Source organism: Zea mays, chromosome 2 (assembly GCF_902167145.1).
Source record: "Zea mays cultivar B73 chromosome 2, Zm-B73-REFERENCE-NAM-5.0, whole genome shotgun sequence".
Taxonomy (NCBI): Eukaryota; Viridiplantae; Streptophyta; class Magnoliopsida; order Poales; family Poaceae; genus Zea; species Zea mays.
This window is the reverse complement of record NC_050097.1, coordinates 86,083,589-86,155,677: the sequence shown is the minus strand read 5'-3', so window position 1 is coordinate 86,155,677 and position 72,089 is coordinate 86,083,589. Positions and strand designations below refer to the sequence as shown.

The 72,089-nt window shown below is 46.6% G+C and overlaps 1 protein-coding gene across 1 annotated transcript; it reads left to right on the top strand.

Annotated features, from left to right (window-relative positions):
• Positions 1 to 29,311: 29,311 nt before the first annotated feature.
• Positions 29,312 to 48,894, top strand: LOC103646651 (E3 ubiquitin-protein ligase UPL3). Its single transcript, XM_008671361.3, has 17 exons — positions 29,312 to 30,490; positions 31,243 to 31,353; positions 31,539 to 31,655; positions 31,739 to 31,906; positions 31,980 to 32,141; positions 33,848 to 34,087; positions 34,208 to 34,329; positions 34,442 to 35,834; positions 38,386 to 38,487; positions 38,579 to 40,144; positions 40,269 to 40,493; positions 40,571 to 40,675; positions 40,795 to 40,875; positions 47,740 to 47,808; positions 47,888 to 48,016; positions 48,103 to 48,222; positions 48,585 to 48,894. The coding sequence occupies exons 1-17, from the start codon at positions 29,633 to 29,635 to the stop codon at positions 48,648 to 48,650; spliced, it is 5,634 nt and encodes a 1,877-aa protein (XP_008669583.1). The 5' UTR covers positions 29,312 to 29,632; the 3' UTR covers positions 48,651 to 48,894.
• Positions 48,895 to 72,089: the final 23,195 nt, after the last annotated feature.

The following is a 72,089-nucleotide window of genomic DNA, read 5'->3' as shown; positions in this document are numbered from 1 at the left end:
TGCTAAAATTGCCGAGCATAACTTAGAAAATGAGAAATTTAAATTTGCTCGTAGCATGCTTTACAATGGGAGACGCCCGGGCATTAAGGATGGCATTGGCTTCCAAAGGGGAGACAATGTCAAAATTAGTGCCCCTCCTAAGAGATTGTCCAACTTTGTTAAGGGCAAAGCTCCCATGCCTCAGGATAACGAGGGTTACATTTTATACCCTGCCGGCTATCCTGAGAGCAAAATTAGGAAGATTCATTCTAGGAAGTCTCACTCTGGCCCTAATCATGCTTTTATGTATAAGGGTGAGACATCTAGTTCTAGGCAACCAACCCATGCTAAGTTGCCTAAGAAGAAAATTCCTAATGCATCAAATGATCATGCCATTTCATTTAAAACTTTTGATGCATCTTATGTGCTTACTAGCAAATCCGGCAAGGTAGTTGCCAAATTTGTTGGGGGCAAACACAAGGGCTCCAAGACTTGTGTTTGGGTACCCAAAGTTCTTGTTTCTAATGCCAAAGGACCCAAAACAGTTTGGGTACCTAAAGTCAAGAACTAAAATTATTTTGTAGGTTTATGCATCCGGGGGCTCAAGTTGGATACTCGACAGCGGGTGCACAAACCACATGACAGGGGAGAAAAGAATGTTCTCCTCATATGAGAAAAACCAAGATCCCCAACGAGCTATCACATTCGGGGATGGAAATCAAGGTTTGGTCAAAGGATTGGGTAAAATTGCTATATCTCCTGACCATTCTATTTCCAATGTTTTTCTTGTAGATTCTTTAGATTACAACTTGCTTTCTGTTTCTCAATTATGTCAAATGGGCTACAACTGTCTTTTTACTGATGTAGGTGTCACTGTCTTTAGAAGAAGTGATGATTCAATAGCATTTAAGGGAGTGTTAGAGGGTCAGCTATACCTGGTAGATTTTGATGGAGCTGAACTTGACACTTGCTTAATTGCTAAGACTAACATGGGTTGGCTCTGGCACCGCCGACTAGCCCATGTTGGGATGAAGAATCTTCACAAGCTTCTAAAGGGAGAGCACATTTTAGGATTAACAAATGTTCATTTTGAGAAAGACAGGATTTGTAGCGCATGCCAGGCAGGGAAGCAAGTTGGAGTCCAGCATCCACACAAGAACATCATGACGACCGACAGGCCGCTTGAGCTGCTCCACATGGATCTATTCGGCCCGATTGCTTACATAAGCATCGGCGGGAGTAAGTATTGTCTTGTAATAGTGGATGATTTTTCTCGCTTCACTTGGGTATTCTTTTTACAGGAAAAATCTCAAACCCAAGAGACTTTAAAGGGATTCTTGAGACGGGCTCAAAATGAGTTCGGCTTGAGGATCAAGAAAATAAGAAGCGACAACGGGACGGAGTTCAAGAACTCTAAGATTGAAGGCTTCCTTGAGGAGGAGGGCATAAAGCATGAGTTCTCTTCACCCTACACACCTCAACAAAATGGTGTAGTGGAGAGGAAGAATCGAACTCTATTGGACATGGCAAGAACCATGCTTGATGAGTACAAGACACCGGACCGGTTTTGGGCCGAAGCGGTCAACACCGCCTGCTACGCCATCAACCGGTTATATCTTCACCGAATCCTCAAGAAGACATCATATGAACTCCTAACCGGTAAAAAGCCCAACATTTCATACTTTAGAGTTTTTGGTAGCAAATGCTTCATTCTTGTTAAAAGAGGTAGAAAATCCAAATTTGCTCCTAAAACTGTAGAAGGCTTTTTACTTGGTTATGACTCAAACACAAGGGCATATAGGGTCTTTAACAAGTCCACTGGACTAGTTGAAGTCTCATGTGACGTTGTGTTTGATGAAACTAACGGCTCTCAAGTAGAGCAAGTTGATCTTAATGAGATAGGTGAAGAACAGGCTCCATGCATAACGCTAAGGAACATGTCCATTGGGGATGTATGTCCGAAAGAATCCGAAGAGCCTCCACATGCACAAGATCAACCATCCTCCTCCACGCTAGCATCTCCACCGACTCAAAATGAGGATGAAGCTCAAGTTGATGAAGTAGAAGATCAAGCAAATGAGCCACCTCAAGATGACGGCAATGATCAAGGGGGAGATGCAATTGATCAAGACAAGGAGAATGAAGAGCAAAGGCCGCCACACCCAAGAGTCCACCAAGCAATCCAACGAGATCACCCCGTCGACACTATCCTCGGAGACATTCATAAGGGGGTAACTACTAGATCTCGGGTTGCTCATTTTTGTGAACATTACTCTTTTGTTTCCTCTATTGAGCCACACAGGGTAGAGGAAGCTCTCCAAGATTTGGATTGGGTGGTGGCGATGCAAGAGGAGCTCAACAATTTCACGAGGAACGAGGTATGGCATTTAGTTCCACGTCCTAACCAAAATGTTGTAGGAACCAAATGGGTCTTCCGCAACAAGCAAGACGAGCATGGTGTGGTGACAAGGAACAAAGCTCGACTTGTGGCCAAAGGATACTCCCAAGTCGAAGGTTTGGATTTCGGTGAAACCTATGCACCCGTAGCTAGGCTTGAGTCAATTCGCATATTATTGGCCTATGCTACTTACCATGGCTTTAAGCTTTATCAAATGGACGTGAAAAGTGCCTTCCTCAACGGACCAATCAAGGAAGAGGTCTATGTTGAGCAACCTCCCGGCTTTGAAGACAGTGAGTATCCTAACCATGTTTATAGGCTCTCTAAGGCGCTTTATGGGCTCAAGCAAGCCCCACGAGCATGGTATGAATGCCTAAGAGATTTCCTTATTGCTAATGGCTTCAAAGTCGGCAAGGCCGATCCTACACTCTTTACTAAAACTCTTGAAAATGACTTGTTTGTATGCCAAATTTATGTTGATGATATTATATTTGGGTCTACTAACGAGTCTACATGTGAAGAGTTTAGTAGGATCATGACACAGAAATTCGAGATGTCTATGATGGGGGAGTTGAAGTATTTTCTAGGATTTCAAGTAAAGCAACTCCAAGAGGGCACCTTCATCAGCCAAACGAAGTACACTCAAGACATCCTAAGCAAGTTTGGAATGAAGGATGCCAAGCCCATCAAAACACCCATGGGAACAAATGGGCATCTCGACCTCGACACGGGAGGTAAGTCCGTGGATCAAAAGGTATACCGGTCGATGATTGGTTCATTGCTTTATTTATGTGCATCTCGACCGGACATTATGCTTTCCGTATGCATGTGTGCAAGATTCCAATCCGACCCTAAGGAATCCCACCTTACGGCCGTAAAACGAATCTTGAGATATTTGGCTTACACACCTAAGTTTGGGCTTTGGTACCCTCGGGGATCCACGTTTGATTTGATTGGTTATTCGGATGCCGATTGGGCGGGGTGCAAAATTAATAGGAAGAGCACATCGGGGACTTGCCAGTTCTTGGGAAGATCCTTGGTGTCTTGGGCTTCAAAGAAGCAAAATTCGGTCGCTCTTTCCACCGCCGAAGCCGAGTACATTGCCGCAGGACATTGTTGCGCGCAATTGCTCTGGATGAGGCAAACCCTGCGGGACTATGGTTACAAATTAACCAAAGTCCCTTTGCTATGTGATAATGAGAGTGCAATCAAAATGGCCGACAATCCCGTCGAGCATAGCCGCACTAAGCACATAGCCATTCGGTATCATTTTCTTAGGGATCACCAACAAAAGGGGGATATCGAGATTTCTTACATTAATACTAAAGATCAATTAGCCGATATCTTTACCAAGCCACTTGATGAACAATCTTTTACCAGACTTAGGCATGAGCTCAACATTCTTGATTCTAGAAATTTCTTTTGCTAGCTTGCACACATAGCTCATTTGAATACCTTTGATCATATCTCTTTTATATGCTATGACTAATGTGTTTTCAAGTCTATTTCAAACCAAGTCATAGGTATATTGAAAGGGAATTGGAGTCTTCGGCGAAGACAAAGGCTTCCACTCCGTAACTCATCCTTCGCCATCACTCCAACCATCTCTCTATTCTTTGGGGGAGAAATGAGCATCAAAGAAAAGGACTTCGTCTTTGGTATAATCTCAACTCATTTACTTATGACCAAAGGGGAAGAAATTACTTCGAGGGCTCTAATGATTCCGTTTTTGGCGATTCATGCCAAAAAGGGGGAGAAATGAGCCCAAAGCAAAAGGACCGCACCACCATCAAATTCAAAAACTTAGTGTTTTCCAAAAGTATTTATCATTTGGTATCCTATTGTGTTCAAAAGGGGAAGAAAGTAGTATTTTAAAAATATATATCAAAACCCTCTTGATCACTAAGAGGTGGATCTCCTTTAGGGGGAGTTTTGTTTAGTCAAAGGAAAAGCATTTGAAACAGGGCGAGAAAATTTCAAATCTTGAAAATGCTTTGCTAACTCTTATTCATTTATCTTTGACTATGTGCAAAAGATCTTTGAAATAGATTTACAAAAGGATTTGCAAAAACAAAACATGTGGTGCAATCGTGGTCCAAAATGCTAAATAAGAAAGAAACATTCCATGCATATCTTGTAAGTAGTTTTATTGGCTCAATTCCAAGCAACCTTTACACTTACATTATGCAAACTAGTTCAATTATGCACTTCTATATTTGCTTTGGTTTGTGTTGGCATCAATCACCAAAAAGGGGGAGATTGAAAGGGAATTAGGCTTACACCTAGTTCCTATATAATTTTGGTGGTTGAATTGCCCAACACAAATCTTTGGACTAACTAGTTTGCCCAAGTGTATAGATTATACAGGTATAAAAGGTTCACACTCAGCCAATAAAAAAAAGACCAAGTGTTGGATTCAACAAAGGAGCAATGAGGCAACCGAGGGCACCTCTGGCTGGAGGCACCGGACTGTCCGGTGTGCACCGGACAGTGTCCGGTGTGCCCAGAGGACACCAACTTAAACTCTTCGCCCTCGGGAATTCTCGGAAGCCGGCGCGCTATAATTCACCGGACTGTCCGGTGTGCACCGGACATGTCCGGTGCTCCAAGGAAGCGCGGTCTCAGGAACTCGCCAGCCTCGGGTTCGCGCGGCAGCCGCTCCGCTAAAATTCACCGGACTGTCCGGTGTGCACCGGACTGTCCGGTGTGCCAGCGGAGCAACGGATCCCTGCGGCGCCAACGGCTCCCTGCGGTGCATTTAATGCGCGCGCAGCGCGCGCAGACGTCAGGCACGCCCATACCGGTGCACCGGACATCAAACAGTACCTGTCCGGTGTGCACCGGACACCCAGGCGGGCCCACAAGTCAGAAGCTCCAACGGTCAGAATCCAACGGCAGTGATGACGTGGCAGGGGGCACCGGACTGTCCGGTGTGCACCGGACTGTCCGGTGCGCCATCGAACAGACAGGTTCCCAACGGCCACATTTGGTGGTTGGGGCTATAAATACCCCAACCACCCCACCATTCATTGCATCCAAGTTTTCCCACTTCTCAACCACTTACAAGAGCTAGGCATTCAATTCTAGACACATTCAAAGAGATCAAATCCTCTCCAATTCCACACAAAACCCTAGTGACTAGTGAGAGTGATTTGCCGTGTTCATTTGAGCTCTTGCGCTTGGATTGCTTCTTTTCTTTCTTACTTGTTCTTGTGATCAAAACTCCATTGTAATCAAGGCAAGAGGCACCAATTGTGTGGTGGCCCTTGCGGGGAAGTTTTGTCCCCGGCTTTGATTTGAGAAGAGAAGCTCACTCGGTCCGAGGGACCGTTTGAGAGAGGGAAGGGTTGAAAGAGACCCGGCCTTTGTGGCCTCCTCAACGGGGAGTAGGTTTGAGAGAACCGAACCTCGGTAAAACAAATCCGTGTGTCACACTTCATTATTTGCTCGCGATTTGTTTTGCGCCCTCTCTCGCGGACTCGTTTATATTTCTAACGCTAACCCGGCTTGTAGTTGTGTTTATATTTGTAAATTTCAGTTTCGCCCTATTCACCCCCCCTCTAGGCGACTATCAGCCTCCTCTCACGGCGTGAAGACGACGCGCCCGTGATCTGTTCCTCGAACGGCTCGCGCACGCGCAACGGCCGCCCTGCCAACCACTCGCCCCGTCGCATTAACTCTGCGGCAGGACAGGCGGCGCTTCTGGCAGGAGAAGCGGGCGACGCTTCGCCTTCGCCGTAATGACCGCGCCAAAAAAGGTACGCCACGTCGTTCGATTTCGTATCCTTTTCCTTTTTTTCCTCTTTCTCTATCTCTTGCAACAGGGACCGGAAAAGGGGGATACCCCGAAAAGGATCCTTCCCCGTGAAGGAACCGGGCTCCGAGCCCCCCTACTGATCAGAGGTTCGAAGGCTGCCCCCCCCCGAGGGGTTCAACAGCCGCCTCAGATCGCGTGGGCCCTACACCCACTACTGGTCAGAGGTTCGAAGGCCGGCCCCCCGAAGGGCTCCACGGCCGCCTCAGGCTACTCGGGCTCCGCGCCCATTACTGATCAGGGGTTCGAAGGCTGGCCCCCGAAGGGTTCACAGTCGCCTCAGACGCCGAGCGAGGGAGGACCAGGGGTACGTTCGATACATAACCAAGGCTCGGGCTGCGCTCCCGAGGTACCCTAGGACATTTCCGAGACCAGCGGGAGCGATCTTGTAACGGAATCCCATCGGAGGGAGGCATCGAGCCCTCGGACCCCGTCGCCAGGGGACCGGGTCCGGCAGATCACCCGCAGGTACTTTTGGGCGTGCCTCTGGGCCCCTAGCCGACCCCCAACGAACGGGGCACGGACGTCCACTCGGATTACCCGCTTGAAGCTCACCGGAGACACCATGTTCGGTGCCCATCGAGGGTAACATGGCGCTCTCCCCCCCTCCTCCTTGCGGAAAGGCGACGTAGGGGCGTATGTAAAAAGCCGAGTCTGTCCCTGATCGCCCTCTCGCCCTGTGCGAAGGCTCGGGGGCTGCTCTCGCAAACCCGACTCCGGCCGAACCGTTGACAGCGTCAACATACCAGCCCGAGAACTTGGGCCCCGACCGTGCACCCGGGCTACGGCCAGTTCGCATGAGGGAACAACCAGACCAGCCGAAGCATTACGCAAGGCATTAATACCTCGAAGGAGTGAAACCACTCCTCCGAGGCCTCGGGGGCTACACCCGGCGGGTGCGCTCGCGCGCACCCACCGGAACAAAATGCAACCGAGAAAGGCTGGTCCCCTTGCAAAAAAGTGCGACGAAAGCCTCCAAGCGAGTGCTAACACTCCCTTCGAGGCTCGAGGGCTACTGTCGGGGACCATAATTAGGGGTACCCTCAAGACGCCTAATTCTCAGCTGGTAACCCCCATCAGCATAAAGCTGCAGAGGCCTGATGGGTGCGATTAAGTCAGGGATCAGTCCATACGAGCGACTCGATCACGCCTCGCCCGAGCCTAGCCTCGGACAAGGGCAGCCGACCCCGAGGGATTTCCGTCTCGCCCGAGGCCCCCCTCCAACGGCGGACACATCTCCGGCTCGCCCGAGGCCTTGCCTTCGCTAAGAAGCAACCCTGACTAAATCGCCGCGCCGACCGACCGAGTCGCAGGAGCATTTAACGCAAAGGTGGCCTGACACCTTTATCCTGACGCGCGCCCCCCGGCAGAGCCGAAGTGACCGTCGTCACTTCGCCGCCCCACTGACCGGTCTGACAGAAGGACAGCGCCGCCTGCGCCACTCCGACTGCAGTGCCACTTGACAGAGTGGGACTGACATGCGGTCAGGCCCTGCCAAAGGCACCATAGGAAGCTCCGCTCCGCCCGACCCAGGGCTCGGACTCGGGCTAAGCCCCGGAAGACGGCGAACTCCGCTCCGCCCGACCTAGGGCTCGGACTCGGGCTAAGCCCCAGAAGACGGCGAACTCCGCTCCGCCCGACCCAGGGCTCGGACTCGGGCTAAGCCCCGAAAGACGGCGAACTCCGCTCCGCCCGACCCAGGGCTCGGACTCGGGCTAAGCCCCGGAAGACGGCGAACTCCGCTCCGCCCGACCCAGGGCTCGGACTCGGGCTAAGTCCCGGAAGACGGCGAACTCCGCTCCGCCCGACCCAGGGCTCGGACTCGGGCTAAGTCCCGGAAGACGGCGAACTCCGCTCCGCCCGATCCAGGGCTCGGACTCGGGCTCAGCCCCAGAAGACGACGAACTCCGCTTCGCCCGACCCCAGGGCTCGGACTCCGCCCTGGCCTCCGCCGAACGACCTCCGCCTCGCCCGACCCAGGGGCTCGGACTCGGCCTCGGCCACGGAAGACAGACTCAACCCCGGCTTCGGAGGAGCCCCCACGTCGCCCGACCTCGGGCGCGGGCCCGCCACGTCAACAGGAAGCGCCATCATCACCCTACCCCGAGCCGACTCGGGCAGCAGAGAACAAGACTGGTGTCCCATCTGGCTAGCTCCGCCAGATAGGCAATGATGGCGCCCCGCGTGCCCTGTGACGACGGCGGCTCTCAGCTCTCTTACGGAAGCAGGAGGACGTCAGCAAGGACTCGACCGCTCCGATAGCTGTCCCTCCGCCAGGCACCGCCGCTCCTCCGACAGCCACGACACCACACCAGCTGGGTGCCAAGATCTCTCCGGCTGCCACATTGGCATGTACTTAGGGCGCTAGCTCTCCCCCGCTAGACACGTAGCACTCTGCTACACCCCCATTGTACACCTGGATCCTCTCCTTACGCCTATAAAAGGAAGGACTAGGGCCTTCTTAGAGGAGGTTGGCCGCGCGGGGACGAGGACGAGACAGGCGCTCTCTTGGGGCCACTCGCTTCCCTCACCCGCGTGGACGCTTGTAACCCCCTACTGCAAGCGCACCCGACCTGGGCGCGGGACGAACACGAAGGCCGCGGGATTTCCACCTCTCTCACGCCCGTCTCCGGCCACCTCGCTTCCCCCCTTCGCGCTCGCCCACGTGCTCGACCCATCTGGGCTGGGGCACGCGGCACACTCACTCGTCGGCTTAGGGACCCCCCGGTCTCGAAACGCCAACAAGTAGGTAGATATAAACTTCTCCAAATTTTTTCTAACCCTATCCAAATAGTGCAACTATTTTTATCCCTATTATTTAGCTTTTGGTCAAAACAACAATTAAATCAGAACCCTAAAGTTTTCTGTAGTACATAGGGGTTTTATATTTTTCCTAAGTAGTTTACATTATTTAGAGTCTCACAAAATTGGTTTGACTAAATTTGGATGAATAAAACAGAAGTTATGAATTAGTAAAGTTCTGTTCAAATTTAAAATAAGATTTAATAAAGGTTTTCTGGAAAAGCAGTTTACACCGAGGACCCTGGGTTATTTCCAAAATAACTCTCTCAGTTATACCCCCACGTTACTATTCATTTGAGTCTCTGACATTTCACAAAACCCCCCAGACTTCTTTTCTTCTCCCCCGCGGTCCTTCCCTAGGTTTAAATAGTGCCCGCAAGAAAGAAAAGGGTGGCGCGGCTTACCGGCGGCGAGATAGGTCCGGCGAGGGGCGGGGTTGGCTCAGGGAGGCTCTGGCGGTCACAGCGATGTACGGCTCGACGGCAGGGATGGCCGGAATCGCTCGGTCCACGTGCGCAGGCGGGTGTCCTCGTCGGCGGCGGGTGTGCCGGCCAAATCAAGGCGATCTGGTTCAATCCAATGGCACGGTGAGCTTCACGGGGTGACGTAGAGACTATGTGAACAAGGAATCGGAAAATGGTTTAGTGGATTACTAGGTCCACGCACTCCGGCGGGGTTGTGAACTCCGGCAACCGTGGACTGGCCTCTCCGGCGAAGCAGAGTTCGATTCCTCGCTCGTGGAGCTTCACCGAGGTGTGCTCACTCGTCTCCGAGGGTTGGACGGGGTTGGGAACGGCTGGGCTGGCCGGTCTACGGCGGCAGGGGCTCTGGTGGCCGCGGACACGCCGTGCACGGGCAAACGACGGTGAGTTGAGCTCCGGTGAGGTTTGAGCATGCGCGGAAGAGTGTGGTCGACGCCCGAGCGGGCTTTATAGGCGCGGGCGCGGGCCATGGCGTCGGCTGGCCTTTGGCGCGACGCGAGGCGCGCGCGGGCGTGCTCTGGCGTGCACAGAGCGCGTCGAACACGTGGAGCTTTTCTTCTACCCGTGTTCCACAGCTCACCCAAGTCGCAAACGTGCGAATCTTGGCAAAAATCCGGCGCGAGTCTTTTCCTGGCACCTAGGGTTGTCTCTCATCCGTGAGTTGCCATGGCAGATATGGCCTAGGTAGGGAGATCTTCGGTCGCCAAATCAGGTATGTCACTCTGCCCACCTCGCGACAAAAACCATGCCAAGGCATGTCAAACGTCAAGGTCTCGAGCTCAACTTTTTCCAGTGGGTGCCCTAGGTGGTATGCCACATTTTTGGTATAGAACATAGGTGGTTTTGGTGCCATCTCCAAGGTGAACACGGCTGATCTTTAGTGTAGGTATAGTTTTTGACTTAGAGAGAAATAGAGAGCTCTAGCTCTCTATCCACTTAAGGAATGGATTTGGGGTTTCTACAGGGGTCTTTTTACAACATTTCCTCCCCACAATTGCTGGTTATCAAGTTACTCAAGGTTTGTTTAAAGATTAACTCATGGTTTGCACATTTGCTTATTCTCTCCCCCTCTCAACCATGGTTTTGGAAGATAGGGTTCAAGAGAGGTCTAGGGTTTTCCCCCTTCTTACCCAAGGTAGTAAGTGCACAAAGGTTTGAGTGATGCTTTTTAGGTCATTAGCAAATCTTGGTTAACACATGGTCTCCAAGGTTCTTATGTTCTCCTTAAGTTTTTACCACATGTGATCACAGTCCTTAGTACCAAGGTGTGCTCTAGCCATGGTAACACCTAAGGTGTTACAGCCCTCCCCCCTTAAAGGAATCTCGTCCCGAGATTTTAGGCAGAGTCCTCTAGAGGGGTGCTACTAAGGCACGAGGGTGTGCTACTCTTTCTTATACTCAAGTTTCTCTCGTTAACTGCTCTTCGAATGTCATTCTCTTTGCAACTTCAGAAGGAAGTCTTTTTTAAGTTAAATTCACAACTTAGACTATCCTTGTTATCCAAGTTTTTCTTATAATTGTATTCAAAGGGCAGGTGGGGGTGGGGTTTTGGGGTTACGTACCGACTCCTTTGGGCAGAAAGTCGGGGAAGCGGGAGCGTAGAAAATCCTCGGTCTCCCATGTAGCTTCTTCTGCTGAATGGTGACTCCACTGAATTTTATACATTCTGATTGACCTTGCCCGTGTTGATCTCTCCTTCTGATCCAATACCTTGACGGGGTACTCTTGATAGGACAAGTCTGGCTCAGGTAGCACTTCAGTGGGTAGGCGAACACATTTCCACAGCTGAGATACATGGAACACATCATGAAAAGCTGACATGCTGGTTGGCAACTTCAATTGATAGGCCACGGGTCCACAAGCTTCCTTGATCTCGTAGGGTCCAATGTAGCGAGGAGCTAACTTGCCCTTAATTCCGAATCTCTGGACACCCTTGGTGGGTGAGACCTTAAGATAAACATGATCTCCCACTTCAAACTGTAGAGGCTTCCGCCTCTTGTCATGATAGCTCTTTTGCCTAGCCTGAGCAGCTTCTAAGTTCTTCGTAATAACCCTGACCTTTTCCTCTGCCTCAAGCACCAAATCTGGCCCAAATATTTCCCTTTCTCCTGCTTGAGACCAATTCAGCGGGGTTTTGCATCTTCTCCCATATAAAGCTTCAAAAGGTGCCATCTTTAGACTGGACTGATAGCTGTTATTATAGGAAAACTCAGCCAAGGAAAGACACTTGTCCCAATCTTTTTCGTAGTGTAGTACACATGCCCTTAACATGTCTTCCAAAATCTGGTTTACCCTTTCTGTCTGGCCATCTATTTGGGGATGGTATGCTGAGCTTCGTATTACATGGGTCCCAAGTGATTCCTGCAATTGCTCCCAAAATCGTGCCACAAATGGTGCTCCTCTGTCTGAGACTATAGTCTTTGGTATTCCATGCATACGAACTATCTCGTCAATGTAGATCTCTGCATACTTCTCTGTCCTGTGGGTGGTGTGCACTGGCAAGAAATGAGCAGTCTTGGTCAATCTATCCACAATAACCCAAATGGAATCATGGTGCCTGGAGGTATTGGGCAATCCTACGATAAAGTCAATGCAAATGTCCTCCCATTTCCAAGATGGTATGGGAAGGGGTTGCAAAGGGCCTACTGCCTTCAAGTGACTAGCTTTTGTCCTCTGGCAAGTGTCACACTCGGATATGTAATTTGCAATTTCCCTCTTCATTCTGGTCCACCAATATAAAGATCTGAGATCATGATACATTTTGTTGCTACCAGAGTGCATGGAGAACTTGGAAAGGTGAGCTTCATCCAGTATCTTCTTTCTGAGCTCAGGGTCCTTGGGAACAACCAATCGATCTCCAAACCATAAAATTTCCTTGCTGTCCTGACGGAAGCACTTGTATTTCTCTGCCTTCTGCTTGATCATTTCCTTGATAACATGAACACCCTTATCCTCAATCTGTGCCCTGACTATTTGCTCTTGCAATGTGGGCTCTACCGAGATATAACTTAAATCACCTGAAGCAACAACTTCCAGGTTCAGCTTGCACAATTCATCGCACAGGGCGGTAACTCTTGCATCCATGCTCATACAATTGCACTGAGCCTTTCTGCTCAAGGCATCTGCTACGACATTGGCTTTGCCAGGATGGTAATGCACTTCCAAATCATAGTCCTTGATTAACTCCAACCATCTCCTCTGCCTCATGTTCAGATCTGCCTGAGTGAAGATGTATTTGAGACTCTTGTGATCAGTGTAGATGTTACAGTGAGCTCCCATCAAGTAGTGTCTCCATATCTTAAGAGCATGAACCACAGCGGCCAATTCCAGATCATGTGTAGGGTAGTTCTGCTCATGGGGCCTGAGTGCTCGGGAAGCATAAGCAATGACTCTATTCTCTTGCATCAAGACACATCCCAATCCCGTACCGGAAGCATCACAATAAACTTCAAATGGCTTGGCGTTGTCAGGTTGAGCCAGCACCGGGGCTGTTGTCAGATGCTGCCTCAAAGTATGAAAGGCATCTTCGCACTTTTGGCTCCAATCATACTTGACTCCCTTTTTTAACAGTTCAGTCATTGGCTTGGCAATTCTGGAGAAATCTAGAATAAATCGTCGATAATACCCTGCCAATCCCAGAAAACTCTGAATCTGCCTTACTGTAGTCGGGGGTTTCCAATCCATCACCTCTTGTACCTTCTCAGGATCAACTGATATCCCATCCTGAGAAATTGTGTGACCCAAGAATTTAATCTCCTTCATCCAGAATTCACATTTAGACAACTTGGCATACAGCTGGTGGTCACGCAGTCTCTGAAGTACGGTATGTTTGGTATGCTCGACTTCATTCTTGGAATAAACCAGAATATCATCAATGAAAATGACCACGAACTTGTCCAATTCTGGCATAAACACTGAGTTCATCAGGTACATGAAATAAGCCGGGGCATTGGTCAGCCCAAAAGACATCACCAAAAACTCATAAAGCCCATATCTGGTCGAGAAGGCCGTCTTGGGAATATCACTGGTTCGGATCTTGATCTGGTGGTAACCTGAGCGGAGATCTATCTTGGAGAACACTTTGGCTCCTACCAACTGATCGAACAGAACATCAATGCGGGGCAGAGGATATTTGTTCTTGATGGTCACCGCATTGAGAGGGCGGTAGTCAACACACATTCTCAAACTCTCATCCTTTTTCTTCACGAACAAGGCAGGACATCCCCATGGCGAAGTACTTGGGCGAATAAACCCCTTGTCCAACAATTCTTGCAATTGCTTTTTCAGTTCTGCTAACTCCGCGGGAGGCATCCTATAGGGTCTCTTGGAGATAGGAGCAGTCCCGGGTTGCAATTCGATTGCGAACTCAATGTCTCGGTCAGGTGGCATCCCTGGCAATTCATCCGGGAAAACATCTGGGTAGTCACAGACCACTGGGATCTTTTCTACCGGGGATTCTAGCATGGCGAAGGCACAGGAACGGGTACAACCTTGGTCAGGCAAATATAGTGTGGTTTCACCACAAGTTGATGAGTGCACCTCAATGGCCCTAGCTGCAATATCAATCACAGTCTAATGTTTGGTCAACCAGCCAGTTCCCAATATGATATCCACACTATCCAAACCCAAAATGAGGAGGTTGGTTTTAATTATCAGACTACCAAACTTTATAGGCACATTCTTGTTGATTTGGTAGGTGGCAACCCTGCCTCCTGGTGTTGAAATTGTGATACCCCCATTGGTGTGGTGAAAAGGTAATTGACACTTGGCACTAAATTTGGCACTGATAAAACTATGCGATGCACCAGAATCAAAAAGAATAATGGCAGGATAATTCAAAACTGTAAAGATACCAGTCATGACGGGTGTTCCCTCTGGAATATCAGCCATGGTGGTGAAGTTTAGCCTGCCCTGCCTTACTTGCACCTTCTGCCTCTTGCCTTGGTTCTGATTAACATTCTGCCCCTGCCTCTGCTAGTTCCGGGGGCAATTCTTGGCATAATGTCTGGTGTTTCCGCAAGTGAAACACCTGTTGTCATTCGCCTGGCGATACTGCTGCTGCTGCTGATTGTTTCTCTGAGCCGGAAACTAGGTGCGGTTGGGTGCCTGCTGCTGCTGCTGCGGTCGGATCACCCATCTCCCTTGCTGCTGCTGGGATCCCCTGTTCTGAGTGTCAGACACAATCCTGAAGCGCTGTGGCTGAGCTGAGGGTCCTGCCACAGGGGTCTTCCTCTTCTTTTCTGCCTGTCGGGCTGTGATGCAGTCCTCCTGGGAGATAGCCATGTTGACCAACTCATTGCAGCTGTTGGCCCTGACGGTGTTGAGACGGTCACGGAGCTTAGTGCTGAGCCCCCTCCTGAACCTGTCTCTCTTCTTCTCGTCCGTATCTGCATGATACCCAGCATACTGGCACAGGTCATTAAAAGCCTGAGCATACTGCAACACTGTCCTATTGCCCTGAGTGAGTGCCAGAAACTCGTTGAGCTTTCGGTCCATAATCCCGGCTGGTATGTGGTGTCCCCTAAAAGCTGACTTGAACTCTCTCCATTCCACCTCTCGATCCTCTAGCTGCATGGCGAGAAAATGGTCCCACCAAGTCCTTGCGGGTCCGCGAAGCTGCTGGGTGGCAAACCTGACTTTAGTGACCTCTGAACAAGCTCCATGGAGTAGCGGGAATTTGGATTCCACTACTCTCAACCACACATCTGCATCAAGTGGGTCCTCTGCCCTTGTGAACAATGGAGGCTGGGTACTGAGGAACTCCTGGTAGGTAGCTGCCGCGGGGTGACGCTGATGGTCCCCACCACCATAATGCTGAGGTGGTGGCTGACGCTGAGCTAGCTGCCTCAAGATCTCATTCTGCTGAGCCATTAGCTCCTGCAGAGTGGGAGGCGGTGGCGGCGGTGGAGGAACGCGCTCATTCTGGCCACGACGCTGTCTCCCGGCCATCTGAAAAACCACATATATACTTAATAACACATCTTCAAGTTTACGGTTTACTCGTGGCGAAAGAGTCAAAAGGCGAATTGATAGATTCCGGCATAAACAAAAAGGATTTCAAAAGGCATAAACTTTCCTTCCAAATTTAAAACTACAGCATCCATCAACCATGCTTCCAAAAGAGTTTATCATGATTACATCAAGGGTCCCAAAAAGACTCAACTCTATCTAGCCTAGTACCCCAAGGGTGCAAAAGCTAAGCTAGCTGCGAGGAGTCCTACCATCACCGACTTCTGACTCTATCCCGGACACCTAGTGAGCGAACGAGGCAATACTCGACTCGGGGGAAGGTGGTCTCTCTGAGCCAGCAGTGTCCACACTAGAGGCAGGCTCCTCTCCTCCCTCGATGTCGACGTCCTCGTTGGCCTCCATATCCTGGATCTCCTGGTGATGAATATCCAGGTGCTCATTAGCCTCAGCAAGCTGCTGCTGAGTGTTAATGAGCTGATCCTCGAGAACCTCGATGGTGTTCTCCCTGGTACCCACTAATTCCTCCAGCTCTTCGATCTCATTGGATAACTGCTCCACCTGCAAGTCCTTTTCCACCATCTCAGTGGACAAATCAACCACGAGCTCCTCTCTATTGTCCAGGGTGATCTTTGTTGCCTCCAACAATGCCATCAGATGGGACATCGCCTCACCGCGCATCACTTGCAGACGGTACAGAGCATTCATGCACCGTACGGTCAAGTGCACAGTCTGACCTGGGTAGATGGCCCAGATGTCCTTGGCATGCTCCACCCGATCCTTCCACATTGGGTCGTCCTCCCTTTCCGCGGGGAACAAGCCAATGGGGTGGGTAGACAGCTCCAAGGGATGGAATCCGCAGAAAGTGGTCAACCCGTGCAGAGCAATTGCCTCGATCGTGTCCTCAGCCCGGTATCCAAAAGACTCAGAGTCCAATGAACGCCAGCCTGGCTGTAGGGGATGAGGCTCCAGGGTCATCCTCACCCTACAACGGGGCACCCGATGCTTCTCAAACTGTTACACCGCGTACTGAGGAGGCGTCGTGTATCTGGCCCCCTGAAGTACCTCCCACAAAATGCGGGGAAAGCCCTCTCGCGCAAGCCCGTCAGTGTGGGACAATGCATTTCCGTCGTCTGAGGATCCGTGGGAAGTCATCTGTGTACGGTTAAGCGTAAGTAAAAGAAAAAGAATTATAAAAAGAATAAGAAAAATAAAACTCTGCTTCTCTCCAACTATAAAAAAATGGTATTGGGATACTTAGTTGGTTATCATTTTGTTTTTAAGTCTTTACTCGATTATCCATTTGTTTAATTTAAGAGTGCATGCATGCTCGTCCTAAACGACCTCACATCAATGTAAAGGGGATAGGGAAGAACTCCCATCCCTTAAGGTGGCCTGTAGGGCCTAATCACTTAGCCACCTAGCTACCCTTCTATCATCCTAAGGCTTCACGTCCTAGGTCTATCCTGCTCGTCCTACTATCTATCCAACATTGTTTCTATCAAGTTTTACTTTGGAAAAGGATGGTATTTATATTTTATTGATTCCTCTGTGGTGGTACAAGCTCCGATACCAGCTGTGGCGGAACTGCCCGAATTATTCTAACTTAAGTGCCTAAGCCCCGCCTTAGAGGCTAGACCACACTTAAATGGGAATAACCCGTCAATCCCTCGGATCTAGTCCGACACGGCCACTGACAAGATCAAGTACCACAATCTCACTCGATGGTGAGTCACAGAGCAAATACAATAAAGCATAAAACCATGCATGTAAGAGTATTAAAATTATTACATCACCATCGGAGTTTTTGCAAAAGTAGTCATCATTGTTCGAAGTGCAGCGAAAATAAACTAACGGTAAATAAACGGAGAGATGGGGAAGCCTGTCCCATCACTCCTCGTGCTCCTCCTCAGCCGAGGTAGGGTCCCACTCGACAGTCCAACCCGGTGGCAAGATGGACGACCAAGTCACTCCAGCAACCATGTCCTCCAGAGAACCTGTAAAATTATGCCACAAGCAAGGCTGAGTATACTAATACTCAGCTAGACTTACCCGGTGTGAGGAGTCTACTCCTCTACCTCTAGACATGCAGTTGTTTGGCTGTGGGGTTTGGTTGCCAAAAGCACTAGCTGAGTTTCTAAATCAAGTTTTTAACTTTGTCAAATTAAGTGTGACTCTCTTAAGGCTAAAGATGTACTATCTACTCATACATGGTAGCAAACATTTTTAGCAATCAACATTTTGTATCATCTCATCACAATTCCACTTGTTACTCAATGTAGCAGCATGGATCAAGCAGTCTCATTAGCTGCGAGAAGCAGACGATTCGAATCGAATTTTTAAACCTTGCAAGGTAAACCTAAACACACGACATGTAGGGGCACTCCGTCCCCACACACATCAACCGTCCCCATCGATTCCCTGGCAACAGATCAGGGCTCACCGCCTTGGCGTACAATGCCTCACTGACCCCGACTGCCATCGTGCAGTGACCGCACTTGTACCCACCATAACCGGAATGGGAGACCACGTCTCAGGTCGCGTGAGGGGATATGTCTGCGGGCAGGTTCACTCAGGTACTAGGCTTACCGATTTACCATATTTCTCGGTATGTGTTTAGTACGTTCAAACGCTTGACTCACGGTACCACACCTTAATCCTTATTCAAGTTTTTACCCTGTGGACAACCAATCCCCATGGATTGTTGTCCACTACCAGCATCATTATGAGAAGAAAGTGGATACAACCAATTTCCTGACCTCGCGCGAGTGCTAGAAAAATCACTCGACTTCTACCGAGAGCCTAATTAATACACCAGCTACTCGACTTAGCATACTAGTATTCATCTCAATGGGATTCCTGAGATCATGCAACTAGGGTTTCAAACAACTCCTACACTTAAGTGCACATTCAATCCTACAATCAATAAGTGTAGTAAAATAGCATAAATAACAGGTTATGCATAAACCGGGGCTTGCCTTCCAAAGCAGTGGCAGGCAGGTCCTCTAGTGCAGGCTCTCGTGCTGGGTCTGGGGCCACCTCCTGAGCAGCTCCTTGCTCCGGCACGAGGACGTACTCTCCGTCGGCAAGGTTACAGTCTATCGAAATGCAATGAACATGTATGTCATGATTATGCAGGATTTAATAACATTATGCTAAGAGAAGAAAAACTAAGTTAATGAGCAGCTTAGGGTTTCTGGGTCATACGTGGCTTTTAATGGTTTATGCTTATCACTTCTAGGTTTAGGTTTTGCTAGGGATAGACACAGGGAATTGGTATTGCCTCTATATATTTCAGTGGACAAGTTATAAAGGGTTTTAGGATGACACTAATTTTCTATTATTCATCTTTCCCTTTCTTTATTTTCTTTTTTATGGTTTCTAGTGTAGGTTTGAACTACGACAGTGGTTTAATATTTTCCAAAAATTCTGTAAAAATTACAGTGGGCTGCCATGGGTCATTATAGCCTATTCTAGGAATTTGGGGTTTAAAATAAAAAGGCTATGCTTTAGACAAAAATGGCAAAAGTTGTGTAAAATGGGCCACCTTGCACTACATCTCTTAATTAGGGTTGGGTTCTGCCCTAAGGGTTATTTTTGTTGGCATCTAACAGTAATAATAGGCTTCTGTGCCAAAAACCATAGAAAGCTAAGGGATGGTTATTTAGTTATGATTTTCTAAAGTTTAATGCCCAAAAGGCACTTTCTACTACTTTGTTATTTGAAAAATGCCAAATAGCAGATTTCATATTTTTTCTAAGTTCTTAATAACAAAACATTAATTATCCCAAGGGTTGGGGTGTTTTCACCTTAAGGTTATTTTTGTAGGGTTTTTCTAAGTTTTCCTTGTTTTATTAAAATAAAAGGTATTCTACTCATTTTATACTAAACCAGGGCATAATAGATTTTCTAGTGAACTACATCAAACAAGTACTCTAACAAAAATAGGGGTGCCCTCTGGTTCATTATTTAAATCATCTTTTCTATTTTTCTTAACCTTAAGCATATTGTAAAATGATTGGCAAAAATTGGCTTAATGGGTTGGACAGAGAGGTTTAACATTTTTAAACAGATCAGTAGGTAGATATAAACTTCTCCAAATTTTTTCTAACCCTAGCCAAATAGTGCAACTATTTTTATCCCTATTATTTAGCTTTTGGTCAAAACAACAATTAAATCAGAACCCTAAAGTTTTCTGTAGTACATAGGGGTTGTATATTTTTCCTAAGTAGTTTACATTATTTAGAGTCTGACAAAATTGATTTGACTAAATTTGGATGAATAAAACAGAAGTTATGAATTAGTAAAGTTATGTTCAAATTTAAAATAAGATTTAATAAAGGTTTTCTGGAAAAGCAGTTTACACCGAGGACCCTGGGTTATTTCCAAACTAACTCTCTCAGTTATACCCCCACGTTACTATTCATTTGAGTCTCTGACATTTCACAAAACCCCCCAGACTTCTTTTCTTCTCCCCCGCGGTCCTTCCCTAGGTTTAAATAGTGCCCACAAGAAAGAAAAGGGTGGCGCGGCTTACCGGCGGCGAGATAGGTCCCGTGAGGGGCGGGGTTGGCTCGGGGAGGCTCTGGCGGTCACAGCGATGTACGGCTCAACGGCGGGGATGGCCGGAATCGCTCGGTCCACGTGCGCAGGCGGGTGTCCTCGTCGGCGGCGGGTGTGCCGGCCAAATCAAGGCGATCTGGTTCAATCCAATGGCACGGTGAGCTTCACGGGGTGACGTAGAGACTGTGTGCACAAGGAATCGGAAAATGGTTCAGTGGATTACCCGGTCCACGCACTCCGGCGGGGTTGTGAACTCCGGCGACCATGGAGTGGCCTCTCCGGCGAAGCAGAGTTCGATTCCTCGCTCGGGGAGCTTCACCGAGGTGTGCTCACTCGTCTCCGAGGGTTGGACGGGGTTGGGAACGGCTGGGCTGGCCGGTCTACGGCGGCAGGGGCTCTGGTGGCCGCGGACACGCCGTGCACGGGCAAACGACGGTGAGTTGAGCTCCGGTGAGGTTTGAGCGTGCGCGGAAGAGTGTGGTCAACGCCCGAGCAGGCTTTATAGGCGCGGGCGCGGGCCATGGCGTCGGCTGGCCTTTGGCGCGACGCGGGGCGCGCGCGGGCGTGCTCTGGCGTGCACAGAGTGCATCGAACATGTGGAGCTTTTCTTCTGCCCGTGTTCCACAACTCACCCAAGTCACAAACATGCGAATCTTGGCAAAAATCCGGCGCGAGTCTTTTCCTGGCACCTAGGGCTGTCTCTCATTCGTGAGTTGCCATGGCAGATATGGCCTAGGTAGGGAGATCTTCGGTCGCCAAATCAGGTATGTCACTCTGCCCACCTCGCGACAAAAACCATGCCAAGGCATGTCAAACGTCAAGGTCTCGGGCTCAACTTTTTCCAGTGGGTGCCCTAGGTGGTATGCCACATTTTTGGTATAGAACATAGGTGGTTTTGGTGCCATCTCCAAGGTGAACACGGCTGATCTTTAGTGTAGGTGTAGTTTTTGACTTAGAGAGAAATAGAGAGCTCTAGCTCTCTATCCACTTAAGGAATGGATTTGGGGTTTCTCCAGGGGTCTTTTTGCAACATTTCCTCCCCACAATTGTTGGTTATCAAGTTACCCAAGGTTTGGTTAAAGATTAACTCATGGTTTGCACATTTGCTTATTCTCTCCCCCTCTCAACCATGGTTTTGGAAGATAGGGTTCAAGAGAGGTCTAGGGTTTTCCCCCTTCTTGCCCAAGGTAGTAAGTGCACAAAGGTTTGAGTGATGCTTTTTAGGTCATTAGCAAATCTTGGTTAACACATGGTCTCCAAGGTTCTTATGTTCTCCTTAAGTTTTTACCACATGTGATCACAGTCCTTAGTACCAAGGTGTGCTCTAGCCATGGTAACACCTGAGGTGTTATAGTCCGGTGGTCTCCTCTCCATAGTGCCATCTGGAACTAGTCGTTGGGCTACTGTTCCCTGGTGCATCGGACAGTCCGGTGCTCTAGAACAGACAGTCCGTAGGCAACACTTCCTTTGTTTCTTGGACTTCACTTGATCTTCATAATGTCTTTTTTTGAGGTGTTGCTTTCCTCAATGTCTTAGTCCAAGTAACCTTAGCATCCTGTGAACTACAAGCACAAACACTAGCAAACATATTAGTCCACATGTTATATTGATCATCAAACACCAAAATATATTAAGCCAAATGGCCCGGGGTCCATTTTCCTTACAATTTCCCCCTTTTGGTGATTTATGACAACACAACCAAAGCAAGCGAATATTACAAACATTTGATTGAAAATATGCAATCTATTTTCTAGGATGCATGTTATGCCCCCACAATGTGATATTATGCACTTAAGCCTCCCCCTAACTCCATAATTCACTTACTTCCTATTTTAGACCAAAGAGCCAAAAACCACTTGAAGGATCAAAATTTTAATTTGGTGGTGTTTGGTGTTTGATACAATTTTCATTGCTTTGGTCCCTAAACTTCTCCCCCTTTGGCATCAACCATCGAAAAGTAAAACATTAAAAGCATGTAGGAAGCAAATAAAGACTTGCCCTCATAAAAGACTTATCAATTAAAACTAATTGAGGAACTTGACATTATAACTCCCCCTAAATGAGTGTTCCCTTTTAGAAAGAATTTTCTCTCCCATTAGAGACGAAGAAATACTCCCCTGACAAAGATCTTCTGCTTAGGAAAAAGCATGTGAAAATAGAGGTGCAAGACATGATTTGATTAGACTGACTTCCCTTATGCATATGTAACGGAATATGATTTAACTACTTATGCATGTATAGCAACATGGGAAGTATAAGATATGAAATATAATTTAACCAAATATTGGAGAAGACATGTAAATGATGCCAAATGTAGTCTCAAAGTCACCAATTGAAAATCAATGGCGGACCATTTGAAGATAAATGGTAGGCTTGTGAGACATAAGAGTTCTTGTAGATTTGAAGTGGAAGCTTGTTGTCTTTCTCCGGGCACTTCATTTTCCTTACAATGAGACTACTACATGAAATAGACTTGAAAAAGGTATTAGTCTCAAAGTCTTAAATTATAGAGTAACCTCCCTCTGAAAGTGTGCATACAAGTTTTGAATACTTGTAGGAGACATGCACTTTGATTTTGATATCAAGAGGGATAGATTATCCATAATCCGAGCTTTGGCACATATAAGTTAAATGATACCAATTGTAGGATATAAGCTTTTGAAGCATTAGTGTCATTTACTTAGGGATGTTAAAAAAACTATGTGTCGTGCTTCATTAAAAATTTTAAACTATGTAGGTTTGCTCAAGAATATGAATTGAGAATGAGCAATCCTACCATGTGATTTACCTAGCATGCATGCATTGTTAATCTAAAATAAGTACCAAATGAAATACTAGGCTTCAAAGGTAAAACTAGATACAAGAAAATAGATACGCATATCTAAAAATAAGGATATAATAAATCTAGTTATCTTAGTCATGGGTGGGGAAATTTGGGTCCAAAATAATCTCTAACCCACTTGGCGATCATCTTGATCCAATATGATGTATCCCATGATATACATCCCAATTTTGCCAAGTCTCTAAATTTCTCGTAGTCCTTCGGACTACTCACTTCCCTTTCGGGATCCAAACCTTCTTGATGCTTTTCATGGTTGAAATTATTTCCTTTGGCGCCGAGATGCGTTTGGCTCCTTTCCCTTTTTTGGCTTGCTTGTTGGCCTTGATTGCTATCACATTTCCATTCTTTTTCTTCTTGATCAAATATGGTGTAACAACTTTTTTATCCACCTTTTTGATGTAGGTGTTGGAGATTTTGCTTGATGGCTTTTGCTTGAGCTTTTGCTTTTGCTTATCCCCGGTCTTCGCCTTGCATTGGAAAGACTTGTGGCCTTCTTTGTGACATAGCCTACAAATCACAGTTTCACCCTCCACAGGCTTGTTCACTCCCGTAGGGCCGTAGTGATGTTATCCCGTGGAGGTTAGATCTGTTTGGCTTTGCCTTTCTTGTCGTACAAGGCCTTCCCAAGGCGAGCCACTTCTTGCCTTAATTGCTCATTTTCCTTTGCAACCTCATCCGAACATGTTTCTACAACAATATTCTTAACAAGAACTTGGTTGCAGGGATTATAATCATCATTTAAATCAAAGCAAGAAGTAGAAGCATCTTTATTAATAATTTCAGGTATTTCAAACAATGATACTTCTGGGGTGCTACCAATGTTTTCTAGCTTAGTAGTTAGCTCATTATTCTGTATGCTAAGAATTTCCATTTTCCTTAGCAAATTTTCAATAGCTTCTTGAGAGCTAGCTAACTTAGTCCAAAGTTTTTCATTCTTTTTAATAAGGCCATCATCGCTAGCTGTGGATGTAGCACTAGACTCTAATTGCTCAATTTTAGTTGACAGCTCACAATTCAAATTTGCAAATGCTTCAAATTTTTCTAGCAAACCTTTGTAACCATTTTGAGAGCTAATCTTATTTTCAAAGTTTTAAGTTGAGCTTTTTGTTTAGTGCAGACATCCTGAAAAAATTTAACGGCTTCCACAAGCTCATCTACAGAGGCCTTTCCCTCACCTTCATCATCACTACTACTTTCATCAGAGGATGGAATACTCATTTGACCTCTTGCCATAAGTCATTTGTGTGATGACTGTGATGAGCGTGATAAGGATCAGTGGTTGCGCGACCTTAGAGGTTCATCTTCGCTTGAAGAATCGTCCCAAGTTTTGATACTTGTTAACGCCTTGCCTTTACTCCTCTCCTTTTTGGGTTCGGCCATAGTTGGACAGTTGTCCCTGAAGTGACCTTTCTCCCCGCACGCGAAGCATCCTCTCTTTCTTTGCTTTTTCCTGTCAATGTTAAAGAGAAGATCCTCTACCTGCAGGGGCACACCCATTAGATTAATCTTGCGGATCATCCCCATTACCTTTCCGACGCGTCGGATTGTTTCTTCGTCCTCGGAGGATGATGTTGATGGTTGATTATCTTCTTCATCATCACTTTCTTTTTCTTCCTCTTCTTCACTTGAGGAACTTAGAGTGGGAGCCTTCTTTTTACCCTTCCTTTCATCACATGCAAAAGCATATGGCCTTGAGGAAGTTGACTCCTCTCCCAACACATTTTTCGCGACATCTCAAAGGCCACGATTTTCCCAATCACGATGGTCGGGGTCATTGTACTCAAGTCCTCCATGTTGTGAAGAATGGTGATGATGCTCCCATATCTTTGCTGTGGTAGCAGGGAGATCATCTTCCTCACAATGTCCGCATCACCTAGCTTATTAATGACAATAGAATTGAGCTCATTGATGATTAGATTCAGACGAGAATACATATCTCTAACAAGCTCATTATCTTTCATAGCAAAAGAATTATACTCATTTAAGACTAGGCAATGTTTTTGCTCACGAACATTGGATGTGCCATCATGGAGCTCATGCAATTTTAGCCAAATCTCATTAGCAGTTTTCAATATAAAAACTTGATTAAAAATATCCATGCTAAGAGATTCATACAATTAATTTTTGGCTCTAGCATTTAAATGAATTTCTTTTTCCTCACTCGTGGTGGGTTTCTCGGGATTTTGGGTGGTTTCATCCCGTCACGAGTGACTCTCCAAACACCTAGATCAACGACCTCTAGGTAACAAGCTATTCTAGCACTATAATATGGGAAGTTAGTGCCGTCAAAGTGTGGTGGCCTATGGGTATCCATCCCTTCCTCTAAAAAGCGTCGACTCTTTTAGTGGTGAAGCTAAAGTGTTTCAAATGAGCCAAACCAGGCTCTGATACCAATTGCAAGAAACATGTGACACCTAAGAGGGGGGGGTGAATTGGGACTTCTAAAACTTTCTCTAAACTAGGCCACAAATAAATCCTTAAAGCAAAACCTATGCAATTAATCAAACTAGAAAGTGCAAATTACGTTTTGTCTAAGTGTTTGCTATCTCTACCGCAATAGCTAAGTTTCAATCTACAACAATATAAGTATAAAGACAAGATTGAAACTTAAATGCTTAATATAAATGCGGAAGCTAAAGAGTGAGGTAGATATGCAAACTCTCATGGATGACACCGATATTTTTACCGAGGTATCCAGAACCACGCAAGGTCCCGACTAATCCTCGTTGGTGCCCCTACGCAAAGGGAAGCCCACAAGAGGGCCAAGCACCTCAGTCGAGTAACTCCGTAGAGGACCACAGGCCTTCTCCATGCGCAAGTGGTGCTCCGCTTCCGGCTCCTCTCGCACTCCCCGCCGTCTCCACTATCGCACTTTCGGCCGAAACGCTGCGGGCCTCGTTCCCTCCGGTACACGGTGGCGGCCGTGACACAAACACGGTTGTCACGGTCTCGCAAGACTCTCGCCCCACTCGGTACAATTACAACGGCTCGCGCAAGAGCCGAGGGGTTGTGTGGTTTTACAAAACTCACTCAACTAACTAGGGTTCACCTAGAGCAAGCACTAAAGCGGTCTAACTAACCTAAGCACTTCGTAAAGCACCTACGCTCATCACCGAGTGATTCTATTAAGCACTTGGGTGTATGAGCTCTTGAGAATGTCTATTATATGCCTTGGTATGTTGCTTGGGACTTGGGTTCTTACACCTTGAAATGGCCGGTTGGGGGTGTATTTATAGCCCCCAACATAAAACTAGTCGTTTGAGAAAAGTTGTGTTCTTTGCGGCACACCGGACAGTCCGGTGGTGCACCGGACAATGCATTGTTCACTGTCCGGTGCGCCTAGCCGTTGGTCTGACACTGCAACCGACCGTTGGCGCGTAGTCTTTTTACACCGGACACTCCAGACTTCACATCGGACAGTCCGGTGCTCTCCTCTCCACAGTGTCATCTGGAACTAGCCGTTGAGCTACTGTTCCCTGGTGCACCAGACAGTCCGGTGCTCCAAACCAGATAGTCCGCATACAACACTTCCTTTGTTTCTTGGACTTCACTTGATCTTCATAATATCTTCTTTTGAGGTGTTGCTTTCCTCAATGTCTTGGTCCAAGTAACTTTAGCATCCTGTGAACTACAAGCACAAACACTAGTTAACATATTAGTCCACATGTTATGTTGATCATCAAACACCAAAATCTATTAAGCCAAATGGCCCGGGGTCCATTTTCCTTACAGGCAGTCAAGGGGAAAATAGGGGCGAGGCTAGGTTGTTTACCTCGAGAGAAGACTCCGGGACCCTTGAACGGCGACAGGGACACGGTGCGAGCCTCGGTCAATGGCGACAGCGCGGGGAAAGCTCCAGTGAACACGGGCAGAGAGAACCAAAGGGGGATAGGGTAAATTGAAGCGCGTCTCGAGTTGCGGACATCGAGGCAGAACTCACCGAGGCAATGGGCACGACGAGGCCTCAACGACGGCGGCAGAACGGACGCGTGGGCGCGGTGAAAGCCGGCGGTCTTCCAAGCTCGGGGAAGAGGTAGCGCACGAGCGAAGGCGAGCTGGGAGCTGTCTGCGAGTGGAGCAAATGGTAGAGCGAACGAGAGGGGGGTTTGAGTAGGGGTCGGGCACGTGGGTAGTGGCTGGGATTTGCGCGGACGTGGGCGCGGCCATGACGGGCGCGCGGACCGGAGGTTAGACGAGGGAGGGGGAGCTGACAAGCAGGGCCCGCAAGACAGAGACACAAACGCGCAGTCATGGCAACGGGCAGAGGCGCCGATAGATGGGGCATGCTGAGCAGAGAGCGCGTAGGCGCGCGGACATGCGAGGAAAGGCGCCAACACGCGACTCTCAGATGACAGAGGGGGAAGGAGAGAGCGCGCAAGCGCGAGAACTGCCTTTGACAAATGGAGCCCACCTGTCAGGCGACGCAGGCGCGCGGCCCCGCTGGGCTGGACTGGACTGTGCTGGGCCGAAATGGCTTTTCTTTTTCCAGGGATTTTCTAAATGCTTTTATTTTTATTTTCTCTAGTGAACTCAATTCAAATTCAAACACAAACCCAAATTCAAATAATTCAAACATGTGCATCAAATCAAAGAATAATTTAGGCTCAGCATGCTGCAACAATTCATGACTCACATAGTTTTTGACAAAGTAAATAATTATTCCCTCACTAAATTAACCTAATTCTAGTCAAAAGGAAAAGTGAGAGACTAGAGAGAGAGACAAAGGGTAACACCTAAATTTGGTAGGTATTTAAAGCAGAAATTTTATACCCCAAATTCAGGGTGTTACACATATGTAGAGAGCTTATAAACTAGAGTGGAAAACATTCAATATATTCTGCTACACCCGATGATTGGCGAATACAGAATAATTCCCAAAGCAAGGTTTGGTACTAATCTCGACCAAACCACTCATGCAACAGACGATAAAGCAATGGCCAACCCAAGCGATGGTGCTTGCGTTCAACCGACTAATCAGCACACAACCTGTGATGATAAATGCATGGAGGCAATTTCGACCCATGAGTCGGGCTCAACTGAGTACATTTTGGAATAAGTCTCACATCGAATGTTCCAAAGCCTTGGATTATCTCCATCAAACAGGGAGAACAACAACTTGGGCATTTTGCCGTTAGTACGAAATGCAGGATCCCCAAAACGTGAACGATGTAGGTAGCTATCATAAAAAGGACCATGAAAACGAATATTGGTCGATGGAGGATGTATTGGATGCGTACCCTTGGTCGGGTCAGGGAGGAGGGTCCTGATAGACCTAAAACCATGATCCCGTATGAATTGATCATCACGGTGCCCGAATGGGCCGTCGAAGAATTTGCCTGATGCAGAGCGTATCGACGGCGGATCAGGCATGCCGAGAAGACCAAAATTCGATGCCGACACCTCCATCACCGAGCGATCACAGTGCTTGGTGAGCCGACGCAGCTCCAACTTGATATCATCCATGTATGCCTCCACCTTGGGTCACCACAACGCCAACTCTTCAGCGGCGCCTTCTAGAGCGCTGGTGCGCTCATCCTTCATCGCGGTGTGATCGATGAGCTTCCGTTCCAGCCGCGACTCCATGGTCGAAAACCTCTTCTCCATCTCGTCGAGGTGTGGTGTTAGGATCCATGGCACTCTAATGTTGCTAGAAACATGTGAAGTAGTTGTATCCTGCCGACAGTTCCAGATGGGCGACGAACTTTCTGAGATGAATCTGATACCAGAATATTAGCACACAGAGGGGATGAAGAAGTAGACAGGATCAAAAGAGATAGGAGCAACCGAGGAACTCCAATTCTCAGACAGAGTAGCTAGTGGATCACAGAGTAGCAGGTAGATTACATATGTTTCTTCTTTCTTGCCGAACACTGCTCACCCTCCCACGCTCTTATACGCCTACCTGCCTCTATTACATCTAGTTTTGGGCCTGTTACATGCACATTTGGTTGGCGGGCTCTTGCACTGCGCCGCAACCCATCGCCAACTGAGCGGCCCACATCTTGCTTGCCGACGGCCTCGCCATTTAAATCAACATTCTCCTCATTTACAGACTCCACCGTCGTGCTCACACTAGTGCACAAGACTTATATTAGATGCAACAACCACCTAACAACCTTGACTTGACCTAGATACTTGGTTTACATGAGAGGGCCTATCCATCTATAGATAACAAATTAAAAAAATCTGTTGGCCAAAGGTTGTTACGGGGAATACAAGATATACAAGGCCACACAATAAAGGTGTGCCAAACGAGTAAATTTGGAAATAGAATTATCCTGATATATTTTTTAGATTTTTTAAAATAAAATAAAAATATTTAAACAAATATATACCCTGTGCATATATGTTGTAAGATTTTTGTATCGAGCTGATTCGTGCATGCGTTACAGTTGAATGGAGACATTTTTGCTGAGCTGATTGATGGATAGCCTTCCGTAGCAATTCACGGACGCTGACCTAGCAAAAGCCGTGGGTTTAGCGAAGCCCAGCAACACCCTCGCAGTGTGAAGCACCCTCGCAGTGTGAAGCACGTATACCGCATGAAAGCCGGCCCCCAAATCACGAGCTCCTCCCTCTAACCTCCGGCCTCTTCCTGCGTCACCACCGCGCAGGCGCAGCCATCCCCATCCTTCCTCAAATTCCCAACCCCACCCAAGCCAGATCTCACCCCCTCCCCGATCGCTACACCTCCGATGTTCCCGCCTCTTTCGCCTATCCCTTCATAGCCGCGTCGCCACCGGCGCCGCTGCGAGGCGGCCGCTGCCTTTCTCCGCTCCCTTTGTATGGAAACGCGCAGCCGCAAGCGGGCGGAGGCCTCTTCTTCTTCCGCGACCTCCTCCTCCCGCTCCTCCAAGCGCTCGCGACACAACCCTAACCCTAATCCTCCCGCCGGCCCCTCCCCCGCCCCCAAACTCGTCCCGTTGCCACCACGCACCCGCCGCTCGACCGCTGTCAATCCCCTCCCCCCGATGGATTCCTCGGGCGACAACAACTCCAATCCCGTCCCGCCGCCGCGGCGCCGCGGTCGCCCCTCCAACACAGATAAGGGTAAGGAGCAGCAGCAGCCGGAGCCGTCTCACAGCTCCCGAGTGCGCGAGGCCGAGCGCCTGCTGGGTCTAGGTTTCGAGGGCATTGATGATGATGAAGATTCAGGGTTCGGGGCTGGGGCCATCCCCCACAGCCTGACTTCCGCGAGCACCGCGCTCCAGGGTCTTCTTAGGAAGCTTGGTGCTGGCCTGGACGATATACTGCCATCGTCGGCACTGTCAGCTGCAGCTGCAGCCGCGTCATCGTCATCAGCATCCGGGCAGCTGAGTGGGAGGTTGAAGAATATTCTTGCAGGTTTGCGTGCTGATGGGGAGGATGGAAGGCAGGTCGAGGCGTTAACACAACTCTGTGAGATGCTGTCCATTGGCACAGAAGAGTCTCTTGGGGCATTCTCGGTGGACTCATTTGTACCTGTCCTGGTCGGTCTGCTCAATCATGAGAGCAACCCAGACATCATGTTGCTCGCAGCACGAGCCCTAACTCACCTCTGTGATGTGCTGCCGTCTTCTTGTTCTGCAGTTGTGCATTATGGTGCTGTGCCTTGCTTTTGTGCCCGGCTTCTCACCATTGAATACATGGACTTGGCGGAGCAGGTATGCTTTACATTAACACATTGCTTTCAAAATGCTGCTTGTTTGTCATTTTGCTGCATCCCTTTCATTGATTTGTGAACATGGTTTTATCTTGTGTGCTTCATATGCTGGTGCCTACACATTGCCTAGCCTTCCATTTGTTCCTAAATAGTTTGGAATTGCTAATGGTCAGATATTAGTTCATGTTTCCTATATGAGTGATATAAGGCAAAGACAAGGAGTTAAGGAACACAACTTTGTTCATGGTACACCTTGTTCTGGAGAAATGCAACAATTACCTTTTTATTTTCTGTTTACACATTACCCTGTCTTGAATGCTACATAGTTTCTACTGATTAGTTCAGTTTATGACTATATGGTCTTACTTATTCTCTGATACATTTGGCAAAGGTAAAACTTCAGGGCCAACATAGGCCATGCTCTCCCCCGATCATTTTAGCAACTCTGCAGAATATCTGACAGTATTTTGAGCTATATTGCTAATGAAACATGTAAATATGCTTTTGGAAACACTGAATTTATCTTCAAATCACAACCCTCTTTGCCTCCTAACATCGGCTGCAAGCTCTGCCACTGGTTTTTGATAGAACATTTTTTCTGCTTTCTATTGTTGTTTGGATCTCTAGAAATAATATCTTCACGTTTGAAATACTATGCATACAGATAATAGACGCATACGTGTACCATCTCTTTGTATTTGTATGCATGCTCTTGATGGTGGCCTAACATATATGCTACGTTTTTTTATTTAGTCATTGCAAGCTCTTAAAAAAATATCCCTGGAGCATCCAACTGCGTGCTTGCGAGCTGGTGCACTAATGGCAGTCCTATCATACCTTGACTTTTTCTCCACAGGTGTTCAGGTAATCACTCTCTGCCTATTATAGACTTTTGCATCACAAAATACTTTGTTTGTTTCAGCTCATTTATCTCATAGCTTATTCTTATGCATTACTTGTCATTATATTGTGACAGATGAACTGTATTATTTATTCTTGTTATTTATTTTTATTACTAACTGTTGTTTTTGTTGATGGAATGTTTTCAGAGAGTTGCATTATCTACAGCTGCTAATATGTGTAGGAAACTTCCTTCTGATGCATCAGATTTTGTAATGGAAGCGGTTCCACTTCTTACTAATCTACTGAACTACCATGATTCAAAAGTACAATTGCCATTCCAAATGCTGATATCCTCTATGATACCATTTATGTTTCAGATGCTGATATTCCGTTTTGCTTATTCCAGGTACTGGAGCATGCTTCTGTCTGCCTTACCCGTATTGCGGAATCTTTTTCACCATTTCCAGAAAAATTGGATGAGTTGTGCAGTCATGGATTGGTTGCACAAGCTGCTAGCTTAGTGTCTGTTAGCAACTCAGCAGGACAGGCATCCTTGAGTACATCAACATATACGGTACGCTCCATTTTGGCTTTTTGGGTACAATTATTTGTTTTACGTTTGTGAAGTTTATGCCATGTTTTTATAGGGTGTGATTCGTCTTCTCTCAATATGCGCAAGTGGATCACCTCTGGCAGCTAAAACACTTCTCCTTCTTGGAATTAGTGGCATACTTAAAGATATCCTTTCAGGCTCTGGGTTGGTTGCTGGCACGACTGTGTCCCCTGCTTTAACAAGACCAGCTGATCAGGTGATTTTGTCTTTTCATAGGCACTTCAAGGCTCTTTGGGTATCATGTGTGCTTGATGTCTACATTTGTTGTTTATCTTAACAAGCTAAGGCCCCGTTTGGCACTGCTCCACTTCACAAAAACAAGCGCAACTTCATGAACTTCAAAATATAGCAGCCCAGCTTTGAAGTTGCAGAGTTTTTGAAGAGTTTGGCTTGTAGACCAGCTTTAGTTTCATAAAAAATATAATAAAAAAAAACTTGTTTCTTCTTCCTTTGGCCGTGGCGGCCAGAGGCGCACGTGCGCGACTTGGGAAGACAGACACAACGCTGCGATGGCCTGGCGTGGCTCTGGCGGCCCAGCGCGCTGCACGCAGCCTGGCGGCACGTTGTCGGCCGATGCGGCCCTGCTCGCTAGCGCAGGTGGTGGCACGCGCGCTGCCAGAGTTTGGTTCAGGCGTGGCTCTGGCAGCGGCACATGGCCTGGCGGTGCGGCTGCCGGTCGGCACGGCCCTGCTCGCTGGCGTAACTGTGTGCGGCCTGAGTTCCCTTGAGAACAGAACGAAAGAAAACATTTCGTGAGGGATTGCGTAACTGATGGCAAAGGTGGGTAATTTCACCCCAACTTAATGAGGGAGTTAAAAATACCCATTCGTGAAGTATACTTTTGGTTGTTTCATGGATTTGGTGAAGTTAGGGTCAACTTCACCTTTTTTGGTGAAGCTGGGAGTGTTTGGCTAGAGTTTTATAAAGCTAAGCTAGATTTTGTGAAGTGAAGCAGTCCCAAACATTCCCTAAGTGTAAATTAATGGAGCTAGGCTTACTCTATGCTTCAGATAGTACTTCAACCATTGATTCCAATTTCCAAGCCTCAGGATATCATCTCTATTAAGGCCCCCTTTGGCACGGCTCTGGCTCTAGCTTCTTGCAGCCCCTTGGAAGGAGCCCTGCCAAACAGCCATCTAAAACACAGCTCCTGGCAAGGAGCCAGGGCCAGAAAAATGGTTTCTCCCAGCTCCTTACAAACTTGATACAAATTATTACAAAACTGCCACTGGACCTGTTTTGACCAAACCTTTTCCAAAACGGCTTCAACTGGCCCAAATTATAAAGGCAGCACAATTAATCCCATACACTTCCCAACCTTACAAGCCCCTTAATACAGCCCATCTCTGCCTTCATTCTCCATACATATCTGAAAGTCTTCCATGTTCTCTCTCTTCTACCACTTCGTGGCGCAGTGAGGGGGGCTTACTTCTAGGAGCGCCTAACATGTGCTATATAACATCTTTACGCACAATGACATAGGAACAAGTGTCGTCAAAGAAAACAAATAATATTTGTGTATATTAAAACATTTTTTGATGAATTTGATGAAATGAAACCAAATCGTCCCATAACATGTTTTTCTCATAATGCATTTTGTTTTTTAATCGCCACCAATAATATACTTTGAGCTTGTAGTCAATGTTCGTTTATGGTATGACATTGTTTTTCTTTAATGTGAGCATACTCATACTACTTTCCATGTCGAGCATTTGTGAACATGATGTTATCCTATGTTCTATTCATGATAGCACAATTTATATTTGTGATGAATTGTCATCTATGTTAAATTTTAATGGGTACTGTAACTTGTAAAGCTACTGACTTTTTGGTAGTAATAGATTATCACCACACAATTCCATATGCAAATGATGCCATTATGTGTTTTTTGGTATTACACAGATGAATGAGATTGTGAAGCTTGCAGATGAGTTACTTCCTTCTCTGCCTGTTGGGACCATTTCTTTACCAGTGTATTCTGGTGTTCACATGAAAGGTTGTTCTGTAAAGAAATCCACTTCTAGTAAGCAGGGTGAACATGGTTCAACAGCAAATGAACTATCAGGTCGGGAGAAGTTATTGCGTGATCAGCCTGAACTTCTGCAGCAATTTGGCATGGACCTGTTACCTACCATGACACAGGTCAGTCTTGTCTTATTAATGTTCTCTTTGATGTTGTTAATGGTAATGCTGATGTGGTATTACGGGACATTGTTGCTATCATGTTGGTGTGATACTTAAGGACTTCAATACCTTGAACAGGTGTATGGCTCTAGTGTAAGTGGACCAATACGGCACAGGTGCTTATCTGTCATTGGGAAATTAATGTACTATAGCTCAGCTGAGATGATCCAGTCTCTCCTTAGCACAACAAACATTTCCAGGTGCTTAACACAATATATTTCATCGAGTTATCTCATGTTATTAGAAACTATCTTATCACATGAATTCCAAATATTTGTTTCAAGCTATTAACTTCTATATCAACCATTGCAGCTTTTTGGCTGGCATTTTAGCTTGGAAAGATCCACAAGTGTTGATCCCTGCTCTTCAGATAGCAGAAGTTTTAATGGAAAAACTTCCAGAGATTTTTTTGAAGATGTTTGTGAGGGAAGGCGTTGTTCATGCTGTTGAGTCACTTATATGCCCAGAATTATCTGGTCAGGTGACTCCTCATGTGGATTCCATTACATCTTCACATAATAGGCGCAACCGCCGTAGAAATAATGCTGTGAACACTGGAAATAACTTGCCTGATGGACCAAAAGGTTCCAATTCTATGATTGCCAATTCACCCCCAAGCATGGCTGAAGTTCCAAATAATAGTCTTCGTGCTTTAGTTAGTAATCATGCAAAGTCATTTAAGGATAAATATTTCCCTTCCGAGCCTGGCTCAAGTGACATTGCAGTTACCGATGACCTTCTTAAACTGAGGGCACTTTGTGCAAAACTGAATACAACAGCTGACACTATCAAAACAAAAGCTAAAGGAAAATCAAAGGTAGTGTCTGACAATAGTTTTGATGTCTTGTGCAATATTGAGGAGCAATTGGATGATATAATAGCTGAAATGTTGTCTGAGCTTAGCAAGGGTGATGGTGTTTCGACATTTGAGTTCATCGGAAGTGGAGTTGTTACGGCTTTGCTAACCTATCTGTCATGTGGAACATTTGGGAGGGAAAAGGTGTCTGAGGCAAACATACCAAATTTGCGTCATCAGGCAGTCAGACGATACAAAACATTTATATCTTTTGCACTTCCAAATGATAAAGATGGGAATAAAACTCCTATGGCATTCCTAGTCCATAAACTGCAAAGTGCCCTATCTTCGTTGGAACGTTTCCCAGTTGTGCTCAGCCATTCTGGAAGGGCATCGACTTTGGGAGGATCCCGCCTGACAACAGGTTTAGGATCTCTGTCGCAGCCCATCAAATTGCGTCTTTGTCGAGCGCCTGGTGAGAAGTCACTTAAGGATTTTTCGTCCAATGTTGTTCTTATTGACTCATTAGCTAGTCTGGCAGCTGTTGAAGATTTTCTTTGGCCTAGAGTCCAGCGCACTGAACCAGTATTGAAGCCTCCAATGTCATCTGCAAATAATTCTGGATCTGGAGCAGCAAGCTCCACAGCTTGTGCGCCTTCAATTCCATCAGAAACTCAATCTGTCCGTCGCACATCGTTAAGATCAAAGTCATCAGCTGCCACCAGTGGTGCAATTAAGAAGGATTATCAGGAGGGAAGCATAAACACCTCAAAGGGAAAAGGAAAAGCTGTTCTTAAATTGAGTTTGGATGAACCTAAAGGCCCACATACTAGGAATGCTGCGCGCAGAAAAGCTACTTCAGAGAAAGATGTTGAACTGAAGCCATCACATGGTCACATCACTTCAGAGGTTAGATACTCGTGCATTCAATCTTATTTGTTATTTGCATAATATATGCGAAATGGCCTCTAGCCTAGTGGTTAAAGGCTTCCGAATAGCACCTCCAAGTCTCGGGTTCGATTCCCCTCAGGGGCGAATTTTCCGGCTTCCTGTGCGCCACCCTCCGGTTGGACCGCTGTAGAGGGGACGGTTGACGTCGGCTCGTTAGTGATGGGGAGGGGGGGGGCAGAGTTTGGGGATTTTCTCGGCCGAGACCATTGTTTTAGTCTATCTTGATATAATACCGGGATGGCGGTCATTCCTTCCCTGGCTGAGTTTTTTTTATTTGCATAATATATCAATTGAGCCCTCCTAAGTGAGCTCCGTTGGGAAGTTTAGCTTTAATTTCTGGCTCTAGGACACATTGATTGCAAATGTTTTTTTAACAATGCCTTTTGTTTACTCAGCTGACAAATGTTATCATAGTAATGATACAACAGTAATGCAGCTGATTTATTTTGCCTTAAGTGTATCTAGTTTGATCAGTACTTTGTTTTAGTATGTAAGCAATGGATTTCAAAGGGATGTTCTTCATAGACATGATGTACAGATTGTATAACTATAAAAGGAGGGGGGGGCAGTGCTGCAGGCTCCGACATGAGGAGTCTGGGGAAGGGATAAACCGAGGCAACCCTTCTCCCATAAATACGGAGAGACACTGCTTTGAACCCACAACCTGGTGACTCCGGGAGACAATTCACACCACTGACGTACAGATTGTATAACTATAAGTCTATAATATCATAAATGTATAACAATGAAAATGCACTGAACTGTGACATTTCTGTGTATCATGCATTTATAATATTATATCTGAGATAGGATATAAAAACTGAAGCATTTTTTATAAGAGCAACAAAGATTAAAGTAGAAATATGCCTGTTTCACTAATATTTTATAATTTAGTCATATTATGTAATGACCTGACTACGCTTTCGTAACTTAGTATACTGGACTATATTGTGGATACTCACAAATATGAAATATCAGTGTAATCTTTTACTCTAAACAAGGTTCAGCTAGGCGCTAGGCGGAATCTAGGCGGTGACCCATTGCCTAGCGCCTAGTCGGGAGTACTCGGTCTTAGGCGCTTCTAGGCGCTTTTCTAGGCGTTTTGGCAATATAGCCATAAATTATATATATATATTATGTATATAACTATATATACGTATATAACTACTATATATGACTATATGAGTCACAGTAAGTATAAAAAGAAGGCCAGTAGACATATCTGATTCCTAGCTGAGCTTACTCTTGCATGTTCCTAGCTCCTGCAAGGCTGCAACATATTTTGACAGCTAGTAGTTAGTAAATTAGTCAATAGACAGCTAGCTGTTCATAAAAAAAATAGAAAACACTAAATTGTGACTTATCTGGATGATTTCAGCAGCCTCCCATTCATGAGCAGTTGAGCACACTGCACACCATATCAGCAGCTGGTAATTACAACACAAGTGGATAGGACAGTAATACAAGTGCAGAACACAATTTATAAATAAAGGACAACACAAGCTTCCAACACAAGTGACTTCTTCTGACTCCTCTCCAACCCTAGATACATTCACTTCCTCTCTAAGTTCTAGCTCACGAACAGTCTTCTCCTCCCTCTTCCTTTTTGCAGCCTCTATTGCTTTCTTGCACTTCTCTTTAGCCTCTAGAGCCTGCGGTGTTGCAGACGTGCATTTCTTCACATTCTTTCCAACATGGGCAAGATGCTCCTTCAACCTATAAATCCCTCCCCTCATCTCCTTGTCACAGAACTTACACTTCACCTTGTCTTTGTTGTTAGCATCAACAAGAACACCATATTCCCATCCAACATCATCTGAATTTCTTTTTAGGAGATTCGCTCTAGCTGCTTCAGTTTCAGAAGGTGCAGCTGCAGTTTCTGATGACATCCTTAATCCTTTGATTTCTTTCACTTGTACACTGCACAGGGGAGGAAAGCAGTTTCAGCAGGGGAGGAAAGCAGGGGAGGGGGATGAGCAGGGAGGGGAGCAGCCGACGGGGGAGGAGAACTCACCGGCGGGGGAGCAGGGAGGGGAGCAGCCGGCGGGGGAGCAGCAGGAGGGGATGAGCGCCGGCGGGGGAGCAATTTCCGTGACCGTGTGGGAGGGAGACTGAGCGGCTGCACAGCGCGCGCGCTAAAAATTGCCGCGCGCTCGCCTGCGCGCCCGCCTAGGCGCCTGCGCGCCGCCTAGGCGCGGCTGAGCGCTGCCTAGTCGCTGCGGCCGCCTAGACGCCGCACAGAGCCCTAGGCTACGCGGCAGCCTATCGACTAGCGCCTAGGCGCGCCTAATCGCCGCCTAGTCGGCGCCTTGCCGAACACTGACTCTAAATAAAAGATATTGTTGTATTTTGATTTTAAATATCTAAGTGAAGTTTTCAGGGGAAACAACTTTATGAATTATTATTTGGAATAGTACGTGCATGTTCTTTTATAAGTTTGATATCTGAATTTTAGAAATTAAAAAGTTTGAAAGCCCTGCAACATATATTTATATTATTATACCTGCAGGATGAAGATCTTGATGCTTCTCCTGTTGAGATTGATGATGCTTTAATTCTTGATGATGATGACGAGGATGTCCCAGATGATGAAGATGATGATCATGAGGCGGTAATTATTTTTTAAATCTTGCTTATTACTACAAAGGTTTGTATTGAGGGGACATGATTTGGAACTCAGTAGATTTTGTTGAAATGATCAGGTTCTCCGAGGTTCTCTTCCTTCCTGTGTTCCTGAGAGAGTGCATGATGTGAAATTAGGAGATGCTGATGATTCTAGTGTTGCCTCATTGGCAAATGATAACCAGGCACAGCCCTCATCTGGTTCTAGTACAAAAAATACTTCTAGCAGGGGATTGGACACTGCTGAATTTAGAAGTCCAGCCACATTTGGTTCACGAGGTGCAATGTCGTTTGCTGCAGCTGCAATGGCTGGATTAACTCCAGTAGGTGGTCGTGGAATTAGAGGTAGCCGAGATCGGAATGGCCTTCCATTGGGTGCTCGTGCAACTGAGCATTACAACAAATTGATATTTACAGCTGCTGGGAAGCAGCTGAACAAACATTTGACTGTATATCAAGCTGTTCAAAGACAAGTAGTTCATGCCGAGGATGATGAAGATCGATTCGGTGGATCTGATTTACCTGATGATGGTAACCACTTCTGGGATGATATAAGGGGTGATGTGTTCACTATAACGTATCAGAAGGCTGATAACACAGCGGAGAAGGGGTCTGTTGGAGGTTCAGCTTCAGTGCCAAAATCTTCCAAATCAGATTCTTGCAGAACTTTGTCTGAAAAACAGTGTACTTCTCTTCTTGATAGTATTTTGCAAGGAGAGCTTCCCTGTGATTTAGAGAAATCAAACCAAACCTACAATATCTTATCACTATTACATGTGTTGGAGGGTTTGAATCAGTTATCACCTCGTCTGAGACTGCAGTCAGCCTGTGATGATTTTGCTGAAGGAAAAGTTGCTACATTAAATGGGCTATACGATGTTGGAGCTAAGGTACCCTCAAAGGAGTTTATCAACAGTAAGATGACCCCAAAACTTGCTCGGCAAATTCAGGATGTTCTTGCACTGTGTAGTGGCAGTTTACCATCTTGGTGTTATCAGCTGACGAAAGCTTGTCCTTTTCTGTTTCCTTTCGAAACACGAAGGCAATACTTCTATTCCACAGCTTTTGGGTTGTCTCGTGCACTTCATCGTCTTCAGCAACAACCGGGCAATGATAATAACACTGCTTTTGAAAGAGAAGTCAGGATTGGTAGATTGCAACGCCAGAAAGTCCGTGTTTCTCGTAACCGTATCTTGGATTCTGCAGCTAAAGTTATGGAGATGTTCTCTAATCAAAAGGCTGTCCTAGAAGTTGAATACTTTGGTGAAGTTGGAACTGGTCTTGGTCCAACTTTGGAGTTTTATACTCTCTTAAGCCGTGAGCTGCAAAGGGTTGACTTAGGATTGTGGAGATCTCATTCTTCAGATAATTCTGGGATGCAAATTGATGCGAATGCTGATGATTTAATAAGAAGTAAAAATCATGAATCAGAATCACTTACTGAGAGCAGGAACATAGTACAATCACCTCTTGGATTATTTCCTCAGCCTTGGCCACCTACTGCTGCTGCATCAGAAGGTAGCAAATTCTTCAAAGTTGTCGAGTATTTCCGCTTAGTTGGTCGAGTGATGGCAAAAGCATTGCAAGATGGAAGGCTTCTCGATTTGCCTTTGTCGACAGCATTTTACAAACTTTTGCTTGGACAAGTAAGCATGAGGGCCTCCTTGAGCTAGTTTTATCTTATGTTGTCTTCTAAAACCTTCCTCTTTTCGGTTGGCACTTAACTTTCTGTGCCTTTTCCTTATTAATTTACCAAATTTGCTTTAATAGGAACTTGATTTATATGATATATTATCTTTTGATACCGAGTTCGGAAAGACATTGCAAGAATTGCAAATTCTCGTTGCACGTAAACAATTTTTGGACTCCTGCTCTAGTGAGAGCCAAAAGATAGATCTATGTTTCCGTGGTGCTCCCGTTGAAGATTTATATTTGGACTTCACTCTTCCGGGCTATCCTGAATATGTTCTCAAGGAAGGTGGAGAGAATGCAGAGGTAAGTTATATGATACCCTAGTTTGTTTTTTTCTTCTAGTGTTGCTGCAGATGACTCATTGTTATCCTGTCTTATAGGTCAACATTTGTAACTTAGAAGAGTATATTTCTTTGGTTGTGGATGCTACTGTTAAGACCGGCATAATGCGGCAAGTAGAGGCATTTAAGGCAGGATTCAATCAGGTCTTCTTTCTTATTTTGTGATTTGTGGGCAATTTCTATTAATAATTGATCCTAGAACTAACTAGCACATTTATTTATTTATTCAGAAAAAAATACTCATTGTATATTTCTCACTTCAGGTGTTTGACATATCATCACTGCAAATATTTTCTCCTCAAGAACTTGATTATCTGATTTGTGGTCGCTGTGAACTTTGGGAGGTATTGCTTTTGTGGTCATTCTTGATGTTGTACTTCCTCTGTCCCAGAATGATAAGCATAGTTTGTATAGGAAAAAGTCAAATTTAGAATTTTATTTCCCAGAAATTGCTTGTATTATACTAGTTTATGTGGCTTTGTGTCCCGCTGCCATAGGTCAATGTTAGCTATTGAAAGCTAGTTGCTCTAGTCTACTGCTTCCCTTTTTTTCGGGCCGGGGGGGGGGGTATTCTCCCTCCTTTGCACTTCACCTTTTTTCTCTCTTAATGAAATGATACACAATTCTCTTTTGTGTTCGAGAATTCTTTTTACAAACTTTGGCCAACAATTAATCAAATTATATACATGTTTTGGACAAACTTGCATCAATAGATTCATATTCAGAGTGCATTTGAGATGAGATTAATTGTTTAGCAAACATAAACATATTGTACGAGAAATTAATGGTCAATTTTTTTAATAGATTATGTGAGTTATTGTACTCAGTCTAAGTGTTATGGACCCTGGTCCCGCCCATGTAACTCCTTTTCCAATATATGCAACGTAGCCCACCCTGATTGGAGTTAACATGGTATCAAGCTTGGTCTTTTCTCTCCCTCCCTTCCCTAGCCGCCACCTCCTGGCCGCCATCACTACCGTCGGGTCGCTATTGTCGTCTGCGCCTCCATCTCCTCCCTAGCGCCTTTCTTGCTCATCGGCCACCCATATTTATTAAGGCGGTGTTAATAACCATGGGGCCACCACCTTCACTTTAGCTTTCTAGGCGCGACTGGTGGCCTTGTTGGCCCTACGGTTGGCGCCTTGCCCACCGGTGCTTTAGTCCCGGTCACCTCGATTGCTGCCCCAGTCGCTCCCGTCGCCCTTGCCTTTGCTGTGGCCATCTATGGCATGGGTGCCGCCAGCCAGGGCCCAGACCTAGCTGACTCTGGCCTAGCTTATCTTTCGGTCGCGTTACTTCCCCCTGATGTCGCTTTCGCTCACTCCACCTTGGCCATAGCCCCCATTGCTGCCAAGACGGTGTTTGCTGCTGCTCGGGATCGGGAACATGTTGCTGCCCTTGCTTAGGGGCACAAACGCACCACGACGGATGCACTCGCTCGATAGCAGACCAATGCTGAGGGTCACCTGCTCGGCTCCTCCTGCATCGAGACCCTCCCAGCGCTCTAGTGGTCGCCCCTTTGTCGGAGTACGAGGTCGAGATCATCACCAACCTCTATGCCGAGGTGGCGTGTGTCCAGAACATTTGCTCTATGATTCTCGTCATCCTTGATACAACTTCCTCCAACTACGCCTTCTGGCGGGCGATCTTGTCTACACTCTCCATCACTACGCCTTGGACTACCACGTCCTCACCAACACTGTCTCCCTCACTAACCTATCCTGGCGGCAGATGGATAGTGTGGTCCTCTCGTGGATCCCCAGGACCGCCATCGTTGCGCTGCATGACGTGGTTTGCGAGCGTGGTGGCACTATCCGTCTTGGACGTCGTCGAGTAGTTCCTTGGCAATCGTGAGGCTTGCACTCTCTACCTTGATGTCGCCTTTCAGACTTTTGTCTAGGGGAACCTCTTTGTCACTGAGTACTTTTGTCAGAGGAAGGGCATGCCAGCCTCCCTCTATGACCTTGGGGAGCCCGTCTCCCATAGCATGCTCATCCTCAACCTCCTGCATGGCCTTCACCTCCACACTTCGATCACTTCCTCAGTCCCGTTCCACAAGGTCAAGGTCAACAACGACCTCATTTCCGAGGAGCTCACCAAGGGGCTGCTACCACCCTCTACAACTCCACCACTGGGGGGCCAGCGCATGCACCCTCTTCTACTACTATCTTGGGAGGATCGTCGTTGACTCGTTGCGCTCGTCTGTTCATCAAATCTCAAGCATTGCACATCCTCCCCACTTGCCTTGGTCTGAGGGGAGGGGTCTAGGGTGGCGGTCGACGAAAGGGCGGTCGTGGTGGTGGCCATGGGGACACTCCTTGGCCTTCCATCTACAACCTGTGGACTGATCGCATCTCCATGTGGCCTGGTCCTTCTCCGAGAGTCCCTTCTCAGCGTATCACTCCACCGTAGCCAGCTCACTTGACATTGCTCGGTCTGGGGTATCACCTTGGCCATCCTACGCCATTAGCACCTGAGTCACCACTTCTGTCACCGCCACCCCACCTCGCTTTGTCCTGGAACCCGTGGCCAGGTGGGTGGGATCAACAGTCTCTTGCTAGCTCCTTCAACACGATGACCTTGACTCCTCCCACTGTCACCTACTAGGTGGCTGATTCCTGGTGCCTCCTATCACACCACTTTGGACGCGAGTATGCTATATTCTTATCCACCTCTTCGTCTACTCCTACCATTGTGGGTAACGAGAACATTCTCTCGGTCACCTCTGTCAGTGATTCGGTTCTTCCTAGGCCCTTTCACCTTCACAATGTTCTTGTTGCCCCACATATCCTTTAATATTTTATCCGTTCACCTATTGAGCATCGGTAATTCTTGTTCCATAGATTTTGATCCTTTTGGCTTGTCTGTGAAGGATCTTGCTACCTAGAGTCTTCTTGCTTGTTTTGATAGATCTAGGCCCCTGTACACCCATGCAGGCCTGCGTCTACCTCCCCACATACTGGTTTCGCTACATCATCACATTCGTCCTCGCTACAGTCGCCTGCTTTGACTACTTCCACTATTTGTAGTACTTGGCATCGTCGACTTGTCCATCCCAACCTTGTAGCGTAGTCCAAGCTATGTAGTACTTTAGTAATTTCTTGTAGTAGGGGCACCCTTGAGCATCTATGCCAGTTGTGTAAGTTAGGTCGTCATTTTCGACTTCCTTTCTCTAGCTTCTCACAGCATACGCTGTGATTTGTGGACCTCTCCTGTTACCAATGTTTTGGGATATAAATATTATTTGGTGATTCTTGATGATTGCTATCATTGTTTGTGGATTTTTCCATTGAGTTTAAAGTCTGACACCTTTACGACTCTGCTCGGTTACTTCGCTTGGGTTTACACTCAGTTTGGTTGCACTATGAAGATCGTCCAGTGTGACAATGGTCGTGAGTTTGATAACTTCTCTCGATCCTTTACCTCAATTGGAGTCTAGCTTCGAATGTCTTGCCCCTACACTTCCCATCAGAGTGGTAAGGCTGAGTGTATGATTTGCACCACGAATAATGTAATGTGTTCCTTGATATTTCAATCATCTGTTTCCGCTCGCTAGTGGGATGGGAGCCTCCACACTGCTACCTACCTCCTTAATTGTCTTCCTACAACGACAACTCTTATGTCATGCCCCCCACCCCACTTTGCTCGAATGGCAAGGCTTAGCGCATGAATTAATGTCATGTTTTTCTTGCTATTTTACTATTTTAGGCATCCGTTCCTTCTCCTTACTGGTCTGAGAGCCTCCACACCACCACCTACCTCTTTAATTGTTTTCCTATTACGACGACTCGTGCCCCCACTTCCCACTTTGCTCTTTTTGTCAACACTCCAATGACCATCTTCGTGTTTTGGGTATGTGTGCCACCCTAACCTTTCCACCACTACTCTCCATCTTGTTCTTTGTTCTGCTCGCTGTGTCTTTCTCGGGTACTCATCTGATCACAAAGGGTACTGGTGTCTTGGCCTCACCACTCCTCGCCATTTGATCTCTCATCACGTCATATTCGTTGGGATGGATGTCCCCTTCTCAACTAACACCTAGCCCACCACCGCCTCCCCTTTCGAGTTGTATTTTCTTCATGATCCTGACTCCGTGGTGCCCTTTGTCCAACCACTGTTTTTCTAGTTGCTGTTTTCCTCTCCACTGTTTCAGCCGGTGGCCCCTGTGTGCCCATGGTGGATCATACGCCCTTGAATTCCTTCCGGGTTGCACCGTTGCCCCTCGTCGACCCGTGTGTCACCTCGTCAACCCATGTTGGGTCCCTAGGCCCCGGTGGCCCCACTTTTGACATTGCCTTCGTTGCTAGGGCCCTCTTTATTGCCCTCGCCTGTGCCCTCGCCTTGTTGCTATGCCCAACCTGTGCATTTCTATCAGCGACATGCCCGAGTGGGTACACCGCCTCGCTCTTGCGACGAGCCGACAATGTATCACCCCTTCATCGTGACTCTCACCACATCCACTTGATGGCGAATTGCCAGGCCACTGGGGTCCTTAGCCCTGTTGATTGCCTCATCCTCTCCGTGACCTCCTCATTGTCGGTTTCTCATGTGTCGTCTTGCGTTGATTGCACCCTTTCTAATACTCATTGGCGCCACGCTATGAAGAAAGAGTACCTGACTATCCTTGCCAACCACACCTGGGTTCTGGTATTCTGGTGCCCCATCTTTCGTGCGACAATGTGGTGATTGACAAGTGGGTCTGGACACATAAGCGGCAGGCGGCTGGCTCGCTGGGCTACTCAGTGTCGTGCTGTTGACTACGATGAGACGTTAATTCTCGTTGTGAAGCCTGCTACCGACCGTGCCATCCTCACTTTGGCCCTCTCCCATTTTTGGCCAATTCATCACTTGGATGTCAAAAATGCTTTTCTGCATGGGACTCTCACTTAGACTTGTCTACTGCTGTCAGCCTACTAGCTTTGTTGATCATGCACACCCCGATATGGTATGCAAGCTCAACAAAGTATGCAAACTCAACAAGTCCCTCTATGGTTCGAGGCAAGCCCCACGTTTGGTACAACCGCTTCACCATATATCTGCTCTCTTTGTTTTGTTGAGGCCAAGTCAGACACATTTCTGTTCATCTATCGGTGTGGTAGTGACACTGTATACCTACTCCTATATGTTGATGACATCGTGCTCACTACCTCCTTTCTCATGCACTAGATCACCACCGCTCTTCAGCATGAGTTCACCATGAAGGATTTAGGCCCCCTTCACTTTATGGGGATTGCTGTTGAGCATCGCTTTGATGGCCTCTTTTTTCAGCAGCGACGATACACCCTGGACATCCTCGAGCGTGCTGGCATTCTGGATTGCAAGCCTTGTGTGGCGTCAGTGGACATGTAGGCCAAGCTCTCTGGCGTCAGTGCTCCAGTCAGTGGCCCCATCACCTACCATAGCCTCATCGGTGCTCTTCACCATCTCACCTTCACCAGACCTGACATCGTGTATGCCATCCAACAAGTATGTCTTTATATGCATGATCCCTGTGACCTGTACTTGGGTGTGGTCAAGTGGAATCCTTATTGTTGACTATGGTCTCCTCCTTTGGCGCTCCTTCATCCATGAGCTAATCATCTATACTGACGCCGATGGGCCGAGTGTCCTGGACACCTGTCGGTATACCTCGGCGAACCTCATCTCCTGGTCCTCCAAGCGGTAGCCAGTGGTCTCCCGTTCCAGTGCTGACGTTGAGTACTGGCTGTTGCTAATGGGGTGGCTGAGGCGAGCAAGCTGCACCAACTTCTCCAGTAGCTTCACAACCCACTCACCATGAGTACCCTGGTCTACTACGACAACGTCAGCATCGTCTACCTCTCTGTCAACCCTTTTCAACACCACCGTATTGACCGTTTTACTATTGGGGACGTCCGCGTATGTTTCAACGAGCTCGTAGTTTGATGACACCTTCACTAAGGGTTTTCCCTTGTTCTTGGAGTTTCGGTTGTTGGGGCAGGAGACAGAACCGGTCCTCAACTACCAATTGTACTCACCACTCACCAAGATTCCTAATGCAGAGTAACCGACTAGGAGGTGCGAAGGCCTATGGCAGAAGGGGCAAGCCACGGAGGCCGACCCCAACTTCGGTCCTTCCTAACAATCGCGAAGGCTACTTGACTACGCAGGGACCTTGGCCAAACCTCGACGAGGGACAAACACGTTCAGCGAGGGCAGGCGGGGGCTAGGACGCGTCGAAGACCCCCGAAGCACCGAACGAAGACCCAACTGCTACCAGCCGATGTTGACCGAGGCGAGATCGCTCCTCTTTGGTAGGCCGTCGTGAGGCAGTTTTTCTCTAAGGCCCCCACGCAGAGGCCATAAGACGAGGAATGTTGGATTCCGCCAAGCGGCGGCTCAGTTGTGGGCGTAGACTCGCCTACTCCACACGTCAGCCTTTGATGTGGGTGAGAAAGATGGTGTAATATGGAATGTAGCCAGGGGACCTGTAATTACCCCGTTGCACACCTGTTGCACGGTATATCTATGGCATGTAGTAGGTAACCAAGGGCATTACGATATTTTAGGCCTTGGGCCCTTGGCCGCCCTATAGATAGCCCCATCCTGTAGCTGGATGGGACACACTTGACAAGACATTTGTGCTCCCAGCCAATTGTTTTGTCGTGCCACCTGTAACACCACTCTCGAGTGCTTGGGCACACTGTTCTAAGTCCCAACATCGGTCCAGTCTCAACATCTTTCACGACTAGAGTTTCATCTGCGGGGGTGGGGGTAGGGGTGTTAGATTCTTGTGCGTTATTGTACTCAATTTATGTGTTATGGGCCTTGGCCCAGCCCATGTAACCCATGCAACACAGTTTACCCTAATTTGGGTTAGGTTTCCAACAATTTTGTTTGACTTTTCCATTATCAAAACACACTTAGGCCTTGTTTGTTTACGTCGGATTGCACCCGGAAACGTTCCAGCTAATCAAAGTTTATATAAATTAGAGAAGCAATCCGGCTAGGAATCGTTCCGACCCACCAATCCGACACAAACGAACAAGACCTTAATATTTCACGATGAATACTCAATTTAAGTGTTATGGGCCTTGGCCCAGCCCATGTAACCCATGCAACACAGTTCACCCTAATTTGGGTTAGGTTTCCAACAATTTTGTTTGACTTTTCCATTATCAAAACACACTTAATATTTCACGATGAATGTAGTTGTTTTGGCTTATTCTGAACAATTTCACATCATGCAGCCGGAAACACTGCCTGAACATATAAAATTCGACCATGGTTATACCTCTAAGAGTCCTGCAATTATTAATGTAAGTTTCCCTGCTTCTTTGTAATTCATTTGTAGGTTTCGTAAGTTTATTTGGATGTTTCTAATGTTGTGTTTTGCAGTTTCTTGAGATCATGGCAGAATTTACTCCTGAGCAGCAACATGCTTTCTGCCAGTTTGTGACCGGTGCTCCTCGGCTTCCACCTGGGGGTTTGGCTGCTCTAAATCCTAAGTTGACCATTGTTAGGAAGGTAAATTGGCTATCTTTGTTCTTATTTCTACTTTATGGTTGACATGCCTGCCCACATTGTTGAAGTTTTGAATTCTTAAATTCCAGCACTCTTCTGTGGCAAATAATAATTCAAATGCAACTGGAGCGACAGAGTCTGCAGATGATGATTTGCCTAGTGTCATGACTTGCGCCAACTATCTTAAACTACCACCATACTCCACCAAGGTATGCTTCTTTCTGCTTTTTGGCTAACTGTGGTTATATCTCCTGTATTGTCTTATAAATTGAGGATTCAGAAACCCAGTCACCAAAGAATTACTTCATATAGCCTTATCGTAACAGGTAACTGGACAAATTTTCAACTAAGGACGTGGAAACTAAAATTTAATGTGGGCAGCACCTTCCAGCCACTCATTAGTTAGAATTATTATTTCGTTAGTTTAAATCAAATAGCATATTCCACATTGCTTGAACCCTTTATATTGACGCATGCTGGTTTTTTTTCTGGAAGGAAATATTTACAGTGCTACTCGTGCTAGTGTGTGGCTTGTTATCTCTGTCTGAATTTTGTTGAAAACTTCTTGCAGGCTATCATGCTAAAGAAACTGCTTTATGCGATCAACGAAGGCCAAGGGTCATTTGATCTTTCGTGAATCTCAACACTAACATAGGTATTGGTCCACCTAGAAATCTGCGTCATTGTTACCCAGAGTTAGTTTCTACCTCATTCATGTATGACATAGGTTAAACTCAGCTCTCCGGAGTCCCACCGAAGGTTTGGAGCCCGTACCTTTGGGTGTGGATGTCTATACTCTCTTTTCTTCTTGGTTGTATATTCTTGCGGATCTTTATAGTGAATAATAGTAATAAATTGTTTTGCGCTTCTTACTATGCTAATCATCAGTGCCCCACCCGAAGCGTCAGTCGTACAAATTTTGCTCGATGGTTTCGCTGCCCACGAATCGGATGGATGGGGGCCCATGAACAAGGGCACGGGATTTCCGGGGCTATCTGAAATAGTGACGGGCATGCAAACACACCTAAGGTTCACGGCCTGCTTTTGGTCGACACAGTGCCACGCGACCGTGCTGGATCTTATCACTGGCCTGTCCGAGGCATCTGAGGATGTCAAGTTGTCAACCGAGGCGCCTATGTGGGCACGGGACTGATCACTTTCACTCGGGTCACAGCGTTCGGTTCAAGAGCATTGGGCACAGTCACACACTTCTTCAGGTCTTGGCGCTTCAGCCACAACCCCAAGGATGACGATAGATGGGCACAAGACACAGCCGTGCCGGCCACGACAGTTGCACAGATCCCCTCGTCTCGTTTGCAGGTACCAGCGAAATTGCTAACGTGCGATGCGACCCGCTGCGAAAACGACGGATCACGTATCAGCGGTCGTTGTCATATATGATCAGTCGGCCGTGCCTTGGCACTGCACAAGCCAATAAAACTCCGCCAGAACTGAGGAAAGATGGAACCGTCCAGGAGTTGCTAAGCCATCGATTGCACGGATAGTATGGCAAGCAGTACATCCAGTAGGTGGTTTGACCTAACATTGGTGTCTGATCCCGTTAGAACATCTCTAACTCCGTCTTAAATTAATGCACTATCATAAAATATAGGACTTATAAAAAACAGTTCCACCAGTGCCTTAATCTAAAATTTTTCATCAAAAAATATATAGGCCGAACTATGAAATGATCTAAATATACTACACCCCCGGCTAGTGTCCTATCCTTATTTTGTACATTATTTTCAATATTTTCTTTTCTAATAATGTAATTTACTTTCCAAATTATATGATTTAAGGCTTAACTGTTGGAGTATAATTTATTTTTAGATCCCTAAATATTTTAAACGATGTAGTATTTTAATTTTTAGGGCACTATTTTGAGCCAACTTGTTGGAGATGCTCTTAGGTTACCTACGGATTCCGGATAAAAAAATCTTGAAATTTCTGCCATAAGATTCTAGAGGAATCTAACACACAGGCACAAAATTCAATGAATACTAGAGATTATTTTTATCCAGAATCCAGTTGATGTTGGCTATTATTTTATTCTTCTATTTTGGATCCAAAGAAAAGAAGAAGAGTAAATCCATAGAAATTCCTAACTAAAAATGTGATTTCTAAAGATTTCATTGTAATTCTTCGAATTATCGAACAAATCCAATCCAACATAATACATTTTTTTTGAAATTAGTAAATTAAGTAATAAAGCATAGAGAAATAATTAAAGAATACAATCGTTATCCATCTTTTCTTTCTTTTTGCTTCATATACTAAAAAGAATTCAAAAAGGCAAAATTTTCGTCATGTCATGAAGAATTCTATCTCTCGTATACGAATAACTAGGATTTAAAGAAGGAAATGACAAAGCATATGTGAATAAACCTGCTAAAGCCTCAAACCACTGAGTACTTAGCACGGGTGCTACAAAGAGATATGTTTTTACATATATAATCAGATACTCTTGTCCAAGATCATTTGTATTTCTTTTGTTTAGGCTAATTTCCTAACTAAAAAAGAAAAATAAATATCGTATATATAGAATGAACCATATAGATGAGATTTTTCTATCAAGTGAGATGTGAAAAAATGTTGTTGGCTGTGAGCTGTAAAAAGCTAAAAATAGTTTAGTGGAAGCTGCTAGAATCCACTAAAATTTCTTCTATTATATTTTTACACGGTTCCATCTGAAAGCTGCTAAAAACAAGTTCATAGTGCTTCCAATTTTGTAAACCGAGGCAATCGTTTTTTTAAAAAGCTGATTCTTGAATTGAGTCCTTCGGTTTGGCTTTTGGCTCTTGAGAGGCAAAAGCCAAAGCCAAAAGCCAAACCAAACATACCATTTGTTATTCTACACTTAAAACAAACTAATATATAACTCGTTAATATCAGTTCCAACTAATCTCCCGAGTAGGATATAATGAGTAGGATACAAAATGAACAACAGAGAACTCATCAAAGTGCCAAAATGTGGTGTGTCCGTAGCACAACATTGAGAAACAAACAAATGGAAACTTTTGCATCCAAAATAAGATAAAAATTTGGAGATAAATAACAAGCATCATGAATATGTTAATCCAATTTCAACCAGGGTAGTCCAATTTGTAGGATAAAAATAAAAAAACAAGGCTGCTTGGACTAACAAGATACCCCAGTTACTAAATAACATAAGCAATTATGAGATAAACTCTGATTTTTGGGTAATTTAGAAATTTGTCTCATTCCTTTACATCAACAAGAATGGCTATACCATCATTTTTTAATGCATCACTAGCCTACACCCAAGCCACCACCGCCTTCACTAGATGTCGCCATGTCGAAACCGAAGCTACTATAGTTGTGCATGCCTTTTGCTGCCACGCCGTTGTCCGTGCTAGCACCACGCACGTAGCGAAGATCTCGCGATCAGGTCCAAGGGAAGCAACAACTAGGGTTTACACGTATGGTGGAATAATGTAACCCTGGCCCTATCCATATATTTATAGAGCATGTTAATGAATCATGGGTCATTAAACCTCTAATCCCAATACAAGTTGGACTCTAATATGATCTTTTATGATTGCCTCTTGGGCATATCTCCAACAATCTCTCCACTTGCACTAGAGACAATCATATAGTTAAGTTCAAATATTCCATTCCCTTAAGTGTGTGACTTGATAAGTTCATGTGCAGACAACAATGAACAAAAATTGTTTTCAAACCACAAGTCAATAGCGCTTCCTAGCATAACATACTAACTCCCAAATATACATAAAGATCATATCAGCCAAACCTTCATACATTCACATATTAATCCCTTTATCACACGATATCAATCAAGCTCAAGGCGAGATATGTGCCATCCTTGTTGTAGCTCAACCATTCACTTAATCAAATAGTAGATTCAATTCATGACTAACATTTAGTCATTGTGATTAACTATTTAATCATATTGGCATGCACATGCACTTTTCAATCCAACTATCTCTAGGGACCCAGATATATCTCTCTTGTTGCAAATGCCATTTTGATCCGCTCATATCCCATTACATGCTTCATGGTACACCTAAAGACTCCATTTATGACTATCCAATTATAGCGTAGCATTTGGGAGTACAAAAAACATGCATAATTACACACAACGAGAAATAATGGTGATCTCAGGTCTAAGGATGTAGTAGGTGTACCACTCAAAAACAACTGATGGCATATAAAGAATAACAATCCCATCAGTGTTTCGGGGTGGGTCAATCCAACACCATGTACATTAACAAGAATTCACATTAATTTGATATCTTTATATCCATTATCCATGAAACATGATCATCAATTAATACATGTGCTAGTATATGCATAATCATTATCTCATATAAAAATATGGATTATGGATTATCTAGAATAAAATCATAATCAACAAAGTGTTTCACGAACAAGTCACATACTTGATAACCAATGTAAATGATAGTTTTTCAAATAATACTTTATTCAATAGTACACAAACATAGTCATGACATAAGTCTCTCATGCATACACACTAGGATCACTGATGCAAGCATCATATACCCATAGATCTTATGGTGCGCCTCATATTTTACTTGTGAAAGAGATTTCGTTAATGGATCAACAACATTTGAATCTATGTGCACCTTGTAAATCTTCACACCACCTCGTTATATGACCTCGCGAAGGAGGTGATAGCACTATAGTGCATGTTTAGACTTTAGTGTGATCTAGGCTGTTTTGCTTATGCAATGTGTCGACTATTATCACAATAGAGATCCACTAGACTAAATGCACTAGGAACAACATCCAACTCAGAATTTTTTTTGATCTGAACAACCTCTTTTGTAGTTTCAGAAGAAGCAATATACTCAACTTTTATCGCCAAATCTGCTATCGTATCTTGTTTGGAACTCTCCTAGCTCACTGCTCCACCATTGAGGCAGAAAACAAAACGAGTTATGACCTGGAACCATTTTTGTATGTTTGGAAGCTAGCATAATTCATAAGGGTAGAGGATGCACTAAGAGATTCGGATTGGGTGCTGGCAATGCAAGAGGAACTCAACAACTTCACGAGGAATGAGATATGACATTTAGTTCCACGTCCTAATCAAAATGTTCTAGGTACCAAATGGGTATTCCGCAACAAGCAAGATGAGCATGGTGTGGTGACAAGAAACAAAGCCCAACTTGTGGCCAAATGCTATTCACAAGTCGAAGGTTTGGACTTTGATGAAACTTATGCACCCGTAGCTAGGCTTGAGTCAATTCGCATATTACTTGTCTATGCTACTTACCATGGCTTTAAGCTTTATCAAATGGACGTGAAAAGTGCCTTCCTCAATGGACCTATCAAGGAAGAGGTCTATGTTGAGCAACCTCCCGACTTTGAAGATAGTGAGTACCCTAACAATGTGTATGAACTCACAAAGGTGCTTTATGGGCTCAAGCAAGCCCCAAGAGCATGGTATGAATGCCTGCGAGATTTTCTTATCACTAATGGCTTTAAAGTCGGTAAAGTCGATCCTACACTCTTTACTAAAACGTTGCAAAAGATTTGTTCGCATGCCAAATTTATATTGATGATATTATATTTGGGTCTACTAACAAATCAACTTGTGAAGAGTTCAGTAGGATCATGATTCAAAAATTCAAGATGTCGATGATGGGGAAGTTGAAGTATTTCCTAGGATTTCAAATCAAGCAACTCCAAGAGAGCACCTTCATCAGCCAAACAAAGTACATTCAAGACATACCTAAGAAGTTTGGGATGAAGGATGGCAAACCCATCAAGACACCCATGGGAACAAATGGGCATCTCGACCTCGACACGGGAGGTAAATCCGTAGATCAAAAGGTATACCAGTCGATGATAGGATCTTTACTCTACTTATATGCATCTCGACCGGATATTATGCTTTCTGTATGCATGTGTGCAAGGTTCCAAGCCGATCCTAAGGAAGTTCACCTTAGAGCCGTGAAGAGAATCATAAGGTATTTAGTTTACACTCCTAAGCTTGGGCTTTGGTACCCCAAGGGATCCACTTTTGATTTAATAGGATATTCCGATGCCTATTGGGCAGGGTGTAAAATTGATAGAAAGAGCACATCAGGGACTTGTCAGTTTCTGGGGAGATCCCTGGTGTCATGGGCTTCAAAGAAACAAAACTTAGTAGCTCTTTCCACCGCCAAAGCCGAGTACATTGTCGCAGGCCATTGTTGTGCACAATTACTTTGGATGAGGCAAACCCTTAGGGACTATGGCTACAAATTGAACAAAGTCCCTCTCCTATGTGATAATGAGAGTGCAATCCGCATGGCGGATAATCCCGTTGAGCACAGCCGCACTAAGCACATAGACATTCGGTATCACTTTCTGAGAGATCACCAACAAAGGGGGATATCGAAATAGCTTATGTAAACACCAAGAATCAATTAGTCGATATCTTTACCAAGCCATTAGATGAGAAAACCATTAGCAAACTTAGGAATGAGCCAAATATTCTTGATTCTCGGAATTTTGATTGAAACATTGCACATATAGCTCATTTATATACCTTTGATCATATCTCTTTCATTTGGTACATATGCATATTTATTATTATTCATGTACCAAGGCTACGACTAATGTGTTTCCAAGTATATTTCTATACTAAGTCGTAGATTGATAGGGAAATGGAGTATTCGGCGAAAACAAGACTTCCACTCCACTCTACCGATATCATTTACCCTTCGTCGTTACTCCGCACACTCTCAATTGGTATAATCTTTCACTCTTATTTACTTTTACCAATGGGGGAGAAAGTTCTAAGGGCTTTCAACGTCTTCGTTTTTGGCGATTAATGCCAAAGTGGGAGGAATATTAACCCCAAAACAAAAGGACCGCACCACCATAATTTCAAAAAAAATCGACATAAAGCTTTAATTAATATTTGGCAATTTCTCAATTGATATCCATCTTTCACTTGTCTTGAGAAAGCAAAATTTCAATTGGTATCTAAATAATGGAAATCTCTTATATTGGTATCTTTCAAGATCATTTTCAAAATTAATATCTATTTCAAAACCCTCTTGAAAGCTAAGAGGAGAATTCCATTCAGGGGGAGTTTTATTTAGTCAAAGGAAAAGAATTTGAAACAGGGGGAGAAATTTCAAAATCTTAAAAATGCTTCTTGCAATCTTATTCATATACCTTTGACTACTTTCAAAAGACTTTGAAAAGATTTGCAAAAACAAAATAAGTGGTGCCAATATGGTCCAAAATGTTAAAAAAAGAAAAGCAATCCATTCATATCTAGTAAAATTATCAATTGGTTTAATTCCAAGTAACCTATGCACTTACCATATGCAAACTAGTTCATTTCTGCACTTTATATATTTGCTTTGGTTTGTGTTGGCATCAATCACCAAAAAGGGGAGATTGAAAGGGAAATAGGGTTAACCTTTTCCTACAATTAATTTTGGTGGTTGAATGCCCAACACAAATATATGGACTAACTAGTTTGCTTTAGAAATCATGTATTACAGGTGCACAAGGTTCAACACAAACCAATAAATATTCAAGTTAGGGACCCAATTCAAAAGGAGCAAAAAGGACTTGAGTGTGCTGTGGTTTGGCGCACCGGACTGTCCGGTGTGCCACCGGATAGTGTCCGATGCACCAGGACCATACAGGGTCCAACCAGTCACTCTCGGGAAAACGCAGGCACGCTCCGCTATAATTCACTGAACTGTCTGGTGTGCCAGCGGGCAACGGCTATCTAGCGCTCAATGGTCGACTCTGATGGATGAACAGTGCAGCACAGTACCGCTGCAGAAGTGAGAGCAGCGAAGTCAGAGGGGCACCGGACTGTCCGGTGTGGCACCGGACTGCCCTGTGCCGCAAGAGGATAAAGTTCCAATGGTCGCCCGAGTTCTGAACCCTAACGGTTGGGTGACGTGGCGGCGCACCAGACAGCCTACAGTGCCTGTCCGGTGGCGCACCGGACTGTCCGGTGTGCCCATCGCCAGCAGCCTTCCAACGACTACTTTGGTGGTTGAGGGCTATAAATACCCCCCAACCACCACAACTCCAAGCATCCAAGTTTTCTGAACATCACATTCAATATAAGAGCTCTAGCCTTCACTCCAAGACACAATACAAAAGATCAAATCCTCTTCGAGACCCAAATTCACTCCAAACACTTAGTGGCTTGAGAGAGAGAGATTTTTGTGTTCATTTGAGTTCTTGTCGCTTGGATTAGCTTTCTTCTTTTCCCATTCTTATTCTCAAGTGCTTTGTAAGCGAGGCAAGAGACACCAAGTGTGTGGCGATCCTTGCGGGGTCTTAGTGACCCGTGAGATTAAGGAAGAAGGCTCACTCGGTCTAAATGACCGTTTGAGAGAGGGAAAGGGTTGAAATAGACCCAGTCTTTGTCACCTCCTCAACGGGGACTAGGTTCTTTGGAACCAAACCTTGGTAAAACAAATCACAGTGTTCATTCGCTTGATTTTCATTTGATTTGTTTTCCCCTCTCTCCTGGACTTGATTTTAGTTCTAACGCTAACCTCGGCTTGTAGTGTGTGTTTAAAGTTGTAAATTCCAGGTTACGCCTATTCACCCCCCCTCTAGGTGACTTTCACATTGTTGGTGGCGTAAACGGGTCATGGCATTATGAAAATTGAGGTAATTTTATGGTATTGTTTACCTTTATGCAATACATTTATGGAATTATTAGTGCAATTTTTTGCGCGGTTATTGAGTTTCATGAGAAGAATACCACATACCACTTATAGTATTGCAAGTGTTTTGTATATATTTCAAATAAAGAAATATGGACAATTTCAAGTATTGTCTCCACATGACATATTAATGCACCATCGTTGCTGACTAGTAGTCGCCGCCAAGAAGTCGATCGAGGTGTGGCATATAATTATTGCTAATTTAAAATCGCCGACTTCTACGTCGATCAATTAATATGCACAAGTCTCATGAAGTGGACATATGATCAATAATTCTCTTGACCTAGTTGAAAATATTTGACAAGCAATCTAACACTAGCATATAAACAACGGTATCATTCACATGAACCGTATAAGGTCATCTTGTTACCTCTAATGTACACGACCTCTTATATTAGTTGCATCATTACATGCATGTACCATACCCAATTTCGATCGTATGAATTGCCAAATGAAGGCAAACCGACTTGGTTTTTACCAATGAAGGTTTATTGTCAAACAAACAAGAAGCAAGTCATTGACACTATGAATGGACCCTCATGAAGAGGTACCCCCTTGCCCCTAGCCGTATAAAGAACACATGAAGTTGATTGGAGAGGAAAATACTCCAAATAATGGTATTGAAGTAAACATTTGTTTTTGAGTGATCTTTTATGAACGATCAATATCTCTCGCATCCCTTTTAGAATTATGGATGCAAATATTGCATGAATTAGAAACCCACAAAGAGTAGACCTATTTGGCAAATAATTGCCAACTTTTGAAGAGAAGGTCACATCTCATTAGTATATATGAATCTTTACTTAGTATATATTTTTGAAGAACAATCGATATTTGTTTATACTTTGTATATAATCTTGCATTTACTCGATTATTATGAAGCATGAAAGTAACATAGAAGCATATGGATCATCTCTTGAATACTATGAAAGTATTCGATTGAGATAAAATATCGAAGGATATATCGACACGAAAGAATTTTAAGAGAGTACATCCAAGCGGACCACGAAGGTTGCCCACTATAATGTTATTCTTCAAACATTTATTTTACATTATATGAAGAGAAAGAAAAATGTGCTACCATATCAACACTTGAAAAGCATCATCATACGAAGCATCGTACTTCTAATACTCACTCAAGTTTAAGAGAGAGATATAAGGATCTGTTTCATGGAGAAACAATGATCATAATATCTTTACTATGAATTGTTAAGGAATATGGATGATTTTTCATAAGAAGTGCTAAGACAGGTTGGATGTGAAAATTATTTATGAAAATTTCCCCTTTGAACTATGATTCCATTTGTCAGGTACCGTAATTAGGGGTACCCCCAACTCTCCTAAACAAGGCTGGTAACCACCATCAGCACAAACCGCAAAGACTGATGGACGCGGTTCAGGTCAAGGCCTCGTCTACCAAGGGACGCAATCTCGCCTCGCCCGAGCCCGGCCTTGGGCGGGAACAGTAGTCCCGGACGAATTCACGCCTCGCCCGAGGGCCTCCTCAGCAGTGGACGCACCCTCGGCTCGCCTGAAGCCCAGCTCGGGCAGGCTTCATCGAGAAGCAACCTTGGCCAAATCGCCTCACCAGCCGACCGTATCGCAGGCGCATTCAATGCAGGGATCGCCTGACACCTTATCCTGACACGCGTGCCTCAGTCGGCAAGGTCGAAGTGACCATAGTCGCTTCACCCTTTTACTGACCGACCTGACAGGAAAACAGCGCCGCTTGCCCCATTCCGACTGCTGTGCCACCCACCAGGGTGAGAGTGACAACAGCCAAGTTCGGCCTCGGGCGCAACAGGAAGCTCCGCCTCGCCCGACCTTAGGCCTCGGCCTCGGAAGGAGGTCTCCGCCTCAGGGCTCAGCCTCAACCTCGGCCTCGGAAGGAGGTCTCCGCCTCGCCCGACCCTAGGGCTCAGCCTCAACCTTGGCCTTGGGAGGAATCGCGTCCTCGCCCGACCCCGGCCTCGGCCTCAGGAGAAACCTCCACCTCGCCCGACCTTGGGCTCAGACCAGCCGCGCCACGGGGGATACATCATTACCCTACCCCTAGCTAGCTCAGGCTACGAGGGAACAAGACCGGCGTCCCATCTGGCTCGCCCCGGAAACAAGTAATGATGGCTCCCCGCGTGCGTCCATGACGACGGTGGTTCTCAGCCCCCTACGGAAGCAAGGGGACGTCAGCAGGATCCCAGCAGCACCGACAATTGTGCTTCTACAGGGCTCAGGCAATTCTCCGACGGCCACGTTACCACGTACATAGGGCTCTAGCACCTCTCCGACAGCCACGTTGGCATGTACACAGGGCTCCGACACCTCTCTGCCAGACACGTTAGCGCATAGCTACACCCCCCATTGTACACCTGGACCCTCTCCTTGCATCTATAAAAGGGAGGTCCAAGGCCTTCATGCGAGAGGGTCGCACGGGGGAAGGAGCTAACGAACAGGCTCACTCTCTCTCTCTCGCGCGAACGCTTGTAACCCCTACTACGAGCACACCCCCCTGGTGCGAGATAATACGAGCCGCGTTTCTCCCTTGTGTTCCATCTCGCGCCAACCCATCTGGGCAGGGGCACACAACGACAAATTTACTCGTCGGTCCAAGGACCCCCCGGGTCCGAAACGTCGACAGTTGGCGCGCCAGGTAGGGGCTTGCTGCGTGTTAACGAACACCTTCCCGTTGAGTTCTAGATGGGTAGTCTCCAGCAACCTCTTCAGCCCGGGACGGTGCTCCGCTTCGACAGTCTCGAGTTCATGTCCCTCGATGGAAGCTACGACACGGTACTCCTCCCCCCGCAGCGCGACAGCAACAACGACGATCGTCAGCTCGCCCGGCGGCGGCGAACTCGACGACGTCTTCCCCTCGTGGCGGAAAAGCAGCATCCGGGTTTGTCCCACCACCCTCCTTGCCGCAGGAGGAGGAGACGGGGCAACCGTGGCCAGGCAGGAGGCGGCACCTCGTCGGCTATCGAGCGAGTTGACGACACCGGCACCCCAGTGGGGGACATGTCGGGCGTTGTCCTCGCACCTAAGACAACGACAAATGTCGTTTCCCCGCAACGTCCCAACCCCAAGCGGACAGATGACGCCAGCACACTCGCGAAGGGCTTGCTGGGCGTTAGCCACACACCTGAGATAACAGTGCAGTCCGTCCCCGACGCGACTTCGTCACCGTCCATCGATCAAGAGGTACCGTCCGTTTTCCACCCTGTGCCTTTTAGATTCAGCTTTGATCCACCAAGCGACCCCGCTTCGGTGAGCGCTTTCATAAAGGCATATCCTAACCTTCCGGGGTACCATATGTGGTCATCTTGGGACCGATTGACGGCCGTCTCAACCTACGGGCCCCCGGGTTCCGAGGAAGAGGACGGTCCCGACTCCGGTTGGGATTTCTCCGGGCTCCGTGATACCAGTGCCATGCGAGACTTCATGACCGCATGTGACTACTGCCTCTCCGGTTGCTCTGACGATGGCCACAGCCTTGACGACGAAGGTTATGACCCAAGTCGCGAATGTTTCCACATCGATCTGGGGGGTCGCGACGAAGGCAACCACCTTGGTATGCTGGAGGATGACGATCCCCCTGGGCCTGCTTCTCGCGTTGACATACCGCGGGAGCTAGCTGTGGTCCCAGTCCCTGCGGGGGGTCAGGACAAACAGCTCGAGCAAATCCGCGAGATGCAGGCCAAGCTCGACAAAGAAGCAGGGCAACTTGTGCAGCTCCGGCAAAACATCGAGCAGGAGTGGGCAGGCCGAGCACTCGCCGGAGAAGCACGTCATCAGGCCCGGGACGTCCAGCGCTGTATCGTTGACGATGCCAAGGCTGCCCCCGGCCTCCAGCGGGGTCGGCCAGAATCTGGCTGTAGCGGCAATACTACTCCGAGCAATGCCAGAGCCATCCACCACCTAGGGGGGGGGCGTATCCAGGGAGAACTCAGGAATCTCCTGGAGGATGTCGCAGTCCGACGGGCCGAAAGCTCTGCCTCCCGAAGGCAAGGGTGCCCCCCAGAGCATCGCACAACGACTTCCCGACTCATGCGGGAGGCCTCGGTCCACACCGGGCGCACGTGGGACGCGACGCCTGCAGCCCCGGGTCACCTCGGCAACGAGCACCACCGCCGCGACCGTCGAGCCCGCCTCAACGAGAAGGTGCGCCGAGGCTACCTGATAGTTGCCTAGAGGGGGGGTGAATAGGGCGAAACTGAAATTTACAAATATAAACACAACTACAAGCCGGGGTTAGCGTTAGTAATAATAAATGAGTCCGCAAGAGAGGGCGCAAAACAAATCCCAAGCGAATAAGCAAGTGAGACACGGAGATTTGTTTTACCGAGGTTCGGTTCTTGCAAACCTACTCCCCGTTGAGGAGGCCACAAAGGCCGGGTCTCTTTCAACCCTTCCCTCTCTCAAACGGTCCCTCGGACCGAGTGAGCTTCTCTTCTCTAATCAAAGCCGGGAACAAAACTTCCCCGCAAGGGCCACCACACAATTGGTGCCTCTTGCCTTGATTACAATGGAGTTTTGATCACAAGAACAAATGAGAAAGAAAAGAAGCAATCCAAGCGCAAGAGCTCAAATGAACACGGCAAATCACTCTCACTAGTCACTAGGGTTTTGTGTGGAATTGGAGAGGATTTGATCTCTTTGAGTGTGTCTAGAATTGAATGCCTAGCTCTTGTTAGTGGTTGAGAAGTGGAAAACTTGGATGGCAATGAATGTGGGGTGGTTGGGGTATTTATAGCCCCAACCACCAAATGTGGCCGTTGCTGGGAGCTCTCTGTTCGATGGCGCACCGGACAGTCCGGTGCACACCGGACAGTCCGGTGCCCCCTGCCACGTCATCGTTGCCGTTGGATTCTGACCGTTGGAGCTCTGACATGTGGACCCGCCTGGATGTCCGGTGTACACCGGACATGAACTGTTCATTGTCCGGTGCAACGGTATGGGCGCGCCTGCCGACTGCGCGCGCAGAGCGCGCATTAAATGCGCTTGCAGGTGACCGTTGGCGCGGAAGTAGCCGTTGCTCCGTGGTTCACCGGACAGTCCGGTGCACACCGGACAGTCCGGTGAATTTTAGCGGAGCGGCTGCCGCGCGAACCCGAGGCTGGCGAGTTCCGGAGGCCGCGGTTCGTTGGCGCACCGGACATGTCCGGTGCACACCGGACAGTCCGGTGAATTATAGCGCGCCGGCCTCCGCGAATTCCCGAGGGCGAAGGGTTAAAGTCGAAGTCCTCTGGCGAAGGGTAGAAAACGAAGTCTACGGGCGCACCGGACACTGTCCGGTGCACACCGGACAGTCCGGTGCCTCCAGCCAGAGGTGCCCTCGGTTGCCTTATTGCTCCTTTGTTGAATCCAACACTTGGTCTTTTTATTGGCTAGATGTGAACCTTTTGCACCTGTATAACTTATACACTAGAGCAAACTAGTCAGTCCAATATTTGTGTTGGGCAATTCAACCACCAAAATTATTTAGGAACTAGGTGTAAGCCTAATTCCCTTTCAATCTCCCCCTTTTTGGTGATTGATGCCAACACAAACCAAAGCAAATATAGAAGTGCATAATTGAACTAGTTTACATAATGTAAGTGCAAAGGTTACTTGGAATTGAGCCAATATAACTACTTACAAGATATGCAAGGAATGTTTCTTTCTTATATAACATTTTGGACCACGTTTGCACCACATGTTTTGTTTTTGCAAATTCTTTTTGTAAATCCATTTCAAAGATCTTTTGCAAATAGTCAAAGGTACATGAATAAGAGTTTGCAAAGCATTTTCAAGATTTGAAATTGTCTCCCCCTATTTCAAATGCTTTTCCTTTGACTAAACAAAACTCCCCTTAAAAGAGATCCACCTCTTAGTGTTCAAGAGGGTTTTGATATACCATTTTTGAAATACTACTTTCTCCCCCTTTTGAACACAATAGGATACCAAATGATAGAGACTTTTGGAAAGTACTAAGTTTTTGAATTTGGTGGTGGTGGTGCGGTCCTTTTGCTTTGGGCTCATTTCTCCCCCTTTTTGGCATGAATCGCCAAAAACGGAATCATTAGAGCCCTTGAAGTGCAATCTTCCCCTTTGGTCATAAATAAGTGAGTTAAGATTATACCAAAGACGAAGTCCTTTTGCGTTTGAGCTTTTACTCTCTCCCCCAAGGATGAAGTCCTTTTCCTTGATGCTCATTTCTCCCCCAAAGAAGAGAGAGTTGCTCGGAGTGGTGGCGAAGTATGAGTTACGGAGTGGAAGCCTTTGTCTTCGCCGAAGACTCCAATTCCCTTTCAATATACCTATGACTTGGTTTGAAATAGACTTGAAAACACATTAGTCATAGCATATAAAGAGATATGATCAAAGGTATTTAAATGAGCTATGTGTGCAAGCTTAGCAAAAGAAATTTCTAGAATCAAGAATATTGAGCTCATGCCTAAGTCTGGTAAAAGATTGTTCATCAAGTGGCTTGGTAAAGATATCGGCTAATTGATCTTTAGTATTAATGTAAGAAATCTCGATATCCCCCTTTTGTTGGTGATCCCTAAGAAAATGATACCGAATGGCTATGTGCTTAGTGCGGCTATGCTCGACGGGATTGTCGGCCATCTTAATTGCACTCTCATTATCACATAGCAAAGGGACTTTGGTTAATTTGTAACCGTAGTCCCGCAGGGTTTGCCTCATCCAAAGCAATTGCGCGCAACAATGTCCTGCGGCAATGTACTCGGCTTCGGCGGTGGAAAGAGCGACCGAATTTTGCTTCTTTGAAGCCCAAGACACCAAGGATCTTCCCAAGAACTGGCAAGTCCCCGATGTGCTCTTCCTATTGATTTTGCACCCCGCCCAATCGGCATCCGAATAACCAAGTAAATCAAATGTGGATCCCCGAGGGTACCAAAGCCCAAACTTAGGTGTATAAGCCAAATATCTCAAGATTCGTTTTACGGCCGTAAGGTGTGATTCCTTAGGGTCGGATTGGAATCTTGCACACATGCAAACGGAAAGCATAATGTCCGGTCGAGATGCACATAAATAAAGCAATGAACCAATCATCGACCGGTATACCTTTTGATCCACGGACTTACCTCCCGTGTCGAGGTCGAGATGCCCATTAGTTCCCATGGGTGTCTTGATGGGTTTGGCATCCTTCATCCCAAACTTGGTTAGAATGTCTTGAGTGTACTTCGTTTGGCTAATGAAGGTGCCCTCTTGGAGTTGCTTGACTTGGAATCCCAGAAAATACTTCAACTCCCCCATCATTGACATCTCGAATTTCTGTGTCATGATCCTACTAAACTCTTCACATGTAGACTCGTTAGTAGATCCAAATATAATATCATCAACATAAATTTGGCATACAAACAAGTCATTTTTAAGAATTTTAGTAAAGAGTGTAGGATCGGCTTTTCCGACTTTGAAGCCATTAGCAATAAGGAAATCTCTAAGGCATTCATACCATGCTCTTGGGGCTTGCTTGAGCCCATAAAGCGCCTTAGAGAGCCTATAGACATGATTAGGATACTCACTGTCTTCAAAGCCGGGAGGTTGCTCAACATAGACCTCTTCCTTGATCGGTCCGTTGAGGAAGGCACTTTTCACGTCCATTTGATAAAGCTTAAAGCCATGGTAAGTAGCATAGGCTAATAATATGCGAATTGACTCAAGCCTAGCTACGGGTGCATAGGTTTCACCGAAATCCAAACCTTCGACTTGTGAATATCCTTTGGCCACGAGTCGAGCTTTGTTCCTTGTCACCACACCATGCTCATCTTGCTTGTTGCGGAAGACCCATTTGGTTCCTACAACATTTTGGTTAGGACGTGGAACTAAATGCCATACCTCGTTCCTTGTGAAATTGTTGAGCTCCTCTTGCATCGCCACCACCCAATCCGAATCTTGAAGTGCTTCCTCTACCCTATGTGGCTCAATAGAGGAAACAAACGAGTAATGTTCACAAAAATGAGCAACACGAGATCTAGTGGTTACCCCCTTATGAATGTCGCCGAGGATGGTGTCGATGGGGTGATCTCGTTGGATTGCTTGGTGGACTCTTGGGTGTGGCGGCCTTGGTTCTTCCTCATCCTCCTTTTCTTGATTATTTTCATCTCCCCCTTGATCATTGCCATTATCTTGAGGTGGCTCATCTTCTTGATTTTGCCCTTCATCAACTCGAGCCTCATCCTCATTTTGAGTTGGTGGAGATGTTTGCATGGAGGAGGATGGTTGATCTTGTGCATTTGGAGGCTCTTCGGATTCCTTAGGACACACATCCCCAATGGACATGTTCCTTAGCGCGATGCATGGAGCCTCTTCATTACCTATCTCATCAAGATCAACTTGCTCTACTTGAGAGCCGTCAGTTTCATCAAACACAACGTCACATGAGACTTCAACTAGTCCAGTGGACTTGTTAAAGACCCTATATGCCCTTGTGTTTGAGTCATAACCAAGTAAAAAGCCTTCTACAGTTTTAGGAGCAAATTTAGATTTTCTACCTCTTTTAATAAGAATAAAGCATTTGCTACCAAAAACTCTAAAATATGAAATGTTGGGCTTTTTACCGGTTAGGAGTTCATATGATGTCTTCCTGAGGATTCGGTGAAGATATAACCGGTTGATGGCGTAGCAGGCGGTGTTGACCGCTTCGGCCCAAAACCGGTCCGGTGTCTTGTACTCATCAAGCATGGTTCGTGCCATGTCCAATAGAGTTCGATTCTTCCTCTCCACTACACCATTTTGTTGTGGAGTGTAGGGAGAAGAGAACTCATGCTTGATGCCCTCCTCCTCAAGGAAGCCTTCGATTTGTGAGTTCTTGAACTCCGTCCCATTGTCGCTTCTTATTTTCTTGATCCTTAAACTGAACTCATTTTGAGCCCGTCTCAAGAATCCCTTTAAAGTCTCTTGGGTTTGAGATTTTTCCTGTAAAAAGAATACCCAAGTGAAGCGAGAATAATCATCCACTATTACAAGACAATACTTACTCCCGCCGATGCTTATGTAAGCGATCGGGCCGAATAGATCCATGTGGAGTAGCTCAAGCGGCCTATCGGTCGTCATGATGTTCTTGTGTGGATGATGGACTCCAACTTGCTTCCCCGCCTGGCATGCGCTACAAATCCTGTCTTTCTCAAAATGAACATTTGTTAATCCTAAAATGTGCTCTCCCTTTAGAAGCTTATGAAGATTCTTCATCCCAACATGGGCTAGTCGGCGGTGCCAGAGCCAACCCATGTTAGTCTTAGCAATTAAGCATGTGTCGAGTTCAGCTCTATCAAAATCCACTAAGTATAGCTGACCCTCTAACACACCCTTAAATGCTATTGAATCATCACTTCTTCTAAAGACAGTGACACCTGTATCAGTAAAAAGACAGTTGTAGCCCATTTGACATAATTGAGAAACAGAAAGCAAGTTGTAGTCTAAGGAATCAACAAGAAAAACATTGGAAATAGAATGGTCAGGAGATATAGCAATTTTACCCAATCCTTTGACCAAACCTTGATTTCCATCCCCGAATGTGATAGCTCGTTGGGGATCTTGGTTTTTCTCATATGAGGAGAACATCCTTTTCTCCCCTGTCATGTGGTTTGTGCACCCGCTGTCGAGTATCCAACTTGAGCCTCCGGATGCATAAACCTACAAAACAATTTTAGTTCTTGACTTTAGGTACCCAAATGGTTTTGGGTCCTTTGGCATTAGACACAAGAACTTTGGGTACCCAAACACAAGTCCTTGACCCCTTGTGCTTGCCCCCAACATATTTGGCAACTACTTTGCCGGATTTGCTAGTAAGCACATAAGATGCATCAAAAGTTTTAAATGAAATGGCATGATCATTTGATGCATTAGGAATTTTCTTCTTAGGCAACTTAGCATGGGTTGGTTGCCTAGAACTAGATGTCTCACCCTTATACATATAAGCATGATTAGGGCCAGAGTGAGACTTCCTAGAATGAATCTTTCTAATTTTGCTCTCAGGATAGCCGGCAGGGTACAAAATGTAACCCTCGTTATCCTGAGGCATGGGAGCCTTGCCCTTAACAAAGTTAGATAGGTTCTTTGGAGGGGCATTAAGTTTGATATTGTCTCCCCTTTGGAAGCCAATGCCATCCTTGATGCCAGGGCGTCTCCCATTATAGAGCATACTTCTAGCAAATTTAAATTTTTCATTTTCTAAGTTATGCTCGGCAATTTTAGCATCTAATTTTGCTATATGATCATTTTGTTGTTTAATTAAAGCCATATGATCATGAATAGCATCAATATCAACATTTCTACATCTAGTACAAATAGTGACATGCTCAATGGTAGATGTAGATGGTTTGCAAGAATTAAGTTCAACAATCTTAGCACGAAGTATATCATTCTTATCTCTAAGATCGGCAATTGTAATTTTGCAAACATCAAAGTTTTTAGCCTTAGCAATCAAATTTTCATTCTCTAATCTAAGGCTAGCAAGAGAAATGTTTAATTCTTCAATCCTAGCAAGCAAATCATCATTACTATCTCTAGAATTGGGAATTGAAACATTACAAACATGTGAATCAACCTTAGCATTTAAACTAGCATTTTCATGTCTAAGGTTGTCAATCATCTCACGGCAAGTGCTTAGCTCATTAGACAATTTTTCACATTTTTCTACTTCTAGAGCATAAGCCTTTTTAACCTTAACATGTTTCTTGTTTTCTTTAATTAGACAATCCTCTTGGGAGTCCAAAAGGTCATCCTTTTCATGAATAGCACTAACTAATTCATTTAATTTTTCTTTTTGAGCTATGTTAAGGTTGGCAAAAAGGGAACGCAAATTATCCTCCTCATCACTAGCATTATCATCACTAGAAGATTCATATTTAGTGGAGGAGTTGGTTTTAACCTTCTTCTTTTTGCCGTCCTTTGCCATGAGGCACTTGTGGCCGACGTTGGGGAAGAGGAGTCCCTTGGTGACGGCGATGTTGGCGGCGTCCTCGTCGTCGGAGGAGTCGCTTGAGCTTTCGTCGGAATCCCATTCCCGACAAACATGGGCATCGCCGCCCTTCTTCTTGTAGTACCTTTTCTTCTCCTTTCTTCTCCCCTTCTTGTCGTCGCCTCGGTCACTGTCACTAGATATAGGACATTTAGCAATAAAATGACCGGGCTTACCACACTTGTAGCAAACCTTCTTGGAGCGGGACTTGTAGTCCTTCCCCCTCCTTTGCTTTAGGATTTGGCGGAAGCTCTTGATGACGAGCGCCATTTCCTCATTGTCGAGCTTGGAGGCATCTATTGGTTGTCTACTTGGTGTAGACTCCTCCTTCTTCTCCTCCGTTGCCTTGAATGCAACGGGTTGGGCTTCGGATGGGTCGCCAAGCTCGTTGATTTTCCTCGAGCCTTCTATCATGCACTCAAAACTTACAAAATGCCCGATAACTTCCTCGGGGGTCATTTTAGTATATCTAGGATTACCACGAATCAATTGAACTTGAGTGGGATTAAGAAAAATGAGAGATCTTAAAATAACATTTACCACTTCGTGGTCGTCCCACTTCTTGCTCCCGAGGTTGCGTACTTGGTTCACCAAAGTCTTGAGCCGGTTGTACATGTGTTGTGGCTCCTCCCCTTTTTGAAGCCGGAACCGACCGAGCTCCCCCTCGATCGTTTCCCGCTTGGTGATCTTGGTGAGCTCATCTCCCTCGTGCGCAGTTTTGAGCACATCCCAAACCTCCTTGGCGCTCTTCAATCCTTGCACTTTGTTATACTCTTCTTTGCTTAAAGAGGCGAGGAGTATCGTCGTTGCTTGAGAGTTGAAGTGCTCGATTTGGGCCACCTCATCCTCATCATAGTTTTCATCCCCTACGGATGGTACCTGCGCACCAAACTCAACAACATCCCATATGCTTTTGTGGAGCGAGATTAGATGAAATCGCATTAAATCGCTCCACCTAGCGTAATCTTCACCATCAAAAGTTGGTGGTTTGCCTAGTGGGACGGAAAGTAAAGGTGTATGTTTGGAAATGCGAGGGTAGCGTAGGGGGATCTTACTATACTTCTTGCGCTCTTGGCGCTTAGAAGTGACGGAGGGCGCATTGGAGTCGGAGGTAGAAGTTGATGAAGTGTCGGTCTCGTAGTAGACCACCTTCCTCATCCTCTTGTGCTTGTCGCCTTTCCGATGCGGCTTGTGGGAAGAAGATTTTTCCTTCTTCTCTTTGTGGTGAGAAGAAGATTTCTTCTCCTTCCCTTTGTTGGAGGAGCTCTTCTTCTTCTCCCTCCTTTTGGTGCGGGACTCTTCCGATGAAGTACTTCCTTGGCTTGTAGTGGGCTTTTCGCCGGTCTCCATCTCCTTCTTGGCGTGATCTCCCGACATCACTTCGAGCGGTTAGGCTCTAATGAAGCACCGGGCTCCGATACCAATTGATAGTTGCCTAGAGGGGGGGTGAATAGGGCGAAACTGAAATTTACAAATATAAACACAACTACAAGCCGGGGTTAGCGTTAGTAATAATAAATGAGTCCGCAAGAGAGGGCGCAAAACAAATCCCAAGCGAATAAGCAAGTGAGACACGGAGATTTGTTTTACCGAGGTTCGGTTCTTGCAAACCTACTCCCCGTTGAGGAGGCCACAAAGGCCGGGTCTCTTTCAACCCTTCCCTCTCTCAAACGGTCCCTCGGACCGAGTGAGCTTCTCTTCTCTAATCAAAGCCGGGAACAAAACTTCCCCGCAAGGGCCACCACACAATTGGTGCCTCTTGCCTTGATTACAATGGAGTTTTGATCACAAGAACAAATGAGAAAGAAAAGAAGCAATCCAAGCGCAAGAGCTCAAATGAACACGGCAAATCACTCTCACTAGTCACTAGGGTTTTGTGTGGAATTGGAGAGGATTTGATCTCTTTGAGTGTGTCTAGAATTGAATGCCTAGCTCTTGTTAGTGGTTGAGAAGTGGAAAACTTGGATGGCAATGAATGTGGGGTGGTTGGGGTATTTATAGCCCCAACCACCAAATGTGGCCGTTGCTGGGAGCTCTCTGTTCGATGGCGCACCGGACAGTCCGGTGCACACCGGACAGTCCGGTGCCCCCTGCCACGTCATCGTTGCCGTTGGATTCTGACCGTTGGAGCTCTGACATGTGGACCCGCCTGGATGTCCGGTGTACACCGGACATGAACTGTTCATTGTCCGGTGCAACGGTATGGGCGCGCCTGCCGACTGCGCGCGCAGAGCGCGCATTAAATGCGCTTGCAGGTGACCGTTGGCGCGGAAGTAGCCGTTGCTCCGTGGTTCACCGGACAGTCCGGTGCACACCGGACAGTCCGGTGAATTTTAGCGGAGCGGCTGCCGCGCGAACCCGAGGCTGGCGAGTTCCGGAGGCCGCGGTTCGTTGGCGCACCGGACATGTCCGGTGCACACCGGACAGTCCGGTGAATTATAGCGCGCCGGCCTCCGCGAATTCCCGAGGGCGAAGGGTTAAAGTCGAAGTCCTCTGGCGAAGGGTAGAAAACGAAGTCTACGGGCGCACCGGACACTGTCCGGTGCACACCGGACAGTCCGGTGCCTCCAGCCAGAGGTGCCCTCGGTTGCCTTATTGCTCCTTTGTTGAATCCAACACTTGGTCTTTTTATTGGCTAGATGTGAACCTTTTGCACCTGTATAACTTATACACTAGAGCAAACTAGTCAGTCCAATATTTGTGTTGGGCAATTCAACCACCAAAATTATTTAGGAACTAGGTGTAAGCCTAATTCCCTTTCACTACCACCCCAGGCGTGGGGGACGTTACGACAGTGAGGAGGATCGGAGCCCCTCGCCCGAACCACCAGGTCCGCAAGCCTTCAGCCGGGCCATTCGACGGGCGCCGTTCCCGACCCGGTTCCGGGCCCCGACTACCATCACCAAGTACTCGGGGGAAACAAGGACGGAGTTGTGGCTTGCGGACTACCGGCTGGCATGCCAGCTGGGAGGAACGGACGACGACAACCTCATCATCCGCAACCTCCCCCTGTTCCTCTTCGACGCCGCCCGGGCCTGGCTGGAGCATCTGCCTCCTGCGTAGATCTCCAACTGGGACAACCTGGTCAAAGCCTTCGCTGGAAACTTCCAGGGCACGTACGTGCGCCCTGGGAACTCCTGGGACCTCCGAAGCAGCTGCCAGCAGCCAGGGGAATCCCTGCGAGAGTACATCCGGCGGTTTTCGAAGCAGCACACCGAGCTGCCCAACATCACCGACTCAGATGTCATCGGGGCGTTCCTCGCCGGCACCACTTGCCGTGACCTGGTGAGCAAACTGGGCCGCAAGACTCCCACCAAGGCGAGCGAATTGATGGACATCGCCACCAAGTTCGCCTCTGGCCAGGAGGTGGTCGAAGCCATCTTCCAGAAGGACAAGCAACCTCAGGGACGGCAGCCGGAAGACGTCCCCGAGGTGTCCGCCCAGCGGGGCACGAAGAAGAAGGCCAAGAATAAGTCGCAAGCGAAGCGCGACGCCGCCGACGCAAATCTTGTCGCTGCCGCCGAGCACAGGAACCCTCGGAAGCCTCCCGGAGGGGCCAACCTGTTCGACAAGATGCTCAAGGAGTCGTGCTCCTATCACCAGGGTCCCATCAAGCACACCCTTGAGGAATGCGTCATGCTTCGACGCTACTTCCATAAAGTCGGGTCCCCGGCGGGAGATAGCAAAGGCCAAGACAACAACAAGAAGGAGGGCGACAAGTAAGAGGGGTTCCCCGAGGTCCACGGCTGCTTCATGATCTACGGTGGGCAAGTGGCGAACGCCTCGGCTCGGCACCGCAAGCAAGAGCGCCGGGAGGTCTGCTCGGTAAAGGTGGCGGCGCCAGTCTACCTAGACTGGTCCGACAAGCCCATCACCTTCGACCAAGGCGACCACCCCGACTGCGTGCCGAGCCCAGGAAGGTACCCGCTCGTTGTCGACCCCGTCATCGGCAACGCCAGGCTCACCAAGGTCCTCATGGATGGGGGCAGCAGCCTCAACATCATCTACGCCAAGAGCCTCGGGCTCTTGGGGATCGATTTGTCCATGATCCGGGCTGGTGCGGCGGCCTTTCACGGGATCGTCCCCGGGAAGCGCGTCCTGCCCCTTGGACAACTCGATCTACCCGTCTGCTTTGGAACTCCCACCAACTTTCAAAAGGAAACCCTCACGTTCGAGGTGGTCGGGTTCCGAGGAACCTACCACGCAGTGCTGGGGAGGCCGTGCTACGCCAAATTCATGGTCGTCCCCAACTACACGTACCTCAAGCTCAAGATGCCAGGCCCCAACGGGGTCATCACCGTCGGGTCCACGTACCGCCACGCGTACAAATGCGACGTGGAATGCGTGGAGTACGCTGAGGCCCTCGCCGAGTCCAAGGCCCTCATCGCCGACCTAGAGTGCCTCTCCAAGGAGGTGC

Bases quoted from the DNA above. Each gene is read 5' to 3' on its own strand.
- LOC103646651 (XM_008671361.3), top strand. From the start codon at position 29,633: ATGGAAACGCGCAGCCGCAAGCGGGCGGAGGCCTCTTCTTCTTCCGCG. The intron at 31,354-31,538 runs GTAATCACTCTC...GAATGTTTTCAG, and splicing joins TTTTCTCCACAGGTGTTCAG to AGAGTTGCATTATCTACAGC. The intron at 40,145-40,268 runs GTAAGCATGAGG...TTGCTTTAATAG, and splicing joins ACAAACTTTTGCTTGGACAA to GAACTTGATTTATATGATAT.